Below are 51,694 nucleotides of genomic sequence, written 5' to 3' on the forward strand. Positions count from 1 at the left end.
ATTGATTCTTTCCATCACCTGCTGCTTCTCACAGTCTCTTAAGATCACTGACAGTAGGAGCCTATAACATTTTTTTAACCCTTTGATGCAAAACATGGGTCAAAAGTGACCCGGCTGAGTTTTTATCTTTTATATCTTTGCAATAAATTAATTCCATCATTCAGTATTCAAGGTATTCCTCAATTAACTCGTTTTTGATCATCATACATCCTTATTTTATTTTTTCCTTTCTTACTTTTTGAATAAAAACCCTTTTTGTATCACTACCCTTCTAATGCACAACATGGGTCAAAAACGACCTGCATTCATTTTCCAGCTTATTTCATGTATGGCTGAGTGTTTCTATGATATACTTTTGAAATAAATTCATTTTGTCATTTACTTTTCCAAATATGCAGTAAATATCTTGTTTTTGTTTAGCACAAATCATTATTTTTATTTTTCCTTTCTTAAGTTATGAACAAGCACAGCTTTTGTAATTCTACATCAAGTTTACACACATGGGTCAGAACCGACCCGCATGCATTTACTCCAGCGTTTGGTGGGAACTGTGAATTGTGCTTGTGTCAGACATTTCACAGCTCAGCACAGCGCCCTTTGCCCATCTCATACATGCAAGTAACGTTTTTCAATTGTTCTAACATTACCTTAGAAAAAAATTGATGATGTTTAGGTTACCTTGAGAGCGAGTAGATTACTTGTCAGAAAGTTACAAGTAATTACTATTAGCTACCGAGCTGTTGACATATTCTATTTTAGTTAGCTAATTTTATTGTAGTTGGCTTCGCTAACTACATAGTTAATAAATAAATAACTGGCCCCATTCACTGCTAAAGTAACTACTTGAAACAAATTATTATTATTATTATAGTATTAAGACATTTAATTTTAAATCACACTTGGATGACCCATGTGTAGTAATATAAAAAGTATTTTTGTTCATAAAGTAGGAAAGAAAAAATTAAATTAATGATTTGTGGTAATTAAAAACAAGATATTTAAAGAATACTTGGAATATCCAATCATAAAATAAATTGATTTCAAAAGATAGAGCAAAGAAAAACTCAGTCAGCATGAAATAACCTGGAAAATGAATGCGGGTCGTTTTTGACCCATGTTGTGCATTAGAAGGGTATATGTTTTTCATCAAAGGGTTAAACATGATTAACATCCTTAATTATTTTTTATGTGCCGCACAAAGCTTTTAGCAATGAAGTAGGTAGATAAATGTTATATTTAAAAGTCCTAAAGCAGCTTAACTATTGATGTCTTATTCCCCAAACATGTTGGACATCATGTACTTTGATTTATTGGTCTTTTTAAAAGTGGAATAATGGACATCAGTATAATGATCTCTGGGCTCGTTTGGTTTTCCTGTTTCGTGTTGGCTCCTCTCACCTGCTCACCTGAAGCCTGGCTCACCTGGTTCAGCTTGGCAGATACCAGAGAGAGAGAGCAGCAGTAGCCTGTTTTGGGCCTTCTTGGTTTTTTTTTTTTTGGCACCAGCTGCAGTTTAACTGACAAACTATTCAGTCTTTCAACCAGTGACTCACCTACAGCGGATTCTGATATTTCCCCATCTTCTCATCTCATCTCATTATCTGTAGCCGCTTTATCCTGTTCTACAGGGTCGCAGGCAAGCTGGAGCCTATCCCAGCTGACTACGGGCGAAAGGCGGGGTACACCCTGGACAAGTCGCCAGGTCATCACAGGGCTGACACATAGACACAGACAACCATTCACACTCACATTCACACCTACGGTCAATTTAGAGTCACCAGTTAACCTAACCTGCATGTCTTTGGACTGTGGGGGAAACCGGAGCACCCGGAGGAAACCCACGCGGACACGGGGAGAACATGCAAACTCCACACAGAAAGGCCCTCGCCGGCCACAGGGCTCGAACCCGGACCTTCTTGCTGTGAGGCAACAGCGCTAACCACTACACCACCGTGCCGCCTTCCCCATCTTTTAGAAGATTAAACTTAAAGTATTGCAAGTCCATTTTGGCCTTTTCTAAATCAATTTTAAGTTGATAAGCTTGATACTTAAACTTATCATGCTCTATCTGCAACTGGAGCAACTCCTTCTGCTGCTCAAAAGTTAACTGGCCTGTGAATGGCTCAGAGGGAGAGGCAGGTCTGGCGTCGTCACTAAAATATTCTTCTCAAATCAAACAGTTTTTAACTCTGACTTAATCTGATCCTTGAGTTTTCTTTAAAAAAAAAAGGACAGATGCCACCTGCCTCTTCCTCTCTCTTCCTCTCTCTCTATCTCTCTCTCGTATCTGCCAAACTGATCTTAAGTAGAGGCTGAACCAGGTAAGACAGGCCTCAGGTGAGAGGAGCCAACACAAAACAGGAAAACCAAACGAGCCCAGAGATCGTTACATGAGTAAGTCTCTGTTCATTACTAACTCAGCTACTGATTTTCTGGCGAGTGGACAAAAAAAAAAAATCTCTCCCAATAACATAACAGATACACACTGTGTAGTTTCTTAACCCAAACTTTATTCTCTCTCCAGTCAGCGTCTTGTATGTAATACAATGATGTATACAATAAATCAAGTGCTGTAAGTATACTGGTTGTTATATTCAGGGGTGGAAAATACTTCAGTGATTTTTACTTTCTACTACTTTATTTATTTGTTTATTATTTATTTACTCCTGTATTATTGAAACTGAATACTTGTACACTTACATTTCCAAATGCACGCCTTACATTTTTCTGTAGAATTACTGAATACAAATGTTAAAAGTCTCTTCTTCTCTTATCCAATGTCTGTACACTATTTATCAATAGAATGGGCTCCGTTTAGCATCTGATCATTTCAGCATAGCATCCAATCAAGTTCATCGATGTTAGCGCTATAGCTACCCATACGCACCTGAAGATGGGTAAGCTGCTGGACTGCAGTGTGGAATTTGAGGATGAACACACCCTAACCCTATCACAGTAAAATGCTTCAATATGCTCAAGTAAGCCAAGACTCATAGAAAATATAATTTGCTGACATTAACTATCTATATTCACCTTAGTTAAATTCCTGTTTCCTTTGCTAATACCAGGATAGATTATTGGATTCCAGTATGTAATGTAATTGGCTAGCAAGTGAAATTCTACATAAGAGGAAACATTAGTTATTTAAAATATAGTTCATATATTTTATTTCTGATTAATTTGTCAGCAAACTACAAAGCATTAGCGAAGCATGAGACCAACAGACTTACAGAGATTGAATAATGTTTTCAGGTAAACTTGTGTAGATGCTATAAAAGGACAATTACACACACCGGCCAATTTAATAGGAACTTGTTCTTGATCCTAAGATTCGTGTTCTTGGCTGCAGGACTGGAACCCATGTGTTCTTCTGCTGTTGCATGCTGAGATGCTTTTCTGCTCACCATGGTTGGAAAGAGTGATTATATGAGTTGCTATATCCTTCCTGGCAGCTCAAACCAATCTGGCCATTTTCCTCTGACCTCTCTGATGATCAAGATGTTTCCACCCACAGAACTGTCGCTCACTGTCGTTTTTTGTTTTTCGCACCATTCTGTGTAAACTCTAGAGACTGTTGTGTGTGTGAAAACCCCAGGAGATCAGCAGTTTCTGAAATACTCAAACCAGTCCATCTGGCACCAACACCCAGAGATCACAATTTTTCCCATTCTGATGTTTGAAGTGAACATTAACTGAAGCTCTTGATTTGTATCTGTATGATTTTATGCATCATGCTGCTGTCAAGGGATCAGCTGGTTAGAGAACTGCATAAAACAGCAGGTGGATGAGTGTTTCTAATAAAGTGTATATTCTAATTGTTTTAGATGAGTTATCTTTATTTTGAGTTTTAATACTTAAAAGTAGCAACTATATTACTTTCAATTCAGTGCATTTTGGCTGGATATTTCCACCTTTAATTGGGGAAGATTTTGACGCATTACATTTACTTTCTCTTCAGAATAATTTCTCCACCCATTTTATATTAAAGTAGTGTAACAACAACATTGTTACAGTGGTGCTTGAAAGTTTGTGAACCCTTTAGAATTTTCTATATTTCTGCATAAATATGACCTAAAACATCATCAGATTTTCACACAAGTCCTAAAAGTAGATAAAGAGAACCCAGTTAAACCAACGAGACAAAAATATTATACTTGGTAATTTATTAAGTGAGAAAAATGATCCAATATTACATATCTGTGAGTGGCAAAAGTATGTGAACCTCTAGGATTAGCAGTTCATTTGAAGGTGAGTGGACACCCTGTTTTATTTAAAGAACAGGGATCTATCAAAGTCTGACCTTCACAACACATGTCTGTGGAAGTGTATCATGGCATGAACAAAGGAGATTTCTGAGGACCGCAGAAAAAGCATTGTTGATGCTCATCAGGCTGGAAAAGGTTACAAAACCATCTCTAAAGAGTTTGGACTCCACCAATCCACAGTCAGACAGATTGTGTACAAATGGAGGAAATTCAAGACCATTGTTACCCTCCCCAGGAGTGGTCGACCAACAAAGATCACTCCAAGAGCAAGGCGTGTAATAGTCGGAAAGGTCACAAAGGACCCCAGGGTAACTTCTAAGCAACTGAAGGCCTCTCTCACATTGGCTAATATTAATGTTCATGAGTCCACCATCAGGAGAACACTGAACAACTATGGTGTGCATGGTAGGGTTGCAAGGAGAAAGCCACTGCTCTCCAAAAAGAACATTGCTGTTTGTCTGCAGTTTGCTAAAGATCAAGTGGACAAGCCAGAAGGCTATTGGAAAAATGTGTTGTGGACGGACGAGACCAAAATAGAACTTTTTGGTTTAAATGAGAAGCATTATGTTTGGAGAAAGGAAAACACTGCATTCCAGCATAATAACCTTATCCCATCTGTGAAACATGGTGGTGGTAGTATCATGGTTTGGGCCTGTTTTGCTGCATCTGGGCCAGGACGGCTTGTCATCATTGATGGAACAATGAATTCTGAATTATACCAGCAAATTCTAAAGGAAAATGTCAGGACATCCGTCCATGAACTGAATCTCAAGAGAAGGTGGGTCATGCAGCAAGACAACGACCCTAAGCACACAAGTTGTTCTACCAAAGAATGGTTAAAGAAGAATAAAGTTAATGTTTTGGAATGGCCAAGTCAAATTCCTGACCTTAATCTAATTGAAATGTTGTGGAAGGACCTGAAGCGAGCAGTTCATGTGAGGAAACCCACCAACATCCCAGAGTTGAATCTGTTCTGTACGGAGGAATGGGCTAAAATTCCTCCAAGCCGGTGTGCAGGACTGATCAACGGTTACCAGAAATGTTTAGTTGCAGTTATTGTTGCACAAGGGGGTCACACCAGATACTGAAAGCAAAGGTTCACATACTTTTGCCACTCACAGATATGTAATATTGGGTCATTTTCCTCAATAAGTAAATGACCAAGTATAATATTTTTGTCTCATTTGTTTAACTGAGTTCTCTTTATCTACTTTTAAGACTTGTGTGACAATCTGATGATGTTTTAGGTCATATTTATGCAGAAATATAGAAAATTCTAAAGGGTTCACAAACTTTAAAGCACCATTGTAAGTTTATTCAGATCGATTTTTTTTCTTGATACAGATATAGATAATGGGTATTTGGGGTGAAATTATATAGGCTTGTTTCAGCTATTTTGTAGACCATGCTGTGAAATCTCAGTAGCTGTGTTCATATAGATTGTTGTGTTATGGTTTATATGTCTACAATGCACCCATTAAAGATGATCTTCAAACTAACCCAAGAGCAGACCATGAAGATACTTTGAGAGCACTAGATGGAGCTAATTCCTCAGGAGCCAAGAGGGGTTTCGGTAACCAAGTTGTGTAAAATAGGACCACCACCATGGCTTCTCCTCCCTCTCCTCCTCCCTCTGCCTAGATTCAAGTTTGGAATACCGTGCCAGCTGGTTATAAGGGTCAAATCGCTTATATTCATCCAAACGAAGGCTGTGTAATTCATTAATATCTGGATCCAGTGGCACTTTCTTCAGCACAAAGTCCACTCGACCAGCACTCTGCATGTGAGCAGGGAGGTACACCCTCTTCACGGCTCTGCTATGACCCAGTGCTGAGGCAATGACAATGTGGGTGCCTGGTGTCAGCAGTCTCCAATAATCCCCATTTTCAGCTGATATGATAAAACAGGGAGACATGCACATTTAAACAAAAGGTCATACTAAATACAAATATAGACAGACCATTATCTATTGATTGGAAACGGCATGCATATCTAAGTAATAAACACATAGAACAAATGTTAAATTACGTAAATGTATTTAATCATTCCTACATTAATACCTGTAGTGATGTGATGCCTGATCCCTTTGACTGATACAGTGGCTCCTTTAATGCCATGGCCATCTTCGTCTTTTACAATTCCTTTAATTCCCATATGCACCTGGAATATATATTTTTGTTTACAGTTTGCATTTACAGCATTCGGTGTCAATAGACTAGAGTCTAAAGATACCATCAAATTCAATCACTGCCAGGAGTCAGTGCTGATGCATAATGACATTAAAAGACTGATAAATGTACTTTTTCCCACCCAAAGATACTGTATTTACAAAAAATTATAATTAATATCTGTTTGTTGAAATATAAAAGATACAGCACTGAGGGTCAGTAAAATATGAAATCTAGACAGTGTCTAAATCCATTTTATTTGACATAAAATTGACAGTGTCTAAATTTACAACAGTTATTTAGTCCTACATGGTTAGTCATGTACCACTTAAAGGAGATACGCAGAACCATGGCCTCACTTTTTGTTTATAAATGCCTTGAGACCTCAAGAATGGCACAGGAATAGTTTTAAGCATTAACAATAAATCTAATATAGTAATTTTTACGATTAAAGTGATTCATATAGGTAGCGGTCTGAGTGAATGACCTTGACATCTGTGACGTCACAGCAGGAAGTTATTGGTCTCATCGCCATTTCTGCTATACTAAAACACAGAGCTGACTGCAACTCCGATCCTCCATTTTGAGCTAATTTATCGCCATGCCACGTAGATGTGTTGCTGGCAGGTGCAGCAACACGACAAAAGGTGGATTTACGTTGCATTCATGGCCCAAGAATGTTCAAACTGCAAAGATTTGGACGCGTTTTGCAAGAAATTCACAGGCATGTTTTACTGATGACTCATACGAAACCTCTGATCTGTTGAGGAGCGTTGGCTATAAGTCCGTATTGAAAGAGGGTGCAGTACCAACAATTAAAGGAAAAGAAAACTACAAGAAAAGGAAAGTAAGTTCAATTGCACCAGTTCTCCCAGAGTGTGAGTCGAGCAGTAATGGCGGAGTACTCAGTAAGGAGAAAATGGAGAATGAGTGGACCAGTCGTCAGATTTCTCCGCTGGATATGCTTGCCTCAGCAGCAATATCTCGGCCTTCTGTAGAAGAAGTGAATGAACAAAGAACTGAACGAAGAACTGAAAGTCAGATTGTTTCAAAACAATTGGCCACAAAATCGGCCTTCAAGAAGTGAGAACACAGACGGGTAAGCTCCGACTCTCATTTGGTTATATCACAACAACAACACTCGTTGTTTTCCTGCATTTAGATTAATACATGTAACTTGTATTGTGTGTTTAAGTTACCGGTATAAGATTATTTAACTTGCTTCAGAATGTGATTGTCTCAGTTCATCCGATTATTTAATGAGCCTTTTACGTTTTATCAGTGAAAATGCATGCATGTACATGTATGTTGCATAAGTTATAACACCTACCCTGTTTTAATGAGAGTCACATGAGACTGTCAGTTCAATTCCATCCAATTCTCTAGACGGCTTTGTTCTCTGGCTTTATTTCGTAAGGTGGGGGCCTCCGTGGCCGACATGTTACTATCGGATTCACTTTCTGATGGTTCTATGTGTGTAGCAGTAGCATGTACACACACTCCAATTTCAGGACCATCACAATTACTATCTGAGGAATCCGAAGAGTCTCCAATAAATCCGAATGAAGAGGCCACTGCAACCACTCTCACCTGCCGAGTCTGGCTTTGGTCTACAGCACCGGTTCCCGTTGTGACATCACACACTCAGGGCTGGCTGGCTCAGCGGGGCAGCTCGAATGCCAACTTTGCAGTCAATTTTAACTCTCAAAAATATTTTTATTTATTCCCATTTATGCAACATACAAGAGTCAAGGATGGAGATAGACTCAGAAATGTATTTAAAAATAAAGGTTCTGCATATCTCCTTTAAGTAAAATAGCCCTTCAGTAGCTTTTAAAGATGAGATTCTGTTAACTGTTTTTCACTCAAGTGACTAACATGCTTTAAAACCTCGTGTCACATCTGTGTTCCTGCTTGAAACTTGTGCACTGATAAAGGAAGAGATGGGCAGGTCTGTTCTAGCTGAGGGTATGGCTAATTTCTGGGTCATAAAAATGTCAAGAAAAGTTTGAAATTAAGTAACTAATCTTTTTATTATTGCAGGTATAAACCTATTTATTTATTATTTACTTACTTACTTACTTACTTACTTACTTACTTACTTATTGGCATTTAATCTAGCCAATAAACTACACATTGCATATTTTATGATATACAATTACACGTTTTTTTATGATTTTTTATTTTTTTATTTCTGCAATGTTTGTTTTACCGACTCCAAGAAAGTCAGGAGAGCCTCTTTATTTTCTCTCCAGCCTGTATATAGATCGTTCTCTTCTGGGAAATTGTCACAGCCCAGCTCGACTGTTATCTCAAAGCAGTTTGTATGGAGGTAATTAAAGTCCCCCATTCCTGCCATAAAAAGGAAGGTGGGAATTAATTTTACATCATGATCATGGCAATATTAATTAAAGTAATAGCCTGTAACATATTTTCACCATGCTTACCTCCTGATATACTGTACCACTGAGCCCCATTTACAATCCCTTCTTTATCAGCAAAGTTGCCACCACATCTTTCTGTGTCCTGACTGGACATTGTGGCATGGGCATTTGCATAAATCCTGGCCAACTGCCTGAACACCTGCAATTCAAATATCTTGTGTAACACCGCTGCAACTGTATTTTTATATTGAGTTTTGTATTGCTTGCATTGCATCAGTTGGCTTGTTGTAGTTTGTAACTAGTACTTATTCATGGCAGTGGTACAACAATGCAGTGATGAAATTTGCCTATTAGCTGACAGGAGTCACCTGCTCATCTGGAGTGGGAGAGAACATGTTCTTTCCGAAAGGATGTTTTGAGTGGTCAAAAGGGTAAGACACCACCAGATCTCCTCCATGAAAGCTAGCAGACAGAACAAATGGAATGGACCGTATCCACTTCATAACAGCATATGTCTCTGGAGCAACCTTTACACACACACACGCACACAAAAAAATCATTACAAAAATATTATTTTTTTAAAATTGTTGGTTTGTTGTCATAAATATAATATAGACAGAAGTGGACAGTAACGAAGTACATTTACTTGAGTACTGTACTTAAGTACGCTTTTTGAGTATCTGTACTTTACTTGAGTATTATTTTTTTTGGAAACTTATAACTTTAATGTTACTACATTTGAAAGACAAATATACTTTTCACTCCACTACATTTCTATCAAGGTCCTCATTACTTGTTACTCTGAAGTGGCTTTGAAAGTGGATGGGTTTTTTTTCTTTTCTAAAACACGATTGGTTTTTTTTCCTCAGGTGACACTGAGACAGCCGATCAGTAATCACTAGGGTCATGTCATATCCATAGACTGTACAAAATCAAGTTCAATGATTTCTCAGTAGCATTATTTGAACATGATCAGTTGATGACAGAATGGAAGGAGGTGGTTCTTCTGGGGAATGCATGCACTCGTGGCCCTACCTAGAACCCATGTTTCAGTTTTCTGCAAGGATTAAAGATTTGTTTCGTTTTAAATGTTTGCTTTGCTTGCCTAAAACTAATCACATCACGTCCTACAAAACTTGCCATCCAACCTGTGGAAGCATATTGAGGTATAAACTTTTTTTTTCCAAGAAAAAGCTTGCAGTGAAGTTGTCTGTGCTTTTAGAGCTAGTGATAACATTGCAATAGCGACACAGTCTGTTAGTCAAATGACTTTCTATGGATTTGCCTGCCAAGTTGCCATCACCTTGTCCATGGCTAACGTTTACACATAGCTAGTTAACTTGGACACTGTTAGTTAGCATGTAAAAACAGAGTTACGCTAACATGAATAACGTTAACTTATCTGAAGTCCTTTCAGAAATATGTTCTAGCATAATCTTGCCAAATAAACAAAATATATAAATCTTTCTAGCCCTGTGATAACCTGGCGACTTGTCCAGGGTGTACCCCGCCTCTTGCCCGTAGTCAGCTGGGATAGGCTCCAGCTTGCCTGCGACCCTGTAGAACAGGATAAGCGGCTACAGATAATGAATGGATGGATGGATAGAAATCTTTCTTTTCTAGTAACATTAGCTACCCAGTATGATTTTGAGTTTGAAAAGAGTTTGCGAGCATGTCAGTTGGCGCTTCACTGACTAGCTAGCTTAACATTAAACCATCATGATGGCACAGTATACGTTCATTTTGTGAATTCACAAAAGAATCTAGTCAGTTGCTTCAGAGACATTAGGTATTATAAGTGTTGTGACAATAAAACAACGATGTGTTGACAGAAAAAGTACTTTTAAGACTTAAGTATTTTTAAAAGCAAGTACTTCAGTACTTTAACTTCAGTAAAAATTTGACTGGACAGCTTTCACTTGTATCGGAGTAACATTTGACCAGTGGGATCTGTACTTTGACTTAAGTAATGAAGTTGGGTACTTTGTCCACCTTTGAATATAGATGTAAATGAATTTTGTGGTGCTTCTATACATAAGGATGGTGAACTCCTACCTTACCAAGCCAGTATAAGTCTGGGATGGGAATATGATCACTGCGAAACAACTTGAGTCGACGCTGGTTGTAGACAGAAGATGTCAAGTCTGGGAAATTCCTGTTGAGGTCTATATTCTGGGCATTGTAACGGCCAGCTAAATACCCAGTATATATGGCGTCCTGTAGATTTAATATGGCAATTAATCGACTTGTTATCTGTAAAATGCTTTTAAAGTGTCTTTGAAAGTATTCAATATGAGTGTTTTTGGAGCAGCAATGATTAAAATCACATGTGCCTATTACTCGCAAATTCTTGTAAACCATTGTGTGAAATCCATGCATACCTCAGTGGTTTACCTCAAAAGCATCCTAAACTCTCAGAATGGTCTTTTAGTAATATGTTGTATTGCTTGTGTAACAAAATAACATTGTTTATCATCCCTGTCAGGACAAAGACATGTCTGTGAAACTATCTTCTGAAGCTACAGATTGTAAGGCTAATGTTACATCAGTGCAGTTGAAGAGATTTGTCCAGTGGCTCACATGGATATAAAGTTTGCAGGGAAGTAGGATTCAAGTAGGACAGTTGAAATCCTAGACACCTTCAGATGGGCTTGACTGTGAGCAGGTTAGATCAAAATGCAATAAAATACAAACTTCGTCTATCAGGATAGAAAGAAGGAAATGCAGACTTTTCTTCAAATCGTGACATTCGTCAATAGTAAATGCATTACTTGGAATCTGTGGAACATGAGAGTTAATGGGCTCTCACCTCATAATAATCCAAGTCAAAACTTCTGTGCGTTTCAGAAAGGGCTAAGTCATAGCCATCAGGATTCATGGAGGGCAGAATGTGGATGCGTGTGGTGTTGATGAGAGTCTGGATGCGTGTATTTCCCAACAGATACTCAGAGCACAGGTACTGAGCCAAGTGAATCAGCAGCTCTCGACCCATGACCTCATTTCCATGCATGTTCCCAATGTACTTGACCTCTGGTTCCACTTCACAAATGAGAAGACACAGAAAAACAACTAGCTTTGTGGAGAAATAGGCCACTAACAGTGAATATTTGGTGTGGGATCTGTTTTCCACAAAAGCTATTGTGTTGTGTGTTTATAGTGTTGTCTTTGGAGGCTTTTTAAACTACTCATGAAAAAGTTCAATGCAGCCTAGAGTTGTGCTCTACAGAACAAGATGTTAGATTTCATTTGTGCTCCACTGCATTTACTGAATCATCTTATTGCTATTGCTTTTGAATCACTTACATAGTTCATGCTCTCCAGGGTTGCTTGAAAACTCAATTACCAGCAGGTCTTTCTTTTCAGCGCTCTGTCCAATGCTGTATGTCCTTGAAATGTGAGAGCATTCTTCCGCTGTCTTTTTGAGAATGTTGAACATCTGTGTGTTGGAGTGATAGGTTAAGGGGCTTCTTGATGAGGACTCCTCTCCTGGAATGCTATCCATTTCAAGCTCCTCATTCTCTTTAAATAAAATAGTATAAAAAGTTAAACAAACAAATTGGAATTATATAAGCATACATATAAGTAACCTAGATTGGGCTAAGATTGACACATTGAAGGTATTGCACTTTTCATGAGTGCACGCTTTTCCGTGGCAAGCCATATCTTCCTGGAGCTCACTTTGTGCACAGGGGCATTGTCATGTTGGAATAGGTTTGGGTCCTTTAGTTCCAGTGGAGGGAAATCATAAAGCTACAGCATAAAAGGAGATTCTAGACAGTTGTATGCTTCCAATTTTGTGGCAAAAGTTTGGAGAAGGCCCACATGGGTGTGATGCTCAGGTGTCCACATCCATACTTTGGCCTTATAGTGTAAGTATTTAAATGTAGAAATGTTTTGCCTTTTAATCTAAACAGCATACTCAAGGAAAACACCATACAGTAATCTTCTTCTTCTTCTGTGTTCTGTCTGATGGTAGGTCCGCTCTGACGGCTTCAGCCATTAAAGTCTCTAAGGAAGGATTACACTAGTGGTTTCCTGTTGCCTTCTACCAGATTATTATAGAGGTTTTCTTTTCTCAACCATTCACACCTATGGACAATTTAGAGTAGCCAGTTAACCTAACTGCATGCTTTTGAACTATGGGGGAATAAACCCATGCAGACGCGGGGAGAACATGCAAACTCCACACAGAAAGGCCTCCATTGGCCACTGGGCTCAAACCCAGAACCTTCTTGCTGTGAGGCAACAGTGCTAACCACTGCACCACTGTGCCACCCCATAAACTATCCATCCATCCATCCATCCATCCATCCATCCATCCATCCATCCATCCATCCATCCATCCATTATCTGCTTATCCTGTACAGGGTCGCAGGCAAGCTGGAACCTTTTTTTATCTCTAAATTTGTAGTTTATTTCTTTTATATATATCCTTTTTTGTATACTTAGTACTTTTGTACTACTCATTCACTGCCTTATCTTTTTCTCTTTATATATTTTGCTGCTGTAACAATGTAAATTTCCGCTTGTGGGATAATAAAAGGCTATCTTATCTTAACCTATCCCAGCTGACCATGGGCGAGAGGCGGGGTACATCCTGGACAAGTCGCCAGGTCATCACAGGGCTGACACATAGAGACACACAACCATTCACACTCTCATTCACACCTACAGTCAATTTAGAGCCACCAATTAGCCTAACCTGCATGTCTTTGGACTGTGGGGGAAACCGGAGCACCCGGAGGAAACCCATGCGGACACGGGGAGAACATGCAAACTCCACACAGAAAGGCCCTCGTCAGCTGCTGGGCTCGAACCTAGGACCTTCTTGCCGTGAGGCAACAGTGCTAACCACTACACCACCGTGCCACCCCATAAACTAATAGAAGTAAAATAGAAATATCCATTGACCATGTCATACACTACAAACTGGGCTGCATAGTCAGTTAGTTTAAATGACCCAGGACAAAACATATGAACAAGATAAACACAGTGAAATGTTCTTCCTTTTAAAGTATGCCTTGCATCAAACATCAAAAACTTTCAATGTGGGATTAATTAGGTTTCAAACATCTGTTAGTATTTTGCCTGCTGAGTCAGTCTGCTGCTTATATTCTAAAAGTACTGTCCTTAAGGGAGAAAATGCTGAGCAAATTTAAGATTTAGATAGAAAATCTGTATAATAATGCATTGGAAAGCAGCAGAGCAGGTGAGATGAGTAGTGATCGCACTTGCAGAGATATATGTTAGATTAATTACTTGTAAACAGGGGCGGTCTTAACATAGAGGCATAGGTAGGCAGCTGCTTGGGGCCCCCCACCAGCGGTCATTGTAGGGGGGCCCCCAACCAACCTCAAAAAAAAGAAAAAGCCCCTTATCATGATTCATGAACACTTCAAAAGTATGGTACATTTTACTAATATTCCTAAGAAATACGTTGAAGTAGTAGTTAAAATGTCCAGTTCATGGTTATCTGTCCCTACACATACACCCCATACTTTCACAATGAAATGGACTAGTCCATAATGCTGCGCAGCGCAGCGCGAAAGGTAAACACATAGTGACCGGAGTCTGAACAACGCGAAAATGAAAAGGAGTTACCCAAGCAGATCAAAAAAAAAAAAGCGAAAAGATGCTGAGAAATATGTGACAATGCTGCCTAAGTTGGGAAACTTTTTTACAACTACTGTTAGCAATAGAGACCGCGACAACAACGTCAACGTCATTCAAAATGTTGAACATGATGCCGGTACAGCAGCAGCAGCTAGCTGCTGTGAAGTGGCACTAGCTGAGGAGGATAACGTCAAGCAAGACACATTGTTGCCACCTTCCATCACTGACAGTGTCAACGTTGACACAAATGAGGTGGAAGAGTTATCCAGTGATGGCCATTTTGACACCGATGATGATGACCATATTGTTAGTTGGTGACAATTTTTTTAATTATTATTTTACATTTTCCTACATCTGGCTGTGCACCATGTACAACCCCGATTCCAAAAAAGTTGGGACAAAGTACAAATTGTAAATAAAAACGGAATGCAATAATTTACAAATCTCAAAAACTGATATTGTATTCACAGTAGAACACAGACAACATATCAAATGTTGAAAGTGAGACATTTTGAAATTTCATGCCAAATATTGGCTCATTTGAAATTTCATGACAGCAACACATCTCAAAAAAGTTGGAACGGGGCAATAAGAGGCTGGAAAAGTTAAAGGTACAAAAAAGGAACAGCTGGAGGACCAAATTGCAACTCATTAGGTCAATTGGCAATAGGTCATTAACATGACTGGGTATAAAAAGAGCATCTTGGAGTGGCAGCGGCTCTCAGAAGTAAAGATGGGAAGAGGATCACCAATCCCCCTAATTCTGCGCTGACAAATAGTGGAGCAATATCAGAAAGGAGTTCGACAGTGTAAAATTGCAAAGAGTTTGAACATATCATCATCTACAGTGCATAATATCATCAAAAGATTCAGAGAATCTGGAAGAATCTCTGTGCGTAAGGGTCAAAGCCGGAAAACCATACTGGGTGCCCGTGATCTTCGGGCCCTTAGACGGCACTGCATCACATACAGGCATGCTTCTGTATTGGAAATCACAAAATGGGCTCAGGAATATTTCCAGAGAATATTATCTGTGAACACAATTCACCGTGCCATCCGCCATTGCCAGCTAAAACTCTATAGTTCAAAGAAGAAGCTGTATCTAAACACGATCCAGAAGCGCAGACGTCTTCTCTGGGCCAAGGCTCATTTAAAATGGACTGTGGCAAAGTGGAAACTGTTCTGTAGCCAGACGGATCAAAATTTGAAGTTTTTTATGGAAATCAGGGACGCCATGTCATTCGGACTAGAGAGGAGAAGGATGACCCAAGTTGTTATCAGCGCTCAGTTCAGAAGCCTGCATCTCTGATGGTATGGGGTTGCATTAGTGCGTGTGGCATGGGCAGCTTACATATCTGGAAAGACACCATCAATTCTGAAAGGTATATCCAGGTTCTAGAGCAACATATGCTCCCATCCAGACGACGTCTCTTTCAGGGAAGACCTTGCATTTTCCAACATGACAATGTCAAACCACATACTGCATCAATTACAGCATCATGGCTGCATAGAAGAAGGGTCCGGGTACTGAACTGGCCAGCCTGCAGTCCAGATCTTTCACCCATAGAAAACATTTGGCGCATCATAAAACGGAAGATAGGACAAAAAAGACCTAAGACAGTTGAGCAACTAGAATCCTACATTAGACAAGAATGGGTTAACATTCCTATCCCTAAACTTGAGCAACTTGTCTCCTCAGTCCCCAGACGTTTACAGACTGTTGTAAAGAGAAAAGGGGATGTCTCACAGTGGTAAACATGGCCTTGTCCCAACTTTTTTGAGCTGTGTTGTTGTCATGAAATTTAAAATCACCTAATTTTTCTCTTTAAATGATACATTTTCTCAGTTTAAACATTTGATATGTCATCTATGTTCTATTCTGAATAAAATATGGAATTTTGAAACTTCCACATCATTGCATTCCGTTTTTATTTACAATTTGTACTTTGTCCCAACTTTTTTGGAATCGGGGTTGTACGTGTGAAGACCTGTGAGAAGACATCAACAAGTAGGACTCTGATGTGGAGAACAATCTCTCTTTTCTCTCTCATAGACTCTCTCATTCATTCACTCACCCTCTCTGTCTCACACACACAGAACACTCTCTCTCTCTCACACTGTCTCATTCTCTCTCACTCACTCACTGACACATACATTCACATGGATATGGAGTTGCTTAGAGCCAAATGCCACCTCATCTTTCCTCAGTCCACACTTCTTACCTCCCCTCACTCACTCACTCACTCACTCACTCACTGTCTCACACACACACACACACACACACACACACACACACACACACACACACACACACACACACACACACACACTCACTCACTCACTCACTCACTCTCTCTCTCTCTCTCACACACACACACACACACACACACACACACACACACACACACACACACACACACTCACTCACCCACTCTCTCTCTCTCACACACACAAACACTCACTCACACACACACACACACACACACACACTAACTCACTCACTCTCACACACACATACACACAAACACTAACTCACTCACTCACACACACACACACACACTAACTCACTCACACACACTCTCACACTCACTCTCACACACAGAGAAACACACACACACACACACACACACACACACACACACACAAAACCATGTACATAGTTTTATTTATAGATTGTTTGAAATGTTCTGATCTTTAAAAAAAAAATAAACAGTGCTGGTTTTCCTGGCATTTTGGCAAAGACAGATGTTATCTGAAATCTTATTCTCTGTTGGGTTCCATCATGACTATTAGTTTGTGTAGTGCACTTTGTGTGTTCTCTGCTTTCCATCTTCATTTTGGAGTAAAGAAGTGTATGCAGGGTTTAAAGGGGAATGTTTTTTTTCTCCTCTCCAACCTTTACTTTCCTATAGATTAGCTTTACCTGCCTATCCACCATGCAGTCGGTACATTTTTTTTTTTTTGTTTCGGATCGGATGAGGGGGGCCCCATACATACCTTTGCCTGGGGCCCCCAATTTGCTAAATCCGCCACTGCTTATAAACTACAGAAAGGTGGGTACAAACAGAGTTATTTCTTCAGGTGAATTCAGATCAGCTGATCACTTTACACCCCAAGCTTTAAGATCACTTTTGACTTGAAGCTTGAGCAAATCCCAATTGCTAAGCTGCTTGCTGAATACTGACTGCATTGAACTGCACCACTCACAGATGGAATTTCACATTATTGTACTCTTTGTACAAGTTCACTTTTTGTAGATCAAAAATCAGTGGTGCTCAATGAGGAAATCAGCTGACTACATAATCTTAAAAAAGGCTTTCTCAAGGGTACTTTGGATAGTTCAGTGTTCTTTACTTCCTAAAGTGGTTCTGCTTGAAACCCTCTCTGATTGGGAACAAAATTTGAGTGAGAAACAAAAAGAGATGCTTTTGGGAGGAAAAACATCATACAATAACCTAGTTGCATAAGTGTGCACAACCTTTTATAATGGGTCGTGTGACCGTACTCAGAAGTACCCAATCATGTTCATGTTCAAAACTCATGTTTAAAGGTAATTTGCATACATCTGTCATCAATTAAGTGATTCTGATTAATCACAAATAAAGATAAACTGTTTCTGTAGGATTTTCTTTGTGCCATAGTCCACAAAAAGCTCGCAACGCATGTATGAAATCTCATTATCAAAAGATATTGAACAGAAATTCCAAAACATTTGATGTACCATGGAATGATATGAAGGCCATCAACAAGTGGAAAATGGAGTACCATAGTGACATTACCAAGAATAGGACGTCCCTCTAAAATTAATAAATGGACAAGACAAAAAAACACTGCCAAAATACCTATGGCAACATTAAAGGAGATGCAGGAATATTTGGCAAGTGCTGGTCACTACCTGCATGTGACAACAATCTCTCATATTCTTGATATCTGGGGATAGAGTGGCTAGATGGAAGCCCTTCATCACAAAAAAAATATCCAAGGTCACCCAGATTTTGTCAAAACTATGTGGCAATATGTGCTATGACCTGATCAGACCAAGGTAGATTTTTGTAGCACCTAACGGACACCATAACCACAGTGAAGCATGGTGGTGGCAGCATCATACTCTCGGGCTGCTTCTCTCCAGTTGGGACTAGGGCTCAAGATGAGATGGAGTAAATTAGGGATAGCTTCAAGTGCCAATCTATTTTGGTACTAAACCTGCAGGCATCTGTTAGACAGCTGGAAATGTTCAGCTTCTCGCATAAAAACTCAAAGCACAAATCCAAGGCAAATAATTTATGGCTTCAGAAGAAGATCAACCATTTGGAATGTTGCCCAGTCAGAGCCCAGATATAAATCCTCTTGAAAACCTGTGGAACAATTTGAAGAGGGCAGTGCACAGGAGAACCCTTCTCAGCTGGATAGTTCTGGAGCATTTTTGCATGTAAGAATGGAATTAAATTAGTTAAGAGGTGTGCAAATTTATTCAACCAGGTTATTCAAAGGTTTTTTTTCTCCAAAACATTTCTATTTTTCTTTGTTTTGTTTTTTCTTTTAACTTGGGTTGTTATATCACATTAAAGATGGACAAATATCTGATATGGTTTATCTTGGTTTTATTTTTTTTTATATCACACAAATCTGTCATTTTAAGTGTTTAAATTTTTATATGCACTGTATATACTGTAGACCTATCCATAACTGTCAGTGCATGCTATTTAAATGCATTTCTATTTACACTTGTAGAAAAAAAAAAGGTCTTTTAATAGCTAGAGTTCTACTTTTCTACATAGAACCTGTCTGGGACAAATCAATGAACGCTATATGGTGCTAGATGGAAGTACAAGCTTCTGATTATGAAAGGGGACTCACACAATGTGTTCGTTAGGTTTACTGCTTTATTCTTAGCAAAAATTTCAATCTCGGGTTCTTCAGGTTGTCCCTCGTTAAAAGTATAGTACCATATAGAACCCTAGGACAGCAGATTTAAGGGTTTTCTTTTCATTAAGCATTCTAAAAAGCTGGAATCATTAACCATACACTGAGCAAAGCCCTTTTTTTGTAAGAGTGTATTTACAATTGGTCATACGCAAAATATCACATGATAGGTGCTGTATTTGTGAATGACAGTCATACCTGGTATTTTGTGCACTCAAATGAGAAAGAAGGCTAAAGAATGTTTGTTTGTTCAGTGTATGAAACAAGTGATCAGATTAAATATTACCTCTCAGGCCTTCCAGTGGATCATAACAGCCCTCCTCTTCACTAACAAAAAAGCGATCACAGTCTAGAAAGTATGGCCAGGCCATTCCGATGCGCTCAAACATGCGATCACAGGCTTTGTGCACCCTCTCACAGGTGCTGCGACAGGGCTTCAGGATCTTGTTGTTCTCACAGCGTGGTGCTATAATGGAGCAGCCCAGCATGCGTATATCTGGATTGCACTCTCCATTTAACACTGAATGAATTACAGTCAGAAGCAGATACTCCAAACTCTGCTCAGCCTCATTGCGACTTTTTTGTTCCAGGAGGTTCGGGTACATGGTGGTGAAGTAGGACATATCTTTACAGTAGGTCAACATGATATCTGTACATTTGGCTAGAAAGGGGAAAGAAAAACACACAATATAATACTAATAGTAACGAAAGCTCAAGTACTTAATTACATGTTTCAGTGTAGATAATAATTTGTATGCAGTACTATAATACCTGCTGGGGTGGTATTTTCTGCTTACATTATACCACCATTAAAGCTGGAGAAATGGCTTTTCCTGGGATAGCTGCACTATGGTTATTACCTCGTACAATAGAAAGCTGTATGTGTGTTCCAACATGACTTCACTGGTGCTCATTTCTCTGACTGATTATGAATGAGAAATACAGTCCAGGACAGAATTACTGGCAACCTCATTCATGTATCCTCTTCTTGCCAAATTTTCAACTGTTCCAGTCACTTTCGAAACTGTTCTTATTATGGCCCTGATACTTAATTGTATATATTAGTATTAAGATCTCTGGGACAACCATGCTTCCATTTTTTCTTTCAGGAAAAAAAGTAACAGATGTTTTTCATTTCTTTTCTGTGTGACATTTTATATGGTCATGTGAGCATTGGGAACTTGCACTGAATCATTCTTACAAAGCAGGCCTTCTGACAGATGTTAACATTAACATCTGTATTGTAAACACATGGGCTTCATTTATGCTGGTGGTGTGTTATATTATACGTATTAGTCTACAGCAGAAACGAATCCAAATGCTTTAGAAAAATATCCGTTAACTTGTGGTATAGCCACATCATCAGTTTAATTAGTTTTTTTTTAAATCAAGCAAAATTGTTATTGTGACATACAGAATGCCCATTTGAATGCAGTGTGATCCTTGATGGAAGCTTGTCCGAATGGTTCCCTGTAACATCTGGGGTACGACAGGGCTGTATCATTTCATCGATGCTCTTCCTAGTTGCCATCAGAGGTGGAAAAACTGGATTGACAGAGTAAAAGTCCTGCTTAGGTTTTCCTTCTGCCTGTGCTCTCAAGGTGATTTCACCAATTAGCTCATCAACCTGGCTTAGGGGATGTGGTAATTAGGATCAGCTGGTTCAATGAATTGGCTGGAGCAAAAACGTGGCAGGGTTTTTACTTTCTGCACCCGGGTTTTTCCACCTCTGGTTGCCATCGATTGGATTATGCGTAAAACTACAGCAGATAAACCAAGGGGTATCCAGTGAACTATGTTTTCCCAGCTCAAAGATCTAGACTTTGCCGATGATCTAGCCTTTTTGTCCTCCAACCATAACCATCTCCAAGAGAAAACCAAAAGACTGCATAACTTTGCAAAACAGACTGGTTTAAACATCAGTACTACCAAAACACGAACTATGTACATCAACCCAACTACAGTTACACCTATCATAGTAAATGATATACCTCTTGAAAGGGTGGAGGAATTCACATACTTGGGAAGTATTGTGAGCACTGATAATGCAGCTAGCAAAGACATTGTGGCACATTTTGGGAAAGCCCAAAATGCCTTTGTGAGACTACATCCCATCTTGAAATCAAAACAGTACAGTCTTCATACTAAGATTCAACTCTTAAACAGCAATGTCAAATCAGTGCTCTTATACGGCTCAGAATGTTGGCGAGTCGTACAAAGTGACGTGAGAAAATTGGAGGTGTTCCACAATAGATGTCTAAAAATCTGTGGTATATTTTGGCCAGTAAAAATATCCAACCAAGATCTGTACAGAAGGACAAGAAGTCACAGTGTTAATGAAATTAAGTGCCGCCGTTTTCGTTGGCTTGGCCATGTCTTGAGAATGGACCAGTACCGCATCCCCTAAGGTTGCTCTAAGGTGGACCCCACCCAGTAAGAGAAAGAAGGGATGTCCAGAAACAACATGGAGGAGAATAATAATATCAGAGCTGGATGAGTTAAAGGAGAACTGAAGTCATTTTTAAACTTGCTTTATTTCTTAATTAACGTGTTATTCAATTCCATTTTCGATTTTAGTAACCTTATATCATGACTCGTATTGGCAACGACTTGCAATTACATATTATACTTATCGGCCTATTCGGTTTATAGCCATGTTGAAGTTAGTTTGTTTGGTTCACGGCAGGCGTTACTTATCCACACGATCTTCATGAGACTTGTGTGAGACTTTTAAACGTGAGTTTAAATGACGATTACTGCCTACTTTTTTCAAACTTTCCTATCAAAACAAACAAAACTTCCGGCCTGATTATATCAGCACTCGTAAGAGGGCGCGCGCGTCTTTTGACAACGTTGGCAGATGTTGGTCACTTTGATTTCCGCTGTACGTTTTACTTCCGTCCTACGAAGTCTCGCACAGGTCTCAACGAATCTCGTTTACGGCCATTGCTTTGACATATGGACTGATATATTACAGAGCATATTTCAAACACTCATAACTTGCTATAGCAGTGACAAAATAGCTGTCAGAAATGCATTCCTGTATTTAATAAAATGAGATAAATAGAATTGTGATAATAAAAAAATGTGCCTTCAGTTCTCCTTTAAACCTAACCTGGGCCAAAGCACAACATATTGCTCAGGACAGGCAAAAATGGAAGCAATTAGTGGCGGCTTTATGTCCCACACTGGATGAAGAGGACTGAGGATGATGATGACATACAGTATGTATATACAGGGTGAGGCTTTATACCAGCTGAACCTGTCATTATTTAGTTTATTCAGTGAGCAGGTTCAAGCTCCTTGGCTTACATTCTTATGCTCTTACTTACTTTTACTACATCTGTGACTAATCAGCTGTACACCTGTGCAATGTGAAATGTGCACATTTTCACATGTGGCCACGTCACACATGCATGTGTTTTTATTAATGTACCATAGTTTTCACACATGATTTATTTATTTCACATTTTCACCTGCTCATATTATTCACACATGTATTTTCAGGGATTGAAATGCACGTTCATGTGTTTTCCACATGTGATCACATATAATGAGTATGTGAACTGGATAGAATAGGCTGTACTGTAAGGAACACACACCCACATACACAAACACACAACTTTGTTAACTCACATTTTTCCTCAGGAGGAGTTCTGCACTGTCCTGCATGGGAGGAAATATTTATTTTCAAAATCAGAATTATAGAGTGTAAAACACTAGATGGCGTAAAATACAGAAAAATAAATTATTGCCTGATTTCCAAATGGTAATATGGTGAAAAAGCCATCACTTTATAGCCAAAGGAGTGCACACAGGAATTATTCAGGGAGTTGGAGTTCAGCCATTAAGTTTAAAACAGATCTAAACACCTTGTTTATGCACAAAGTAGACTTGCATGTAAACGTTTCCCTACTGTAAATTCTCTTTGACCCCAAACTATGAACTCCGGCAAGTCTTTGAAATTCTACATAGCATATAACTAATGTCTCATATTAAATTATTTAATAGCCTTAAACTTTTAACATCAGTTACACACTTGACCAACCTTGTAAATAGCTGTCAGTTGTACAGCGCTGTGGGAAACCCCAGATAGCTCTTCCCAAAACACTGAGGAAAAGAAACATCCATAAAGTTCTCATTTTGTCCAGTTTTATATCCATACAGCTAGGAAAGTGTAAACTGTGTCAGTCCAAAGCTCGCACTGTTTTCAACTTCAGTGCTCTGAATGTTTCCACTCAGGCTGTACAGCATTCTCAGATTACACAAGGAGAATAAATCAAGAGGAAAAACACTAACGTGTCGCTGTTTTTGCTGTCCTCTTTCTGAGATGTCTTGCTGAGTTCTCAAGGCATTGTTCTACCCGTATATTTTCTTTTTCCAGATGAAACAGCTGAACACTGGAACAACTTTGGATGTAAACCTCAAAAGAGGTGAGTTTATGGTGCATTTATGCATGAAGATGCTTCAGAAAGACATCAAACTACAATACGAGATGAAAACAACAGTTGTTGCTGTTCTATTTTGAAAGGAAGCTGAAAATAAACAGTGCCAGCTCCTCTTACACTGATCCCATGTGGAATTTCCAGTTTAAAGCTGGTAGAAAACCCCAGTAAACATCTAGTAGAAGACCAGTGGAAAACCAGCTAAAAACCAACAGACATTTAAACTGGTTCTTATTCTATTTGTTTGGGTTTTTTTTTTTTTATTAGGGGAACTGGAACACATTCTACTGGTGTCTAACACGAATATTTTGGAATGTATTTTACTGGAATGTATTGGTCTGGTCCAAGTTTTTTTAAAAAAATCTAACTGAGAATTTGCTCATCTCAAAGGGTCTGTATTGGTTTTAGCTGGAGACAACTGGACTATTGAGTTCACAGTAGTGTCTGAAGTGTTCCAGGAGGTATTGTGGCTATTCTACTACTAGGATATCAGCTTATATACCATGAGTAGAGAAAAACAAAATGGCAGAGCATGTTGCTGAACCAACCGAAGATTAAATAAAAAATCTACTCGAAAACAAAACCCCCCAAAATACAAAAAAAGCAACAAAATATGGAATAAAAGTATTTGATGGTAAGAACGTGTCTTTTTTTATTTTTTCAAGAATTTTTATTATCACATTTTTCACAAATTGCTACTGTCATTTTGCCAGTTTGTTTACATTCTAAGCGTAGATGATTTTGTCGGACGTTTGGTATAAAGTTTTTATTTATCGAATTTGCAAAAAATAAAAATGTTCTGTTTCTCAAAATCCAGTGAATGTCGACAGAATAAAACAATTATTACACTCAATCTCGTCATACATGGCTTATAGCTGATTTGTGCACCTCGTCGGCTATCAGCTCATGTACGACTGGATTTTGTGGAATAACTGTTAAATGTCCACCATTCTCTCTCTCTCTCACACACACACACACACACACACACACACATTGTATAGGGTACAGAGAGACTGTAAAGAGAAACTTTAAATGATTGCCATGAAGCTGATGAAACAATAAATACTGTTTGAATACTTTAATGACTTTTAATCACATTTGTTTCTGATGTACAGATTCATTATAAACAGAAGACTGGGTCTAAAATGGTTGCCACGACCTTTCACTGATCACCTACACTCTTGGGAAATTTATAATCCTGAAGGGTTCCCTTACAGGTTCTGTGTAGAACCTGATATCAGTTTGTCCATATCAGAAATTATTCCAAATAAAGCCCTTTTTGGTGGTTAAGAATCATTAATTATCCAAGAAACCCTTAAATAACCCTTGAGGAGTGTATGGATAATTCACTCTTTGAAGTACCAGTGTGCCATCGTACCAGATACCACATTTGGAATTATGTATGAATACTGATGTGTGTTACATGGATGATGTGATTTGAACATAGTTTGTATGTTTCTAATATGTCATAAGCGTCCATTACTTGTTGATATTTCAGGGCTAGGACAGCAGAAAGATTGATTGATTGATTGATTGATTGATTGATTGATTGATTGATTGATTGATTGATTGATTGATTGATTGATTGATTGATTGATTATGTCAAGTCCAAATGTGTGTGCATTTTTTTTTAAAAAATCCCCTGAACCATTTTAAAGTATGGGTTTTTTGGGGTTATTTTGATCAAAATGATTTTCCATTCTGTTTGGTTTCTTAGGATTATTTACAGTGTGAAGATCCATGGCAGTGTAGCAAGAATGTAGTAAGAATAACAGTACCATGCAAAAGGATTCTGCACACTGTGGCATGTGCAATCTTGAACGTGGCAAATCCTCAGGCATATGGTAATCGTCTTCAAATCCCTTCGAGTGAAAACTATAATGTTTGAATGTCAGGCCCAGAACTGTCAGGTCTAATACCCTTCTCTATCCATTGCAGTTACTGTGAAAGGTATTTCTCGATGTTGGGACAAAAATAGAATTTAATATCAAAGATTAGTGGGATTTCATGCTTTGCCCATTAACCTGAGAGACTCTCTGTATTAATCATCATCTACATTCATATGCTTCGCTACATCATTGTAGAACTTTAGCCACTAATGCTGAGATTGGAGTACAGGAATTCAGCCTGATTTTGATACAATTTTGTTATGGCTGACAAATTTCCAGCATCAGGCCTGAATATGAATATTGGGAATGACTAAAATCTAGCATGTCAAATATTTTTTTGTATCTTCTCGCTTAGTTTGACAACTCCATGCTGCTTGACAGTCCTTCTGTAGCCATGATTGACAATTTTTTTGACCCTCCTTTTCGACGACAGGCAAAGACGTGAACGATGATTGATCAGGATCAAACTTGTCATGTTGCCAGTGGACCAACCAAGACATGCCGATAATTTATGGCACTATGGTCACCTAATATGACATGATGACCATTGTGAAAGACAAACATTTCATGTAGTCTGATCCTGGCATAAGTGTATACAAGGCAGTGTTGTTGTTGTTGTTGTTGTTGTTGTTGTTGTTGTTGTTACATTAATATGTGAATAGACTCCATGTTGGGAAGCTGGCACAGATGTATTTTTTGCTGTTGAAGGGATGTTGGCCACTGTGACTATGATTTTCTTATTGTTTATTGGAGCCATGCATTTACTTAAAATACTACATCGTTTAATTTAGCTTTGTGTGTATATTTTCCTTTGTTCACCATGTTCACAAAACAGTACATATATAACAAAACTGGCACAAAGATGGCTGTATAAAGCACTTCATGAACATTTCATTAGTTCATAACTCCCCTTACCACATACCTGCCTTACTCAATAAAACAATTTAATTTACATTATAAATTACTTTATACTGTGCAAAGTATGTACACTACGTTTACTTGTAGAAACACAACTTAGTGTGCACAATGTGCTTCTGTAAAAAGAATCTAGTACATTCAGTTATAATCTGTTTTAGGTACTATAGTGTAATATTCAACTTTGGTAACTAATAGCAAATAATAATTTATAAGAACAAAGTGCAATATTATCCAGTGACCAATCTGGGTTTACAAATTCATCATGGAGTCACACTGGATTAAGAATGAGAGCCATTTTCATAATATATAAATGACCAGGCTGCCTACCAGTCAAATATCTAAAGATTATAACACATTTTATCCATTATGCGAGAGGTTCAGCAATGCCATTAACATACTGTGAGTGTACGTGCATGGCACATAGTTCAGGTTAGAGCATATCATATGACAGTTTCCACTGACCTATGTTCGATAAACTTGGGGGGGGGGGGGGGGGGGGACCTGGAAAGAAAGCACACACATTACAGATGATGGTGTGTCTGCATGTCTGCTGAGGTTCAATTATCGTGATGTCTTTGATGTTTAGTCTGTGTGTGTGTGTGTGTGTGTGTGTGTGTGTGTGTGTGTGTGTGTGTGTGTGTGTGTGTGTGTGTGTGTGTGCAGGTGTTGTGGACAAAGCACATGGCCACTTAGTCACATATTGCCTTTGTCCATATTTATCCCTGCTGTCTGGTGCGTATAGCTACGTGTGCATCAAACAGTCTGCATCTCCAGCTATATCTAAGTGATAATCATTACATCTCTCTCATGCTCCCACTCTTCCTTCCTGCCTCTCTCCTGTCTCACTAAGCATTCGTATGTTCCTTGTAAAGAAATGCCACTAGCTGATTCTTTGGAGACAGTAGTCATTTTCTGTGTCCAGTGAGCTGTTGTGTCCAGAGGAAGGGTATAAGTCACGTTTCAACAGGCGATTGGCTACTGTTACTAGTACTTTCTTGTACTGTTGGCGCAAGAGGGAATATGCAAAGGGATCTGAAGCTGCCTTGCTGTATGTTAAGCACTTGCTGATGATGCCCCAGTATCGGTTGATATCCACAAAGGGAAGAAGCTCTGTCAGCCTAGAAAACAGAAAGCAGGAACCGTTAACAACTCAATAACAGTGGGGGGGAGGAAGCAAAACTGACTGCTAACCCATTAAACTCACAGAACCTGTTGCCAGGGCCAGGCTTACACTGCTCTCCATTTCCATAAACTTATCATACTTTAAGATGAATAGTGAAAAATGGAGTGAACATTTAGGGTAGGGGGTGAACTAATGTTTTTATATTATGCAAAGAAACATCCCAAGATTTTTTAAATGTGATTTGAAGAATTGCATTATGAGAAGAAAATGTAGCAGAAACATGGGGTGGAAATAGAGAGGACGGATGATGCTTTGAGCGTGTTAAAAGCACCATCAAATGCAAATCCTCAGAGAAACAGAAAGTATTGATAGGATCTGGTCTTATCACCTCTGCTATTCTTAGAAGCGCGGATTGTTACGTCACTACAGGGCTCAATTAAATGACGCCATTAAAGATCATCTTAATAGACTCTTCGCAATAATTTTTATTATTATTAGGAATTGCTTCAGAATTCAGTTCTGAGGGACCTAATTGTGTGCCATTGTTTCAGACACTTGAAGTCACAAGGGGGAAAGTTTATATGAATTTGAAAAGCACCTACCTGGTTATGACATAGGGAGCAAAACAAATAATAAACGATCCGATAAATATACTGATTTTCTTGGTGGCGCGCTGTTTCCTTCTCTTTTGCTCAGCCAAACAACGTTGTTTAACGCTGCAAAAGAAACGGAAGGTCATGGGAATAAATCCCGACAAGAGTGGGGAGGGTTATTTTAATGTGCAGAAAGAAGCGACATGAATACCTTGGGTGTATGTCAACAAGCAAGAAGAGCGTCTGCATTGTGATAATGTCGATCCTTTTGCAGTGAAAGCGTGCGACTTTGAGCACTTTTAAGTAAGTCACGCACAACACGAGCAGCGAGAGCATGAAGCTGGCGCCGTGGAAGGCCACGGTGAAGGCGGCGAAGTCGGTGCGGGAGCTCTCTGCGTTCAGGCGCAAGGTGCAGGACGCGTACGCGCGGCTGTAGTCGAGCCAGGAGCGCAGCAGCGCCACCACGGAGAAGGCGAGCGAGTGGAGCCACGCGTAGCACACCATCAGCAGCGCGTCCCGGCACCGCATCTTGCTCGAGTAGCTCAGTGGGAAGACCACGGCGATCCAGCGGTCGATGCTGAGCGCCGCCATGCTCAGCATCACATTGGCCGTCAGGAACGTGTCGAGGAAGCTGACCGCGCGACACAGGCAGTCCCCGAAAGGCTGCTGGTCCTTTACGATCCCGACCAGCGTGGACGGCATGTTCAGCACAGTGATGAGCAGGTTGCAAAAGGACAAGTTTGTCGTGAAAATGCCCGGCACCTGCCTGCGAATCTCGCTGCTGTGCGCAAAACATACCAGCACCAGCAAGTTGGACAACAAGGAGACCGTCGCGACCACGACGATGAAAAGTGCCAGCAGGATCTCCACTAAGTCCATGTCTCACTTCAGAAGTCTCGATGGCGTGTGCCCAAGCCTGGTGATCGGAAACACTTCGGAACATCCATGATTCCTCATGAGTTTGCCCGTTTTAATCTTCTTATAAAAACACATCGGCGAAATCAACTCCAACAAAAAAAAAAAAGTGTGCGCTGTCCAGCGTTCTGAACCCGCAAGCGCGCGCGCGCCCAGTCTTAATTCCCAAAGCTCCTAAAAGTCGCGCGTAAATCTCCTGAACAAAGCATTTCTCATTTCTCAATTAGTTTGGTGCTGCGTCCTCCCAAGACTGCTCTTCTCCTTTCTCTGTCTCTCTCTCTCTCTCTCTCTCTCTCTCTCTCAGCGAGAACTCACTGCGACTGTCAAGCTCACGAATGCTTTGTACTCTTTGGATCATGCGCACACAGCAACCCACCATGCAGAGCAACAGGCCTAGTCCTGTAATCACAATTACAACAAAGTGAGAAGATTTACAAGTGACGTTAGTCTGATATAGCCTACTTGGAGCACTATGAAAAATGTTTCACGCTACAATACAGATACACTTTTTAATAATAAAGAACTAATTAGGCGGCACGGTGGTGTAGTGGTTAGCACTGTCGCCTCACAGCAAGAAGGTCCTGGGTTTGAGCAAGGGCCTTTCTGTGTGGAGTTTGCATGTTCTCCCCGTGTCCGCGTGGGTTTCCTCCGGGTGCTCCGGTTTCCCTCACAGTCCAAAGACATGCAGGTTAGGTTAACTGGAGGCTTGAAATTGACCGTAGGTGTGAATACGAGTGTGAATGGTTGTTTGGCTCTGTGTCAGCCCTGCGATGACCTGGCGACTTGTCCAGGGTGTACCCCATCCCTCGCCCATTGTCAGCTGGGATAGGCTCCAGCTTGCCTGCAACCCTGTAGAACAGGATAAGCAGCTACAGATAATGGATGGATGGATGGATGGATGGATGGATGGATGGATGGATGGATGGATGGATGGATGGATAATAATTGGATTAATCCTGTTATAAGCATAATCATTCTCAAATCTTTCTGAGATGCTGATCTTTTCTGCTCCTTGGACCTGCCTTACATCCATGATGCCCTATGTCATCACATCGCTCCTGTGGAGGACGGCCCCATATGGACAGTTGAAAGTTACACTTGGAAGATGCTCTGGACTCTTACAGTCATGCTTTTATGGCTGAGGACTACAGTTGACTTGGTAACTTTAGGACTGCAGTTGTCATGAATAGTTTTGCACTCAAGTTTCCATTAATGAAGATACTATAACATTAATGAAACAGACTTCATGTTAAAACTGTTAATGTTATAGTCATGTTGTCTGTTGTTGCCCAAATGAGGATGGGTTCCCTTCTGAGTCTGGTTCCTCTCTAGGTTTCTTCCTCATGTTGTCTGAGGGAGTTTTTCCTTGCCACCGTCGCCACAGGCATGCTCATTGGGGATAGATTAGGGATAAAATTAGCTCATGTTTTAAGTCATTCAAATTCTGTAAAGCTGCTTTGTGACAATGTTTATTGTTAAAAGTGCTATACAAATGAACTTGACTTGACTTGACTTTCTCAAATCCACAGAATTCACTGAAGCTCATTCTCACCAGGTCTTCCTGCTAAAAGAAAACTGGCCAGTTCCAGTATCTGAGATAACAGAAAAAAATCCAGCTGAAATTAATTACCTTTAGACACATAAACTCCAGGAATATTAATCAATCACTATGAACAATTCATTAATGACAATAAAACTAGCAACTTATTTTTACCTATTAGTCATTGGCACACATTAGAGCAGACAACCCATAGTTACAGAGTTAGCATTAAATTTTCAATTATAACACCTCTTTTAGCATTTTCGTAGCTTAAGCCACAGTTTCAGCTGTGAGTCAATAAGCTACTGTGGAAAGTGTGAGACCAGAGTCTCACATACAGAATATAAACTGAGATAAACAATAGCTGTTGGTCTGCTACAGATGTCCAATAGCCCAGTGTGCTATATATAGAACTATAATAGAGTCTTCTTCTATATAACCTGTTCACATCAGTATCTTGTCTCTAACATCTGACACCCTGAGGAAGAAAAGACTTTACACACTAGATGTACAAAGGCACTTTTGCAAGGCACATAATACCCGTTCAAACTGAGTGGAGAATGGTGTGTTTTGTTCAGTTTTGTGATTTAACTGAACTACAGGAGCATCAACAAAATAGCAGTAGACACAGACAAAGCAGTAATTCAGTAGAACTACATCATTTTCATTTATTCAAAATGTCCATAAATAGAGGCTTTGCAGTCATTGCCAGAATAATTGACACCCTTCATGAAAATAAGGGAAATTAATAATTATCCAATGGGTGATTAACTCTTAAACATACAAGGGCATTTAAAAGTTTTATTTAAGCAGTGCTTTTTAAAACATTCATTTTAACATTAGCAGCATCAACTCCACAGTTAATATTTGGTGAAGACTCCCCTGAAGATTATAACAACAGTATGTCTTTTCCTGTAATAGTTTTCAAACTCACAGACTGAGATAACACGTCTCTTTCCCACAATCATTTCTGTGTTTGTTTGGATGTATATTTGGAACTGTGGCTAGAATATAACTTCCTGGAAGAGGCAACCATATTTTTTTTCTGGCTTAGAGATTAATTCCCCCACAGCCCCAGAGTATCAGTGATCTACCTCCTGATATTACATTTGTTAAGGAGGTGGATAATCCCAAGGATTAACCAAACTGAGGACATCTTCAGGTTCTTATTTGCCTCCCTCACCACCCTGCTCAGTACATGGCAGCTCATGGGTCTAGACATTGGAGATTTGCAAACAGGAACATTTTTGTATTCTATGTATATGGTGTCTATATGTGTGTGGGATTATCACCCTGATTATTTCAGTATGATCCGCATTTCCTGTTCGTATTCATATTGTTGTGGTTGGAGAATATTTATATTATGTATCTAAGGTGGCTTGAGTGGGTGGAAGGTATTATTTCTGAACTCATTTTGCAATCTATACTATCCTGAAGAGCACTTATGAGGTACATGCAATAGCTTTCACAACCTGTAGCGCCTCCTATATTTCCCTGCTTAATTAAGCAGAGTGAATCTGATTACACACAGCGCATGCAAAGAAAGACTCGAAATCCATCTGGATCTTGTGTAGTACAATTTTATTGGCTTCTATGCAGTGGAAATAGGCCTAATTTGCATTTCAGCAATGATTTCCTTCCTCAGATACAGTTGCTGTGTTGCTAATTGAGGCCATGTGCAAAGAGACCAAAAGTTTGTAATGTACTGGGAGTTATAGTGACACTGAAGGATCGTAGTGGTATGCGTCATATTTTGCCAGTTAGAAATGTGAGATTATATTTTAGGATCTATCCAACAAAGAAAACGCATCACAAATTTAACTACACGATATTTAAAGTAGGCGGCACGGTGGTGTAGTGGTTAGCGCTGTCACCTCACAGCAAGAAGGTCCGGGTTCGAGCCCCGTGGCCGGCGAGGGCCTTTCTGTGCGGAGTTTGCATGTGCTCCCCGTGTCCGCGTGGGTTTCCTCCTGGTGCTCCGGTTTCCCCCACAGTCCAAAGACATGCAGGTTAGGTTAACTGGTGACTCTAAATTGACCGTAGGTGTGAATGTGAGTGTGAATGGTTGTCTGTGTCTATGTGTCAGCCCTGTGATGACCTGGCGACTTGTCCAGGGTGTATCCCGCCTTTCGCCTGTAGTCAGCTGGGATAGGCTCCAGCTTGCCTGCGACCCTGTAGAACAGGATAAAGCAGCTAGAGATAATGAGATGAGATGAGATATTTAAAGTAAGTTAAGTCATCTTCACTGAATGGATAGAGATTTTATGTGTCTGATTATTTTAATGAGTGCGCCAAAACAAACAGTTGCAATCCAGGCATGATCTGAATTCTATTCCAGGTTTATCTACTGAAGATAAATCTTGCTGGAGCAAATCTTCTCATATTAGCATCAAGTGAAGAATCACGAGTCAATATAGCAAATCTATTTTTCATTATTGTATTTTTAACTGTCCCAGGCCTTTCTCTTCTGCATCAGTGCTAGTTGTGTATTGCACAAACTGGAATCTTGACAGAGGATTTAATCCTTGCCTATAAACCTGACATTTAATGTTCTTTTGTAATTCCATGAATGTCAGCAATATTAATTATAAATCGTGTTAAAAAGTAAGTAATATGTGTATAAATAATGCCACAGTGTCACACTGGGTTGCTGTCTTACAACTCCAGGCTCGCTGCTGATCCTAAGTTCAGTTTTCTGTGCAGTTCTACATGTTCTCCTCATGTCCTTATGGGTTTCCTCTGGGTTATCTGGTTTCATCCCATGGATTGGCTATGCTAAATTGCCCATAGGTGTGAATAAATGTGTGCATGGTGCACTGCCATCCCCTTCCGGGGTGTGTTCCCAGGACCAGCTCCAGACCCACTACATCCCTGATCAGGATAGTGAAGCTGAATGAATCACTAAAGAATGTTTGTTTGTTGGAAACCTGCATTGTCCAATGTTTTTGGCTAAAAATGTTAACTAAAAATTACAACCCTGATTCCAAAAAAGTTGGGACAAAGTACAAATTGTAAATAAAAACGGAATGCAATAATTTACAAATCTCAAAAACTGATATTGTATTCACAATAGAACATAGACAACATAAATGTCGAAAGTGAGACATTTTGAAATTTCATGCCAAATATTGGCTCATTTGAAATTTCATGACAGCAACGCGTCTCAAAAAAGTTGGGACAGGGGCAATAAGAGGCTGGAAAAGTTAAAGGTACAAAAAAGGAACAGCTGGAGGACCAAATTGCAACTCATTAGGTCAATTGGCAATAGGTCATTAACATGACTGGGTATAAAAAGAGCATCTTGGAGTGGCAGCGGCTCTCAGAAGTAAAGATGGGAAGAGGATCACCAATCCCCCTAATTCTGCACCGACAAATAGTGGAGCAATATCAGAAAGGGGTTCGACAGTGTAAAATTGCAAAGAGTTTGAACATATCATCATCTACAGTGCATAATATCATCAAAAGATTCAGAGAATCTGGAAGAATCTCTGTGCGTAAGGGTCAAGCCCAGAAAACCATACTGGGTGCCCGTGATCTTCGGGCCCTTAGACGGCACTGCATCACATACAGGCATGCTTCTGTATTGGAAATCACAAAATGGGCTCAGGAATATTTCCAGAGAACATTATCTGTGAACACAATTCACCGTGCCATCCGCCGTTGCCAGCTAAAACTCTATAGTTCAAAGAAGAAGCCGTATCTAAACATGATCCAGAAGCGCAGATGTCTTCTCTGGGCCAAGGCTCATTTAAAATGGACTGTGGCAAAGTCGAAAACTGTTCTGTGGTCAGACGAATCAAAATTTGAAGTTCTTTATGGAAGTCAGGGACGCCGTGTCATTCGGACTAAAGAGGAGAAGGACGACCCAAGTTGTTATCAGTGCTCAGTTCAGAAGCCTGCATCTCTGATGGTATGGCGTCGCATTAGTGTGTGTGGCATGGACAGCTTACACATCTGGAAAGACACTATCAATGCTGAAAGGTATATCCAGGCTCTAGAGCAACATATCCTCCCATCCAGACGACGTCTCTTTCAGGGAAGACCTTACATTTTCCAACATGACAATGCCAAACCACATACTGCATCAATTACAGCATCATAGCTGCGTAGAAGAAGGGTCCGGGTACTGAACTGGCCAGCCTGCAGTCCAGATCTTTCACCCACAGAAAACATTTGGCGCATCATAAAATGGAAGATACGACAAAAAAGACCTAAGACAGTTGAGCAACTAGAATCCTACATTAGACAAGAATGGGTTAACATTCCTATCCCTAAACTTGAGCAACTTGTCTCCTCAGTCCCCAGACGTTTACAGACTGTTGTAAAGAGAAAAGGGGATGTCTCACAGTGGGAAACATGGCCTTGTCCCAACATTTTTGAGATGTGTTGTTGTCATGAAATTTAAAATCACCTAATTTTTCTCTTTAAATGATACATTTTCTCAGTTTAAACATTTGATATGTCATCTATGTTCTAGGCAGCACAGTGGTGTAGTGGTTAGCGCTGTCGCCTCACAGCAAGAAGGTCCGGGTTTGAGCCCCGTGGCCGGCGAGGGCCTTTCTGTGTGGAGTTTCCATGTTCTAGGGGGCGGCATGCTGGTGTAGTGGTTAGCACTGTCGCCTCACAGCAAGAAGGTCCTGGGTTCGAGCCCGGCGAGGGCCTTTCTGTGCGGAGTTTGCATGTTCTCCCCGTGTCCGCGTGGGTTTCTTCCGGGTGCTCCGGTTTCCCCCACAGTCCAAAGACATGCAGGTTAGGTTAACTGGTGACTCTAAATTGACCGTAGGTGTGAATGTGAGTGTGAATGGTTGTCTGTGTCTATGTGTCAGCCCTGTGATGACCTGGCGACTTGTCCAGGGTGTACCCCGCCTTTCGCCCATAGTCAGCTGGGATAGGCTCCAGCTTGCCTGCGACCCTGTAGAAGGATAAAGCGGCTAGAGATAATGAGATGAGATGAGAATGAGATCTATGTTCTATTCTGAATAAAATATGGAATTTTGAAACTTCCACATCATTGCATTCCGTTTTTATTTACAATTTGTACTTTGTCCCAACTTTTTTGGAATTGGGGTTGTAGTCCAATGAGAATAAATCAATTATTATGTTCTTGTTGCTGGTTATTTGTCTTACAGTGTCTTGCAAAAGTATTCATCCTGCTTGGTGTTTGTCCTGTTTTGTCATATTTCAAGCTGGAATTAAAATGGATTTTTGGGAGGTTAGCACTATTTGATTTACACAACATGCCTACCAATTTAAAGGTTCACATTGTTGTTTTATTGTGACACAAACAAAAATTAAGATGAAAAAACAGAAATCTGGAGCGTGCAGAGGTATTCACACCCTTTGGTATGAAACCCCTAAATAAGAGCTGCTCCAACCAATTCACTTCATAAGTCGCATAATTAGTTGATTTAAGATGCACCTGTGTGCAATCAAATTGTCACATGATGTCTGTATAAATCAACTTGTTCTGGAAGGACCCTGACTCTGCAACACTACTAAGCAAGCAACATGAAAACCAAGCAGCCTCCAAACAGGTCAAAGACAAAATTGTGGAGAAGTATAGATCAGGGTTGGGTCATAAAAAATATCCCAAACTTTGAATATCCCAGGGAGCACCATTAAATCCATTATAGCAAAATGGAAAGAATATGGCACCACTACAAACCTGACAAGAGAAGGCCGCCCACCAAAACTCACAGACTGGGCAAGGAGGGCATTAATCAGAGATGCAACAAAGACACCAAAGATAACACTGAAGGTGCTGCAAGGATCCACAGTGGAGATGGGAGTATCTGTCCACAGGACCACTTTAAGCCATACACTCCACAGAGCGGGGCTTTATGGAAGAGTGGCCAGAAAAAAGTCACTGTTTAAAGAAAAAAAAATCAGAAAACACATTTTGAGTTTGCTCAACAGCATGTGGCAGACTCCCCAAACACATGGAAGAAGATTCTCTGGTCAGATGAGACTAAAATTGAACTTTTTGGCCATCATGGGAAATGCCATGTGTGGCGCAAACCCAACACCCTGAGAACACCATTCCTACAGTGAAGCATGGTGGTGGCAGCATCATGCTGTGGGCATGTTTTTCATCTGCAGGGACAGGAAAGCTGGTCAGGACTGAAGGAAAGATGGATGGCACTAAATACAGGGCAATTCTGGAGGAAAACTTATTTGAGTCGGCCAGAGGTTTGAGACTGGGACGCAGGTTCATGTTCCAGCAGGACAATGACCCTAAACATACTGCTAAAGCTACATTGGAGTGGTTTAAAGGGAAACATTTAAATGTCTTGGAATGGCCTAGTCAAAGCCCAGACCTCAATCCAACTGAGAATCTGTGGCATAACTTGAAGATTGCTGTACACCAACGCAACCCATCTAACTTGAAGGAGTTGGAGCAGTTTTGCCTTGAGGAATGGGCAAAAATCCCAGTGGCTAGATGTGCTCAGCTAATAGAGACATACCCCAGGAGACTAGCAGCTGTAATTGCAGCAAAAGGTGGCTCTACAAAGTATTGACTTTGGGGGGTGAATACCTATGCACGCCCCAGATTTCTGTTTTTTCATCTTAATTATTGTTTGTGTCACAATAAAAAAATAAAATAAAATTCAGCTTTAAAGTGGTAGGCATGTTGTGTAAGTCAAATGGTGCTAACCCCCCAAAAATCCATTTTAATTCCAGCTTGTAATGTGACAAAACAGGACAAACACAAAGGGGGATGAATATTTTTGCAAGACACTGTATAAATGAGGCCGGTTGGTGGATTTCAACATTTACACCTGGTTACATCATCAATATTTAACACAGCTACTGGTGTTTTGTTAACATTACTTATGTTCAGATCAGTTTTTGGTAACCATCTATCCATTATCTATACTGCTTATCCATTAGGGTCACATGAGAAACTGGAGCCAATCCCAGCTGTCTTGGGGCAAGAGGTGTGGTACACCCTGGGCAGGTTGCCAATCTATCACAAGGCTAGCACAGATATGAACAATCATTCACATTCACATTCACACCTCTGGGCAGTTTAGCCAGTTGACTTAATCCACATGTCTTTGGATTGTAGGAGGAAACCAGAGGAAACTCATGAGGAGAACATGCAGACTTCACACAGAAAGACCACAGTGGGCTACGAAGTTCAAACCTGGAACCTTCTTGCTGTGATGTGACAGTGCTAACCACTGCACTAAAGTTAACCAGTTCCATCATTAATGTTAGTTAGGAACATTTTAATGTAAATAATGATAACATCCAGTTTTGCATAATACATAATGCAGCACAGCAGTGTTACCACCAACTAAGTTGAGCAGATGTTTCAGCACCTGTGTCATATGCTGTGTTTAGGTCAGTATTCATGTGTAAAGCATGACCGCTGCCTAAAAACTCAGTGTCTCATCATGACCAGCCTGAGGTAAGTGCTGAAGTGTCAGGGCGAAAAAGCCATTCATACAACAAAATGGACACTCTCTTTGTGTCCATTTGTGTATTAAAGTGGCTCACTGGCCACTTTAATAAGAACTTGTTCTTGATCCTAAGATTCCTGTTCTTGGTGGGCAGGACTGGAACCCAATGTGGTCTTCTGCTGTTGCATGCTGAGATGCTTTTCTGCTCACCACGGTTGGAAAGAGTGATTATATGAGTTGCTATATCCTTCCTGGCAGATCAAACCAATCTGGCCATTTTCCTCTGACCTCTCTGATCAACAAGGTGTTTCCACCCATGAAACTGTCGCTCACTCAGTGGTTTTTTTTTTTGCACCATTCTGTGTAAACTCTAGAGAGTGTTATGTGTGAAAACCTCAGGAGATCAGCGGTTTCTGAAATACTCAAACCAGTCCATCTGGCACCAACACCCATGTCACAGTGAAAGTCACAGAGATCACAATTTTTCCCATTCTGACGTTTGAAGTGAACATTAACTGAAGATTTGTATCTGCATGATTTTATGCATTGTGGTGCTGTCAAAGAATTGGCTAATTAGATAACTGCATAAAACAGCAGGTGTGTGTGTGTGTGTGTGTGTGTGTGTGTGTGTGTGTGTGTGTGTGTGTGTGTGTGCGCGCGCGCAGGAACACATTATTGATACATCAGCTTTCATAATCACTGTTAAACATGCAGCGAGGAAGGTGTCACGATCAGGGCAAAAGACAATTGTCCCCTTTTGAAAACAATCTTTGACACCATAGCTTGATAATAATCACATCTTCATGCTCCATCTTCACACAGTAATTAAAGTCCATATCTGCTCTTGAAGAGTTATATTAAGAGTGTTAAATGCACACAATAGTGTTGTTGTTCCCGTCTATGTTTCATGGTGAGTTATGCAGGAGGTGTTATTTGTGAAGCACTGGAGCCACTAAACAGAGTGCTGTTTGGCAAACAAACAGCGTGAAATGGCTGCCGTGAGACATCACCCAGCTGGCTCAGGTATGATCAAAGAGTTATTGTGAGTCATGTCGCCATGGAGATGTTAAGTCTTGTGAGGTATTGTCCTTCTGTGAAATGGCAGAGGATTAAAATAACTGCTCTGATAGCACTGAAGCCCAAAATTCAATGTTCCCTTGTGTCACCTTTGCTAGTGGGAGTGATCCTGCCTATCCTCGTGCGACAGCCAACTGAAACAAACGACAGTTACCAAATAAGGCAATTTCCTGTGTGTGTGTGTGTGTGTGTGTGTGTGTGTGTGTGTGTGTGTGTGTGAGAGAGAGAGAGAGAGAGAGAGAGAGAGAGAGAGAGATGGCGCTTGTCGTGTATCTAAGTTTTGACAGTCACACATCCCACATCCCTTTTAAGTAAACAGCACATTCCTGTCCAACGGCAGTCCCACACAAGTTCGGACTCCAGTTATGCAATCAAGTTCAAATATGGGACTGTCTACATGATAGGAAAGATGTTGTCTTGGGTGTAAGTTTGCAATTCCTTCCAAATGTGTGACTGTTTGGAGGCAGCAATCATTTTTGGTCTGGTATGTGTCAGGTTCATGTAGAAATATGAAGGAATGAAAGTGCAAAGTGTTCACTGAGGAGTCCTTTAGATGGTTTTTGACTTGTTTTCATGCCTTTCAATAACATATTATATAACCATATTTTACAAAAATGCACATCCCTTGTGAATATTATGAGTTGGAAATTTAGAAGAAGAAGAAAAAGAAGAAGCCTTTATTTGTCACATGCACACTCAAGCACAGTGAAATTCATCTCATCATCTGTAGCCGCTTTATCCTGTTCTACAGGGTCGCAGGCAAGCTGGAGCCTATCCCAGCTGACTACGGGCGAAAGGCGGGGTACACCCTGGACAAGTCGCCAGGTCATCACAGGGCTGACACATAGACACAGACAACCATTCACACTCACATTCACACCTACGGTCAATTTAGAGTCACCAGTTAACCTAACCTGCATGTCTTTGGACTGCGGGGGAAACCGGAGCACCCGGAGGAAACCCACGCGGACATGGGGAGAACATGCAAACTCCACACAGAAAGGCCCTCGCCGGCCACGGGGCTCGAACCCGGACCTTCTTACTGTGAGGCGACAGCGCTAACCACTACACCACTGTGCCGCCCAGTGAAATTCATCTCTGCATTTAACCCAGCTGAAGCAGTGAACACACACACACACAATGATTATGAACAATGATTCCACATTAGTGATATAATGATGTCCATATTAAAGAACGCTGCTTATAATTTTATAGTAGTGCACAAACAGGACGTCTCCAGAGAATGAATGGTTTGGCTTATTGCAGGGGTCCAATGGCTATGGCACAGTCAACCTTTGCTTTAGTCATGGGGGTGCTTCTTTCATCCTGAAGCCAAAAGGACTAGTCAGGGAGTAGGCTGGAAGGCCCATGAGATCACATCAATAAAGCCTTTTCAGCTTAGTGTTTAAAAAAAAATGGATGGACCCCCTTGGACCAATAACAACAAAGAGGTCACATTTGAAAAGACTGGTTTTTTTTTTTTATTTTATTTATAAATGCCCTAACACCCCAGGCTGCTACTTATATAATCTGATATCAGTGTCTCCATTTCCATCCACATGTTAAATAACAATCCTGTTTTTGATTGGAATGAATTAGTATCCCCAGTTGTGCAGGTTAGGAGAGTTTGAGTTTCATCTCCAAAGAAGCAGTTTGATCAGAGTCGGTCATATTTGCAATGCTGATATGCAATAAATAATTGATAAGACATCAGCACAGTTCAAGTGTCATGACTCAGTATGTGCTATTATCTTTGCTGCCAGATTGGCAGCTTGTCAAAAGCAGCACTGTTATTTTAAAACCCTTTGTAGTTTGCTTCTCCCCGTGTGCCTAAAATAAAGGGGGGGGGGGGGGGGGGGGAATTGTGGCATATATTTTCATGGTATGACTCTGATGAATTGAAATGTATAGAACATATGGACACAGAATTTCTTTATCTCAGGAAATTCAAGAAATTGTAGACGTGGTATTTTTAGAGCTGAAAATAATAAGCTTTTCTAAAGGACATCTGTTGCATAAAGAGAATGAACGAAAAAATAATCCATATAGAGTATTTCCTTTTTTCTGAGGCTAACAGCTTTTGTGCTAATTGTAAACAATACACTGAACAATTATTGCTCGTGTACATATCAAAGTGACACCTCTTGATAAACGTGATGTGTTATCTCGTTATAGAACATGTCATGATTCTATGCTTTGTCACAAAAAGTGTTTCCCATTTTAGGTTGCTTAAAATGGTACAAATGAGAGAGAGAGAGAGCATATGAGATGAAGAAACACACTGAATATATTATCACTAGCAAAAACCAGCTGGTTGATGCCAGCTGGTGAGACACACATACACACACAGTTTTTGATCACATATTATTAACATAATCATATGTGAAAAACATATGTAGTCTATGTTATTGCATTGTAAGGGACTACAGTTAATCACTGGACACACACACACACAAGCATACCAATGGTACCAGTTAAAATACCCAAATCTGCATTAAAGATGGTAGGCTGGCAAATTTCTCCGGTGAATAAGAAGTACTGAAGGCATGACTACATAACTCCTCATAAGCACATAAGTCCATCCATCCATCCATCCATCCATCCATCCATTATCTGTAGCCGCTTATCCTGTTCTACAGGGTCGCAGGCAAGCCAGGTCATCACAGGGCTGACACATAGACACAGACAACCATTCACACTCACATTCACACCACCGGTCAATTTAGAGTCACCAGTTAACCTAACCTGCATGTCTTTGGACTGTGGGGGAAACTGGAGCACCCAGAGGAAACCCACACAGACACGGGGAGAACATGCAAACTCCACACAGAAAGGCCCTCGCCGGCCACGGGGCTCAAACCCGGACCTTCTTGCTGTGAGGCGACAGCGCTAACCACTACACCACTGAAGCACATAAGTCATATCCGTTAATTATAGTCAGCTGATGGACACTTCCTTCTCCTGGCAGCTTAAGCTTACTCTTCCAGTGTTAATGGCTTGAATAGACTGATTCTCTCTAATGTAAAATGCTGACTGTCAATAACAGTGGAACATAAATACAAATATAGCAACAGTAAAATGGCAAGCTTCTTGGAATCTTCTGAGCAGGTATTATATCCATAATGCAGTCCCCACAGGAAAAGATGGCCTTAAAGGCACCTCTGCAGCAGGTAGAGTGAACTGAAGGAGAGCGTTGTGGAGAAATGTGACAGCCATGGCACTCAGGACATCTATCACCGTCTGGGGCTCAGCTGCTCCTGAGACTAAGGCCCTGTATGCTCTGATCTGGAAGGATGTTATATAAGAAAAACAGTGTGACTCATGCCCCATAGTCCAACTCAAGGTCTGCAAAACAAGCTTCATATATCACAGATGAGTTTTTCCCTCTGGCATGTTGCTGATTTCAGCTTAATGCAAACACACTTGGATTTCAATGCATTTTTAAGAGTATCTTGCTTATTGTGAATTATTGAATGAATAGTGAATACAGGGCCATGACCAGAATCAAAATTTTAGTGAGGTCCACACTGCAGAAATGTGACACTTCATATTTATTATACAACCATAATGAATGATGCATACGTCACCGATTGCTTGTTTCTGTATATATATATATATATATATATATATATATATATATATATATATATATATATATATATACACACTGTTAATCCTTTTCTTTCTTGTTCTCCTGATTACTGAAAATGCATCATTAAAATGCAATTTAACTAACACATGGTATATCAGCTTACTGCGATCAGCTAATGTGATGGCAAATAGCAAGATGATTTGACTAGCAAAATTGCAAGTAGTTTACATAAAAAAAACCAATCACCTTCATAAACAATCGCATTTATAATATACTATATGTTCACAGATTCAGTTAAACATTTGTATTATATCTATGTCAGATGTGCAATTGCATTGCTTTGAGAATTAATCTTCACTGCTGATTTGGTCATGGAATGCAGGTTTTTCTGCATATTAGGCTACATTCTGCCACCAGATGATCAGGACATTGCTGTTTCTATATTGAATTAGAGAATGCTGATACTAAGTGGAAGTTAAAACTTTCCAAAACTACAGAAGTCTGAACACTGGTGTCTTTATAGCTATGAAAGTCTACTGCATTTTACTTTATTCATCTATCCTGGTTATTCTTTGTAACAAGTCTATGAATCATATATTTTACTGCTCTACTAGTGCATCTCAAACAATTAGAATATTGTGAAAAAGTTCTTTTTTCGTAATTTAATTCAAAAAAGGTAAACTTTCATATATTCTATGTTCATTACAGGTAAAATGTAACATTTCAAGCATTTTTTGTTTTAATTTTGATGATTATAGCCTATCCCAGCTGACTATGGGAGAGAGGCAGAGTACACCCTGGATAAGTCACCAGGTCATCACAGGGCTGACACATAGAGACAAACAACCATTCACACTCACATTCACACCTACGGTCAATTTAGAGTCACCAGTTAGCCTAACCTGCATGTCTTTGGACTGTGGGGGAAACCGGAGCACCCGGAGGAAACCCACGCGGACACGGGGAGAACATGCAAACTCCACACAGAAAGACCCCTGTCGGCTGCTGGGCTCAAACCCAGAACCTTCTTGCTGTGAGGTGACAGTGCTAACCACTACACCACCATGCCGCCTCATGAAAGTCAGAAATCCAGTATCTCAAATTATTAGAATATTTCCTAAGATCAATCAAAAAAGGATTTACAATACAGAAATGTCCAACTTCTGAAAAGTATGTTCATTTATACACTCAATACTTGGTTGGGGCTCCTTTACCACAAATTCCTGCATTAATTCAGCGTGGCATGGAGGCGATCAGCCTGTGGCACTGCTGAGGTGTTATTGAAGCCCAGGTTGCTTTGATAGCGGCTTTCAGCTCGTCTGTATTTTTGGGTTGGGTGTTTCTCATCTTCCTCTTGACAATGCTCCATAGATTCTCTATGGGGTTCAGGTCAGGTGAGTTGGCTGGCCAATCAAACACAGTAATATCATGGCCAGCAAACCATCTGGTAGTAGTTTTGGCACTGTGGGCAGGTGCCAAGTCCTGTTGGAAAAGGAAATCAGCATCTTCATAAAGCTTGTCAGCAGATGGAAGCATGAAGTGCTTTAAAATCTCCTGGTAGATGGCTGTGTTGACTGTGGACTTGCTAAAACACAGTGGACCAACACCAGCAGATGACATGACACCCTAAATCATCACAGACTGCGGAACTTCACACTGGACTTCAAGCACCTTGGATTCTGCACCTCTCCACTCTTCCTCCAGACGCTGGGACCTTGATTTCCAAATGAAATGCAAAATTTACTTGAATCTGAAAAGAGGACTTTGAACCACTGAGCAACACTCCAGTTCCTTCTCTCCTTAGCCCAGGTAAGACACTTCTGACATTGTCTCTGGTTCAGGAGTGGCTTGATATTAGGAATATGACAGTCATAGCCCCTTTCCTGAAAATGTCTGTGCATGGTGGCTCTTGATGCCCTGACACCAGCCTCAGTTCACTCGTTGTGAAGCTCTCCCAAGTTCTTGAATCAATTTTTCTTGACAATCCTCTCAAGCCTGCGGTCATCCCTGTTGCTTGTGCACCTTTTCCAGCCAGCCTTTTCAGCAATGGCCTTCTGTGGCTTACCCTCTTTGTGGAGGATGTCCATTATCATCATCTGGACAACCGTCAAGTCAGCAGTCTTCCCCATGATTGTGGTTGCATGTACTGAACTAGACCAAGAGATACACAGGATTTATTCTGTTTTACTCAAACTCGAAATGAAATATTCTAATATTTTGGGAGATGTTTTTTAATTTTTTTGTGCTGTAGGCCATAATTATCAAAATTAAAATCGAAAATGCTTGAAACATTCTAATTTACGTGAAATGAGTGTAGAATATATTAAAGTTTCACTTAAATAACTGATGGAAAATATTTAACTTTTTCATGGTATTCTAATTGTTTGAGATGCTCTAGTATTGATGAATTTTGCACTACAAAGAGTTTTTGCATAATTTTAAGCTGTTGAATTCTGTAATTTACATACCTTACCAACACTATAGGCTAAATGGATGCTTTGTAGTAGTTACAGCTTATGAGAATCATCCAAAGGCTAATGCACAATCATTTCTATCTCTCCAGTGGTCTAACGGTGTATATACCTTTGTCTTCAGGTGAAATCTGACAACCGCACTACAGAATGTCAAGAATAGTGACAGATATAGTCCAGCTTTTTGTAAGGATGCTATTTAAAGACAGTACTTAAATCTATAAAGATCACCAGGATGCCATGCTTCATGTTTTTCGACAGGGCAACATTATTCCTGCGCAGCTTCCATTCTCATGACTATTTCATCAGAGCATGCAGTATTAACCAGTGTTACATAACTCTAATCAGGAGAGAAAGTGAAGCTTCCCAAAACCGCCGTGCAGCAGCACTGAGTTCTTCTAAATCTTTAATTATTATGTATGGTGCCCAGTTGATTCATCTGTTCATAGAAGGTGCTATTTTAAGTGAACGTCACCTATACACAGAGTAAGAAAAAGATAAAAGATGAAATGTTTGTATGAAGATTTGTGGACAATGAAAGCGTTTTCTAAATTCTAGCTCTTGTCTTGATATGAGTGTGATTCATGCACATCTTTTTCTATTAACAGGTGATTATGTTTCCATGGTTTCACCATGAAAAGCCAAACTCGAGCTTAATATTCAACATTGTTCATTTCCCCTCATTCCCATTCCCTCACACTTGCACTTTTGGACAGCTCAACTTATATGTAACAATTGGCTGGTTTTTCTAGCAAAAACAGCTAATTAGCTACACTAAATTTATCTATACACAACTAGTGGTACTATACCTGACTAAAAAATCACAAGTTTGGATCCTAAAAATGCGCAAAGTAGTAATTCTCTAGTGCTCCTATCTACAGTATCAGAAACTTTCTAGAAGAAGCTTCTTGTTTTAAACAGCAGGATAACTGACTACTATGTGTACAAACTCCAAGACAAATGGTAGGAGAGTTTACATACCTACCTCAACGAGCGGTCAATCAGTAGCAAAGGTTGGGATATACACTATATGGGCAAAACTATGTGGATACCTGACCACACCTGTATGTGGTTCTTCCCCAAACTGTTGCCATAAAGTTGGAAGCACACGAGTATAAAGAATGTTTTTGTATGCTGTAGTTTTAAGCTTTCCTCTGCAAATCTATGTGCATATTCTCCCTGCATGGGTTTCTTCTGGGTTCTCTGCTTTCCTCCCACCTATTCTAAATTGCCCCAAGTGTAAATACTGTAAGAGAGGGGGTGTGTGTGTGTGTGTGTGTGTGTGTGTGTGTGTGTGTGTGTGTGTGTGTGTGTGTGTGTGTGTGGTGTCCTGCAGTGGACTGGGCTCCCAACCAGGGTGTGTGTCTGTGTTGCACCCTGTGTTTTAGGGTTAGGGTCTTGGTCTGCTACAACCCTTACTGAAGATGAATGAGTAAATGGATGGATGGATGGATGGATGGATGGACTGAGGAGTTATATTTAGAAAACAGTACTTGACTCCATGAATTGACAACAACATTACACAAAAATTGGGACCATTTGGTGCAAACATGGACATGCTATTTATAATCCTGAACCTCATCTCTGTCTCTTGTGTTAAATTAAAACATTTTTCAGACTTCTGGCATGCATATACATTTCAAAACTTTGTCCTCTAAATAGCTGAAGCAACTATTGCTTTAGCACAATAGACATGTGCACAGAAGACACGTGACAAGAATATACATTCAGGAGTCAGCAGTCCTTCTCTCCTTAGCTCTCCTCTTAGTCACTGTTTTCCATTACCTGGATTCTATTAAAAACCCCACCAAGGGAATAAGTGAACATCCCCTGAAAGCAGCTCTAACAAGAAAAAAATAATAATAAAAAGAATGATTGGCAGTTCTTAACCGTTCTCAATGCACATAGACTTCAAACTGCATTACACAATGAATGTCGTTTCACAGATGTTTCATCCTCCACATCCATGTCCTGTTATTGAACATCATATATATATATATATATATATATATATATATATATATATATATATATATATATAAAGATTAATGTGGGTATCTTTTAGATGTCTCATTTCAGCAGAAATGGAGCACAGGGTGTGTAATATCGTGAATCATCATTTTAATGTGCTAACTCAAAAGCACAAAATTATGCTTCAGTGGTAGTTTTGCACATGTGCAACACTAAAAAAGCCTAAAAACTTCTTTTATGTACACTAGGGATATAAAGGAGTCCCTTTGGGCATTTGTTGCACTGTTGTGTTTGTACTTATTAGCGTTAAAAAGCAGGAGTAATTGTTTGGTGGTGTTTAGTTATTTGCAAGTGAGGCAAAGGTTCTTAGCATTGTTTATCCCATGGAGACATATAAATAAAAGGTAACTAAAGACTTTCTCATATCAGGCAGACAATTCTTTTCATATGGGAAAAGATTCAGAGAATCCAGAAATCAATGTATGTAAGGGGCAAGGCCAAAAACCAATACTGAATGCCAGTGACCTCTGATCCCTCAGGCAGCAGTGCAGTAAAAATTGACAAGATTGTATCAAAGATATTACTACATGGACTCTGGAACACTTCAGAAAACCATTGTCGTTAAACACAGTTTGTTACTGCATCTTCTATGCAACGCGAAAGCCATATATTAACAATATGCAGAAACACTGCCGAATTTTTTGGGCCTGAGCTCATCTGAGATGGACTGATGCAAAGTGGAAAAGTATGCTGTGGTCTGACAAGTTCACATTTCGAATTGCTTTTGGAATTCATGAACTTTGTGTCCTCCAGGCTCCAGAGGAAATGGACCATCCAGATTGTTACCAGCACAAAGTTCAAAAACCAGCATCTGTGATGGTATGGGGGTGTGTTAGTGCCCATGGCACAGTCAACTTGCACATCTGTCAAGGCACCATTAATCCTGGAAGGTACATACAGGTTTTGGAGCAAAAATGCTGCTAGCTAGGTGATGTCTTTTTCAGGGAGGTCCCTGCTTACTCCAGCAAGGCCATGCCAAGCCACATTCTACATGTTACAATGGCATGGCTTCATAGTAAAAGAGTGTGGGTGCTAAACTGGCCTGCCTCCCTCCCAATGTGTGGTGCATTATGAAGCACAAAATATGAAAATGGAAACCCCAGACTCTTGAGCAACTTAAGTTGTATATCAAGCAAGAATTGGTGTCCTCAGTTCCCAAATGATTGCTGAGTGTTCAAAGAAAAGTTAATGTAACACAATGGTAAACATGTCCCTGTCCCAACTTTTTTGGAACATGTTGCAGGCATCAAATTCAGAATGAGTGTATAGTCACAAAAACAATAAACGTTTATCAGTTTGAACATTAAATATCTTGTCTTTGCATTGTATTCAGTTGAATGTAGGTCGAAAAGGATCTGCAAATCATTGCATTCCGTTTTTTACACAGCATCCCAGCTTTTTTGGAATCGGGGTTGTATATTGAGATCACATGACATTTTACTTCTAGATGGACACCATAAAACTAATTATGTGATATCTGAAGACAAATGTTTGCACCAGTACTAATTTGGCAGTTTCACAGTAACAGGAGATGAACACGTATGCAGTCAAACCTCAATTTTCATTTCGTAAATAATTTTGCAAACTATTGCACATTGATTTTTCTCTCATGTCAGTATTATGGGCTATTTTGTGTAGATTCATGATATATATAATACAAATCAAATTAATTTTAGTTGAAGGTGGAATGACAAAATGTAGGAAAAATGCAAGGGGGTGAAAACCTTTCCAAGGCACTGTACATTTTATTTTCAAAAGAAGAGAAAAATGTCGACAAGTAGCATGTAGGTATTAGATGAGCTGATATAGTTTACTGCTAATCGATATATTTACAAGAGGACTAGTTTATATGCAAAATGAATGCATAAATGAATGTTACATCCTCATATTTATATACAGTATCCCAGCATGACATTTATTTATCCACCTTGGGAGGCAGGTCCTTCAGTGCCATGGGCCCCAAGCTCTGGAATTCTCTCCCTCAATCTTTCCATGACTGCTCTTCTTTCTCAACCTTCAAATCTGATTTCAAGACTTTTCCATGAATATTGATCTTCTTCCTCCTCCTCTGTTTAGTTTAGCAATTTTTTCCTCCCTGTAAAGCGACCTTGGGTCTGTAAAAGACACTATATAAATTAAACTTATTATTATTATTATTACTGTCATGACCCGAACTAATAAAAGGGAATTCTGCCATCTTCGATCCTGACACTCTCAGAATTAAAATGCAGGTACTTTCTATTCTGAGCATGCAGTACCAGGGAAAGCCCAGAGGTAAATTCAAACAAATGTTCCAACTTCGATGAAGTGAGCAGAGACCCATCAGCTAGAGTCAGTGTCAGAGAGTACTGCTACAGGGAGGGGAAAGAGTCTTAGTCACTATGTATTATCATTTTCTCAGGTAACAGCTCGACAGATGTGTGTGGGCAGCATAAGGTCTTTGGTTGGACAGAGCCCATGGCCATTCTCTGTCTTTTGGCAGCATACACTCAGTCTGATGCCATGCAGGCTATAGAGAAAGCTAGGGTTTGCATCTGGTTCCCTGATGTGCCTATTTATCATACTGATAACGCAGTGTATATACTCAGATATAGCAGTCCACCTAGCTCATCTGAGGTGTTTCTGAAATGTAACAGGATTTCATACGGGGAGCATTCAAACATTTAGGGAAAGCAAAAACATTCACTATGATCCCTAGGGTACAAAAGAGCCACATGTGTGTCCATGTCAACTTGCTTTGCAGAACAGAAAGGCGGAAGGATGTTAATGGAACACGTCTGTTGGTTTCAGATTGCCTCTTTTCATCCACAGAAAGAGAGGAGGGAACATGGCCTTGTACATTCTTAGCAAGACCTCTGAACATTCCAAAAGTTTTCAACAGCCACAAACAATTAATTCACATGTCTCTAAAGGAACGTTTACCAAGTTCAGTGACTGCCAATAACCTCACACTGACCACACTGATTTTCCTGCCTCTCCTTCCTCACACACAACACACACACAAAATCATAGCGCCAGTTATGATCTCAACTTCTCCACAGTGTTGTAAGTGTTGTAACTTTAACTCCCTCATGTTGTTCTTTCCCCCTCTCATTTCACATTATAAATCAGTGCCATTCTTAAATCGCACGAAGGTATGATGGCAGCTTGGAAAAGATTACAGATATATTGAAATTAATATTCATTCTCAGTGCACGTAGCAAAAGTGAGAAACATACTGTCCTGTGATGATAATGTTCATTATAAAATTAACATTATCATCACAGGACGGTATGTTTCTCACTTTTGCTACATGCACTGAGCGAACATGGATCTCAGATCAGTGTGTAATACGCAGTGGAGGCAGAAGCAGGCTCGTTTTTTCTTCCAAATCCTTTCCGCTGACCCAGATTCAGCCACAGCTGGCTGTTTGTCCTTCTGTCATTACTCAAGCTTGGGGAAACGTGTCTGCAGTTCTTCAAGGAAAAGGTGTTCTAGCTTTGATATAATTCAGACTACGTGATCCACGGCAACTGAGATCATTGCTGTTGTAATAAATGTCAGATTAAGGCCAGTTTTGCAAACTTGCTGTGTTTTGTTGCGACCGTTTGTATTTTTATACAGTTCATGATTTTCTAGTGTTTGGGCAATATAGAGATGATAAACTCAGATTTTTTTATGTTAGCAAGTGGGTGTTAGGATATGAGGTATATATACAGTTGAAGTCAGAAGTTTACATTCACTATAGTCAAATACATTCAAACTTTTTTTTTAACAATTCATTACATTTAATCCTAGAAAGTATTCCTTGTCTTTTCTTTCCCTGTCCTGGTCAGTTAGGATCACTACATTATTTTAAGAATGTGAAATGTCAGAATAATAGTAGAGACAATGATTTATTTCAGCTTTTAGTTTATTTTCTTTCCTCGCATTCCCAGCAGGTCAGAAATTTACATATACTTTGTTAGTATTTGGTAGCATTGCCTATAAATTGCCTATAAACTTGGGTTAAATGTTTTGGGTAGCCTTCCATAAGCTTCTTGCAGTAAGGTGTTGTTATTTTTGGCCCATTCCTCCTGACAGAACTGGTGTAACTGAGGCACATTTGTAGGCTTCCTTGCTCACACACCCTTTTTTGAGTTCTGCCTACAAACGTTCTATCAGATTGAGGTCAGGGCTTTGTGATGGCCACTCCAATACTTTGTTGTTCTTAAGCCATTTTGCTGCAACTTTGGAGGTATGTGTGAGGTTATTGTCCATTTGGAAGACCTACTTGCGAGGAGTTTTAACTTCCTGGCTGATGTCTTGAGAGGTCACTTCAATACATCTACATAAATCTTCCTTCTTCATGATGCCATCCAT

At 39.9% G+C, this 51,694-nt stretch overlaps 2 protein-coding genes across 2 annotated transcripts; both read right to left on the reverse strand.

The window, feature by feature from the left end:
* Positions 1-5,557: 5,557 nt before the first annotated feature.
* On the reverse strand, positions 5,558-23,661 carry LOC132894692 (carboxypeptidase Z-like). Its single transcript, XM_060934837.1, has 11 exons — positions 23,402-23,661; positions 22,990-23,019; positions 19,640-20,014; positions 12,121-12,336; positions 11,627-11,856; positions 10,873-11,034; positions 9,186-9,344; positions 8,881-9,016; positions 8,646-8,785; positions 6,326-6,425; positions 5,558-6,155 (listed from the first exon to the last, which is right to left on the reverse strand). Exons 1-11 carry the CDS (start codon positions 23,514-23,516, stop codon positions 5,809-5,811), a joined length of 2,010 nt encoding a protein of 669 aa, XP_060790820.1. The 5' UTR covers positions 23,517-23,661; the 3' UTR covers positions 5,558-5,808.
* A 3,824-nt stretch (positions 23,662-27,485) lies between these two features.
* Positions 27,486-29,200, reverse strand: gpr78b (G protein-coupled receptor 78b). Its single transcript, XM_060923768.1, has 3 exons — positions 28,533-29,200; positions 28,331-28,444; positions 27,486-27,723 (listed from the first exon to the last, which is right to left on the reverse strand). Exons 1-3 carry the CDS (start codon positions 29,198-29,200, stop codon positions 27,486-27,488), a joined length of 1,020 nt encoding a protein of 339 aa, XP_060779751.1.
* Positions 29,201-51,694: the final 22,494 nt, after the last annotated feature.

The sequence above is a fragment of the Neoarius graeffei genome, chromosome 1 (genome assembly GCF_027579695.1).
Source record: "Neoarius graeffei isolate fNeoGra1 chromosome 1, fNeoGra1.pri, whole genome shotgun sequence".
NCBI classification, from domain to species: Eukaryota; Metazoa; Chordata; class Actinopteri; order Siluriformes; family Ariidae; genus Neoarius; species Neoarius graeffei.

Bases quoted from the DNA above. Each gene is read 5' to 3' on its own strand.
- LOC132894692 (XM_060934837.1), bottom strand. From the start codon at position 23,516: ATGGATATAAAACTGGACAAAATGAGAACTTTATGGATGTTTCTTTTC. The intron at 11,035-11,626 runs GTGAGAGCCCAT...TTAAATCTACAG, and splicing joins TTGACTTGGATTATTATGAG to GACGCCATATATACTGGGTA. The intron at 6,156-6,325 runs GTATTAATGTAG...TTATCATATCAG, and splicing joins CAGGCATCACATCACTACAG to CTGAAAATGGGGATTATTGG.
- gpr78b (XM_060923768.1), bottom strand. From the start codon at position 29,200: ATGGACTTAGTGGAGATCCTGCTGGCACTTTTCATCGTCGTGGTCGCG. The intron at 28,445-28,532 runs GTATTCATGTCG...TTTCTTTTGCAG, and splicing joins CTTGTTGACATACACCCAAG to CGTTAAACAACGTTGTTTGG. The intron at 27,724-28,330 runs GTAGGTGCTTTT...TCTGTTTTCTAG, and splicing joins GCTCCCTATGTCATAACCAG to GCTGACAGAGCTTCTTCCCT.